Source organism: Desmodus rotundus, chromosome 11, assembly GCF_022682495.2.
Source record: "Desmodus rotundus isolate HL8 chromosome 11, HLdesRot8A.1, whole genome shotgun sequence".
Taxonomy (NCBI): Eukaryota; Metazoa; Chordata; class Mammalia; order Chiroptera; family Phyllostomidae; genus Desmodus; species Desmodus rotundus.
Genome location: NC_071397.1, coordinates 85860212 through 85925450, shown reverse-complemented (window position 1 = coordinate 85925450; position 65239 = coordinate 85860212). Strand labels below are relative to the sequence as shown.

At 37.2% G+C, this 65239-nt stretch overlaps 1 protein-coding gene across 1 annotated transcript; it reads left to right on the top strand.

Annotated features, from left to right (window-relative positions):
• The first annotated feature begins 4631 nt into the window (after positions 1-4631).
• On the top strand, positions 4632-36499 carry NMBR (neuromedin B receptor). Its single transcript, XM_024552205.3, has 7 exons — positions 4632-4699; positions 14356-14444; positions 15901-16013; positions 16973-17170; positions 19068-20086; positions 31785-32133; positions 35842-36499. Exons 5-7 carry the CDS (start codon positions 19665-19667, stop codon positions 36241-36243), a joined length of 1173 nt encoding a protein of 390 aa, XP_024407973.2. The 5' UTR covers positions 4632-4699; positions 14356-14444; positions 15901-16013; positions 16973-17170; positions 19068-19664; the 3' UTR covers positions 36244-36499.
• Positions 36500-65239: the final 28740 nt, after the last annotated feature.

Below are 65239 nucleotides of genomic sequence, written 5' to 3'. Positions count from 1 at the left end.
ATACCAAATGCTAGAATAATCATCTTATATATGGCTTTATTGTTTCCCTCCAAAATCCTCTATTACTCTCCAAATCTTAGTAACCATAAACCACACACCTTAATTTAACATTTTTTATTAAAGATTTTATTTATTTATTTTTAGAGAGAGGGGAAGGGAGAGAAAAAGAGAGGGAGAGAAACATCAATGTGTGATTGCCTCTTACATGCCCCCTACTGGGGACCTGGTCTACAACCCAGGCATATGCTCTGACTTGGAATCGAACTGGAGACCCTTTGGTTCACAATCCACTGAGTAATTTAACGTTTTGAGTATTACACAAGTTGGCCTTTTTTATCTGGTCTCTAGTCCATCTAGAAAACTCTATGCTTTGGCCACTTTGGAATATCTCCAGTACATCAAATGTGCCTTATTTTATTTTATTTTTTCCACTCATGGATCCTTCACATTTCCCAAAAGGCCCTGCTTTACACCTCCCCATAACCACACGCACTGCACTCTTCATCTTTCCCATTAACATCCTATTTGTTGTTCAGACTAAATTAAAATTTCTCGTGTCAATGTTCCCATCCCTGATCAAATGAGCTACTCGCAAACTTTTCTCTCTGAATTTTTAGAGCATTTGGCAACATGCCGGACCTAATACTAGGCCACTCAACATCCTTGTATAATTGGAAAAACTCACTCCATCTCACGGGCACACAACTCAGAGAACAGACAGACTTTAAGTGAGTTAGAAAAAAGAAACTCTTTTTAGATGAGCGGATAAAAAAATCTGTGTTACTTCTACACCATGGAATACTTTTACACAATGGAATACTACTCATAAAACAGAAGGAAATCTTACCTTTTGCAACAGCAAGGGTGGACTTGGAGATTACTGCGCTAAGTGAAATAAGCCAGTCAGAGTAAGACAAGTACCATATGATTTCACTTACGTGTGGAAAGAAGGAACTCAATCCTTGCAGATATAACTCCTTGACAGACTGCACGGCTTAGCAAATGGAGATTCATTAGACTTCAGTTCTCTTTTGTGTCCCTGTCTAGCTGGGTGACCTTGGACATATTACTTTATCTCTCTAGATTTAGTTTTATCCCTTGTGAAGTAAGGATAATAACATGGAGTTCATGGTGTTGGTAAGAATATGACATGAGATAATGAATGTAAATTGTTTAGTTAGATATTTGACATATAAACCCTAATCAGTAAATAGTACTGACCTTTAAAATTATTATGTTTTATGCTACTGCCCTTAGTTTCAGGGCTACTGTGTTTTTGTCGTTGAATTAAAGTTTCTGATATGAAAATTCAATATATTTATAGACACAAATGCACTTTTTTTTGACTGAAATTTTCACTGAATACCATTATCAAGCCAGTACCTCTTAAATAAATATTAGCAAGACTACATTTCTTGAACCGTGATGCATTTTCATCTGCTGTTGACATTAGCTCAACACATACTGACACATGATGAACCCAGAGAGAAAAAATAAATATGAGGAACGTAATAGTCCTATTAATACCCTGACCTTGACTTAAAATTATGATGGAATTTGAGGAAGACATTTGTTAGCATGATCAATCACCCTCATTCAAATAATAACAGCTCTTTCCGTTTTCTAAAGGGCAATTTGTGAAAAAATATCAGATCACTGACCACAAACATTTAAAACCCCTCTAGTTATCTGGGGGAAAAAAGGAGGGGGGAGTGGAGATGATTCTCATGCAATGCCAAAGTAAAAGGCGTTGACCTTGACCGATGGAGATTACCTTCAAGGCGATAAGGTAATTTATTTTTTCAACCTAGACTCATTCAAATTCTTGTTTTCTCTGGCAACACCGCTGCCGGGTATATTCAGTGGACCACATTCATATCAGTCCTTTAACCCCTCCAGAGCAATTTGTAACTGCGTATATCGGCTTCGAGTGGAGATTTTCCTGTTTTATAATTGGCCTCTTCGTGCTGAGAAACCTCTGGGGAATCAGGAGGGACAGCCAGGAAATGTGAATGTAGGCAGGAATGGGGCCAAAGGAAAATTTCTCTTAAATGTTAATACATTTGCATGTGCAGAGTGTGATTGACTTGGATGTTTTGGCCATGCTTATTTACAATATGTTCATCTTTATGTGTAAAGGAAAGAAACAGTTGGGCAAAATTGACAGTTCAGGCAAACAGGACAAATGTTTACATGTTTACAGACACCTGTATATTTCCAAATCTGTAAGCTGCTTGTTACACCGTTGGAGACTACAGATTAGAAAATACGCAGTGTGAGCATTGTTTGATTCCCCAGTCCTGGTGCTCTGCCCGCAGTAGGGGTATGGTCAGAAAAAGTGAGCGCGATGAATGTGTTTAATCGGGTACCTGAAATTATGTTATTATTAACTATGATGTGTTGTTTTATTATTTCTTCTTGTTTTATTACTTTAGACAAGACCTCCATAAAGGCAATGAAAGAACTAAAGCTTGTGAGAACTTTTCTTATGTGGAATCATTACAGCTGAATACCAATGAACCTGATACTTAACCGCTAAGTTCATGATTCTTAAATAGTTTCAGCAAAACCGGAAGTTTCAATTACCAGCTTTTCATAGTTCATATTCAGTGGTATGAGTCAATGCATTTTGAGAACTGAAAAATAATATGACTTTCGCCCCTTTATTTTTATTAGAAATGAAAAGATATTATGAAAGAACTTCTAAGCCATCAAGTGTGGGAAATCTCTTTCTAATAAAATAAAATATCTCAGCTTTCCCAAATGCTTAGAACAATTGAACCTAAATCATCAGCCTAGCTTGGTTCAAAAGTTCAGTTGTAGCATTTTAAAAATGTTTGGAAAAATATTAAACAAACTGAAAAGGTCATTTTGTTATAGGTTAAACTGTATAAAATATGTGACATTTAGAAAATGTTTATGGTTTCCAAATATTTTTCATATGCATTATTCTATATAACTATTATAAATCTGTGATATAGCTAGGTTAGGTATGGCTTAATATTTGTTTTCATCAAGGTAAAGCCTCTTTTAATCAAATTAAGTATCATACTTAAGTAAACGAAATTTAAAGCTAGTTCTTTTTTCTGAATTTCATTGTTCTTGTTGCTACACTTATACTCAGGTAGCTTGGATGAAGAGAAAATGCTGGAGATATCGTTATTCTATTGTCATCCTTTTGTTACTTCCATTTAGTTGCTTTTCCATTTATACCAAATTGACTTGTTACTGAGACTTATGAAATGTGACCAGCACTCAGTAGGTGGCGCTAATGAGACATAAAACACTGACTTGTCACTTAAAAGATTTATTGTAGTGTAGTAATAAGGATGTTAGGGGTAAAGACAGGCTGATCCTACTGTCTTCCACGTGGGGAGTGCTGATGCCACATCAAATTATTTTAGAGATTCATTCAATTTCTACTTCATACTGGATTTGAAGATAATATTTAGTCTTGTTTATTTCATAATATTTGAAAAACATTAAAACACCTTTTTCCACTGAAAACTAAACCTAGTCGTTTGCCTATAAGAACTGCCTTCCAGTTACATGCTGCAAGAGAGAAAAATCACCGATCACACTGTGGTGATTCTGTGAAACACAAATATGGAATTCAAAGGATATTCTTAGGAGCTACTGACTCACAAGAATTTATACTCCTGTTTATCTTTGAGAGAGACCTAGCAGATTATTTTAGGCCAAGGGTTTCAAGTTGGAAAATTTCTTTTGATTTTTGGCTCTACTAAACGTTCAGAATGAAAACCAGATGTATTGCGGCAAACAAACGGACCTTTCTGAATAGGAAAACACTATTTAACTAGGAAAGACCGAAGTGTGTGCTTACTTTGTCAATCTAACAGCACAAATGACTTTTGCTCTTGTACTAGGTATCACGTTGGTGGTGTGTGAGCAAGTTCTTTGAGTGATATCCCACTGGGAGTGAAAGAGCTGCATTTTAAATGGGAGTTCAATGGAATTTTCTAAGAACATGCTGATGCCTGTTCTCTGAAGTCACATTCCTACACGGATTAAATTATCATTGATATTTCTGGTATCCTAAATTGTTCAATGTTGAGTTTCTTTTTCTAAAACCTCATGTCATTCCAATTCTATGTTCTAATTTGCATAACGTAATTTATTTTACATTTTTGTGAATCCTAATGGAAACTAATGGATGGATAAAACTCTTTCAAAGACATTTCCTCTTAAATGACTATGGTTAAGAGACTGCTACATAAGTGAAGGCCAAGTTAATTTTTTTACAAGTAACAATCAGAAAACTCATAGAAATTGAATTATTATATAATCAAAGCAACTTTTTCTTGTTAAGAAAATTATTAATTTTTTTTGGTTTTTATCAAATATAAGAAATTATGACTGTTGTATTTATTGCCTCTTTCCAACAGAAGTGACCTCTTCCCTGGTACCAGATTTTGTTGTGTACAGTGGATGGGCCAAAAGCCACTCATCAGTGAGTTCGTGGTACAAGAATTTGTGGGCAGAACCACAGATCTTTTATCATTTTATAGGATTGAGTTGAAATGGTTTCCCAATGGGAGGCATCTTCTAAGACAGCCAACCAAGTTCTCAGTGGGATTGTCTGAGAAAAATTTACTGTAGTTTCTGTCCCCACATGGTCAATAATTGGGTCTGATTTATTTGCATTTATTCATGGAACCAAGCTGACAAAGAGAGTGAGGTGAGTTGCATTCCCTGTTTAGAAACTTCCCTAATTTAAGGGGTTCATAAATTCTCTATTAATGGACTATGCAATAAATATGAGCTAATGATGCTCCTCTTCTCCTTCTCTTCTTCTTTCTCTTAACACCTGTATTGATACATAATTCACACACCATACCATTAACCCATGTAAAGTATACACTTAAATGGTTTGTAGTATATTCACAATTGCATAACCATCACTGCAATTAATTTAAAAATATTTTATTTCCCACAAAACAACACCCATGTTCATTAGCATTTTCCCCATTTCTTTTTTTTTTAAAGGATTTCATTGTTAGTTACTGTGTTTTCCTTTATTAGGTGTGCTATTTATTTACTTATTTATTTATTTATTTTCCGAGAGAGGGGAAGAGAGGGAAAGAGAAGGAAAGAAGCGTTGAAATATGAATTGCTTGCCTGTCGCAGGCTCCCAACTGGTCTGCAATTTAGGCTTATGCGCTGATGGGGATGGGGATCGAACCAGTGACCTTTTTGTTTGTAAGCCGGCACTCAATCCACTGAGCCACACCAACCAGAGATTCCCATTCCTTTTCATTTTCCCCCAACTCCCCAGTCCTAGGCCACCACTAAAGTACTTTCTGTCTCTATAGATTTGCTCATTCTAGATGTTTTGTATAAATTTCATGCATTACATTCCAACCGGTCTTTGTGGTTGTGTTCTTAGCATAATATTTTCAAGTTTCCTCCATATTGTGACATGTACTTGATTTGTTTTTAATTTCAAATTATATTCCATTGTAGATATATCATATTTTATTTATCCATTCATTAGTTAATGAACATTAAAGTTGTTTCTACTTTTTGATATTTCTAAATAAGGCTACCATAGTTCGTGTAATACAAATTTTCAATTCTCTCGGGAGTAGACTAGCTGGGGAATGTGGTACTTTTTAATGTAATCTTTTAAGAAACAGCCAGATTGTTTTCTACGGTGGCTGAACATTAAAAAAAAATTTTTACCAGCAAAGTACAAGGGTTTGAAAACCTCCACCTCCTTTCTAACACTTATTTTGTCTGTTTTTTTTTTTTATTATAGCTATATTAGTGGGTGTGAAGTGGTCTCGATTTGCATTTTCCTGATGGAAATGTTGAGCATCGTTTCATGTGCTGATTGGCCATGTATCCTTTCTTTGGAGATCTCTTTGGATTTATATATCTTCTTTGGGTCTATTCAGACTCTTTGTGCATTTTTAAATTGAGTCATTTATCTTTTTATTATTGAGTTGTAGAGTTTTTTTATATAGTTTAGTGTTGGGAACCAACCTGCCTGGTTTCAGAAGCTGTAACCCCCCATGGCTAAGGTTGAGTCAGAGACCTTGGGACCTTAAGCCACTAAGGAGACAAAGCTTATCTCCCTGGCGGGGCACCGACCCTGCCCACTTTACTTTACACTGCTTGGCCCTGAGCCTCACCAGGTAGCCAATGATGGGTAAGATTCCTCAAGGGAGGGATGACCTAAGACAGGCATGGTCATGAAGAGGCCCACAGGGAAGGACTCGTGGGGCTATAGAAAAAGGGGGCGATGGACCCTCGCCCCTCAGCTTTGACATAGCCGGAGTCCTCATTCTGTCTGCAAGAAGTCTCCTAATCTCTTGGCTGCCTTACTTCCCCTGCCTGATTTAAGCCTGAAACAATGACAGAGGGCGGTGCAGTCTTGTGCTGGAAAGGGTGGATTCCCCAGGGCGATCAGGCCTAGGAAAGGATGCATAATAATATCCTGTGAGACCTGCTTTGTTTGTTTAAATGATAAGGGTCCAAGCCTGAAATGAGTTTGTTTCCCAAAGTCTTATAGCCCTTTAGCTAACTGACCCTGACTCAGAATAAGCCCTTAGAGTTCTTTGTTTGTTATCTATTGTTTGATCCTTAGTGCCTGACAATGATTGATGAGCTTTACCTGTATTCCTGTGCAAATTGAACCCAATAAAAGCCCATTGAGGAAAAGGCTCTTGGCCCTTCTCCTTTGAGAGATCCGGCTACCTTTCCTCCCCAAGCAGATCATGTCTTGGTAGACTTATTCTCATCTGTGGTGGCCTGGGGGGCCCTGTGGGCGGAGCCCTCCCACAGTTTAAGATAGAAGTCTCTTTTAAGATATATGGTTTATAAATTCCATTCTGTGGATTGCCTTGAGATTATTGTGGAAAGCACAGAAGTGATGCTCCTCTTTCGTACCTGATTTTAATAATTTGAGTCTTCCTTCTTTTTCTCTTGGTCAGTGTAGCTAATGTTTTATCAATTTACTGATTTCTTTAAAAAACAAAGTTTTGATTTTTATTATTTTTTGCTGTTTGTTTTCTATTCTTTACAATTGCTGCTCTAATCTTTATTATTCCCTTCCATCTGCTTGATTGCATAATTTTTGGTTTTTCTTCTCTTTTTATTGCTTTAGGTAATAAGCTAGATTATGGAATTTAGATTATTTTTCTTTTTAAATTAAATGTTTAGAGCTATACATTTCTCTCTAAGCACACCTATAAGATTTTTTTTTGTGCTGTGTCTTATTTTCATCTCAAAATACTGTCTAATTTCTCTTGTAATTTCTTCTTTGACACATTAATTATTAAGGAGTATGTTTAATTTCCACATATTTGTAAAGTCCCCAAATTTCTTTTTTATTGCTTGTGAATTTTATTCCATTGTGGTCAGAAATATACTTTGTATGTGATTTCAATAAAATTAAAATGTATTAAAGGTTATTTTATGTTCTAGCCTATGGGCTCTCCTAGAGAATGTTTCCTGTGTACTTGAGAAGAATATGTATTTTGCAGTTGTTGAGTGAATTGCTCTATAGATATCTGTTAGGTCTAATTGTTTTATCGAGTTGTGGTTTCCTTGTTGCTCTTTTGTGTAGTGATCTAGACATTATTGAAAGTGAGGTATTAAGGTCTCTAATTATTATTGTTGAATTGTCAACTTCTCCATTAAGTTTTGTCCAAATTTGCTTCATGTATTTTGGTACTTGGTTATTAAATGCAAATGTGTCAAAAATTGTATTTTTTAAATTTTTTGTTGTGTTGTTTTCCATTACCATTTAGCTCCTTTATACTCCTCTCCTTCCCAACAATCCCCATACTGTTGTCCATGTCCATGAGTCCTTTTTCTTTTTGACGTGATCCCTCAACCCCTTAATCTCCCCCTCCATAGCTGTCATCTTGCTCTCTATCTGTGAGTTTGTCTTTTGCTTGATAGTTCAGTTTGTTAAATAGTCTTAATGGATTGACCCTTTATCATTATACAATGTGTTTCATTATCTCTAATAATCTTTTTGTTTTAAAACTTCTATTTTTTAATTGGTTAGTTTAATCCATATTTTATATTATTATTGATATAGTCAGGTTTTGTTAGACTTTTTTCTATGTCTCAGATCCTTTTTTGTTCTTTTGATCTTCTTTTATTACCTTCTTTTGTGTTAAGTATATATTTTCCAGTTTAACATTTTACTTTTTAAATACTTTTTTTTACTATATGTGTTGTGGTATTTTCTTAGTGATTGCTCTAGGCCTTGCCATGTGTACATTAATTTATCAGAATCTACTTCAGATTTTTACTGACTTCATATGAGCGAGATATAAAATCATTACCCTTATATAGCATCATTCTCTTTTTCTTCTTTGTGGCAATATTATTAGACATGTTACTTTTATATATGTTACAAACATAGTGACTTTTTGTTATAATTTTTACTTTGTATAAGAAACTGGGAAGATAAAAGAGAACAAACACTTATAGTTTATTATATTAAATTTTCTATTTGACATTGTTTGTTCTTGTGGGTTCTCTTCATTTATACTCATGGATTCATCCTGTGTATTTTCCTTACTCCTGTAATAGCGCTGCTCCCACCCACCAATTTTGTATATTTATCATCACAATTATATGAATATTGTTTATACAATTTCTTTTTAAAATAACTAAGGAGAAGAATAGGGAAAATATACATATATTGTCTTTTTAAAATATATATATGCACACTTTTTTTCCATGTGGATTTGAACTACTGTCAAAGCCACTGGCTCTGTGCCTAAAGAACATGCTTTATTATTTCGTGTAAGGTGGGTCTGTTAACAAAAGTTCTCTCAGTTTTTGCTTTTCTGGGGATGTTTTTTGTCTTTATTTTTAAAAGTAAGTTTTACTGGATGTAATATTCTTGGCTGACAGTTCTTTCCTTTGATGCTCTTAAGATTTTATCTTTTTCTGAATATTTTTACTTTGATATGTCTGGGTGTAGGTCTCTTTGTGTTTATTTGAACTGTGTTGATCTATTTGATGTATGCATTTATAATTAATGCTTTCCATCAAATTTGGGAAGTTTTTAGCAATTATTTTTTAATATATTTTTAAAAGATTTTATTAATTTATTTTTAGAGAGAGGAGAAGGGAGGGAGAAAGAGAGGGAGAGAAACATCAATATGTGAGAGAAACATCAATTGGTTGCCTCTCACACACCCCCAGCTAGGGACCTGGCCCACAACTCAGGCATGTGCTCTGACTGGGAATTGAACAGAGGTAGTTTGTAAATATTTTTATGCTCCACATTCTGTCTTCTAATTCTGGCACTCCTATTGTGTATATTCTGGGATGTTTACTGATGTCCTACAATTCTGACTCGGTTCCTTTTTTCCGTTCTTTATACATCAGATTGCGTAATCTCTACTAGTTTATCTTCAGTTTAAGTGACTCTTCTGTCAGTTGAAATCTATTTTTGAACCCTCTAGTGAATATCATTCTATTTATAGTACTTTTCACCTCCAGATTTTCCATCTCATTCTTTTAAAAACATTTTATTTCTTTATTGATATTCTTCATTTGAATGAGACATTATCATCATATCTTCCTTCACTTATTTAACTACAGTGTTCTTTAGTTCTTTAAACATAATTTATATACTTGCTTTGAAGTCTTTGTCTACCACATCTGACCTCTGGGTCCTCTCAAAGGTAGATTTTATAGTCTGATTTTTCCTTCTTTGAGTCACATTTTCCTGGTTTTTTACATTTCTCTTAATTTTGTTGAAAATTGGACATTTGAGGTAATATATTGCAGCAACTTTGTATACTGACCCTTCCCCTCACTTGTTATTGTTTGCTTGTTTATTTGTTTAGTGACTAGGTTGGGCTATTTCATTCTTGCCTGTTTTTCCCTGCATTCTTCCCTGCATTGTGCAACCTCTGATGTCACTCCTCAGCAGACACGGCGTTGGGTATATGCACGGTCACCCTGGGATGAAATAGTCTTAGCAGTACTTTCTTTGACTTTCCCTTTTCCTGACCCTTTTATTAAGCTTACTGCCTCTATGGGTACAACATTGAGCTATTAAACACCACTAGTTGTTGGCTGATCTCTGTATTGTTTTTCATAATTTCTGGAGGGCATAAATTCCTCCATAGTTAAACTAAATCCAAGCCTCTGTAAGAGTATTGTTTTTTTTTTCTTTTCATTTTTTGTTGTTCAAATATGGTTGTCTCCATTTTCACCCCTCCATGGCTACCCTGCCCCACCCATCCCTGCCTCCCACCCTGGAACTTTGGCTTTGTCCATGTGCCCTTTATACATGTTCCTTGATGGCCTTTCCCTTATTATCTCCCATTATCCCTCTCCCCCAGTCCCTCTGGTTACTGTCAGTTTGTTCTTTATTTCAATGTCTCTAGTTATATTTTGCTTGTTTGTTTTGTTGATTAGAATCCACTTATAGGTGAGATCACATGGTATTTGTCTTTCACTGCCTGGTTTATTTCACTTAGCATAATGCTCTCCAGTTCCATCCATGCTGTCACAAAGGGTAGGAGCTCCTTCTTTCTTTCTGCTGCATAGTATTCCATTGTGTAAATGGCGATCAACAAGCAACAAGTGTTAGAATGGTTGTAGAGAAAAGGAACCCTAGTGCACTGTTGGTGGGAATGCAGACTGGTGCAGCCACTGTGGAAAATAGTGTGGAATTTCCCCAGAAAACTAAAAATAGAACTGCCTTTTGACCTGGCAAATCCACCACTGGAATTATACCCTAAGAATCCTGAAACACCGATTCAAAAAAACCTATGCACCCCAATGCTCATAGTAGCACAACTTACAATAGCCAAGTGCTGGGGGCAACCTAAGTGCCCGTCAGTAAATGAGCGGATCAAAAAACTTTGGTGCGAGAGTACTCTTTATGGCCTGTCTTTTATGTTTGCTCCAACCTCAAAAGGATTCTTGTTAGCTATCTTTCTCCACTTATAAACTCATACTGGGTTACCTTTTATTTTCCTGCTCTCACAGAGCTACCAGCCTCCTCTTAATTTCACGTCACTGTAATCTCCATTGTTTCGAGGAGTGCCCTTCAACTTGAATTTACCCATACTCTATTTCCAATGAAGTCATTTCCCTTAGGAAGAGCTTTGGAGTTCTCTGTGGAGTCAGGGACTGTGACTTTTTTCTCTGAGTGACACCGCTGATTTATTAGCTGGGCACCGGGCAAGGGTGCTAACCTCTGGCCTCCTTGGTTGACTCCTCCATCACAGCTCTCCCCACTAGAAGCCAGCTGGGGTGAGGGGGTTTGGGGCACTGGTGTCATGGCCTGCTGCACCTGGAGTAGAACTTCTGCCCTAGCAACAAGGGCTGAGTGTGGTAAGATAGGTCCAGACCACTCAGCTGGTCTTCTCGGGAACAGAGCATGAAACCGAACTGAGAAGGATGAAAGTTGGGAGTAGCCTGCTCCTTTTGGAGGGGTATCATAGTACTGGACCGGGAGCTGGCTGCACTCACACAGAAAGTGGCATCTGTCATGCTCAGTGGCAGTGTGGGGGATAGAAATCTCAAATTGAGTCCTAAATGCCAGGCTTGAAGTTTTTACTGAGATTTAGTAGATATTATTGAAGAGTATTTCTTCATTTGCTACATAATACTTGGGCAATTTCTAGAGACATTTAATATTTGCCTTTGTTTATTTATAATTTTAACCAGTTAGGGACATTTCTCTGGAACTCTTTATGCTGCCATTTCGAAAGCTGTCTGCACTGTGGGCTACTTCTGCTTCTATTTGTAATGGTATGTCTGAAAGTCTTGCTTGATTCCGAGTACAATTGCCTCCCATGATTGTCTTCAGTCATGTTTCCTTAACACTTCTTCCACTTAGAAGAAATTTATTCAAATTTCTTAACCAGTCTAAAATGCTTGCTACCACTTGCCTGCTCTCTGGAACAGGATAACCGTGGGGCATCTTATTCTTGCTAGAAGTTTCTAACCTCTGAAAGTCTCTGGCATTAATGGCGAATTCTGTTAGTGAGCGTCAACACATAACCCCAATAGTGTCTTTCCATTTAGCCAGTGTCATATTTTCTGTGGTTTTACAAATAAGTATGAAATAAGTCACTCTAGTAAATCATGCTTCACAGGCCCACTGCCCCCAGGCTGTTGCATTTTGTTGCAGTGATGCAGAGGCTTCTGCCAACAAAGTCTTTGCCCTTCTAGGAACATAATGCAAAGGTGAGAGACAAAATTGTTATTTTCATAAACCTATCTTGCAAGGTAGCAAAGTTATATTTATTTTTTTCACTTTGAATAATTAATTTGTTAGCTTCCTTTTTCAACTATTAATTCCCATGCTTTCATTCCTTTTTATCATTTATTTTCCAAAACATTTCCTCCCCAAATAAGTCCAGTTTGACGAGTAGATTCAGCTTGGGGACTGAACTACCACTCTTTCTGGTGCCCCAGCTCCTATACATTTCCAGTCATGTGGGGTGACAAATCTGTATGTCTTTTTGTTGATTTTCTTGTCTTAATGCTTCAGCTAAAACTTCTGTAACAACATTAAGTAGACGTAAGAGCGTATATCTGCCTTGCTTTTCATCCCAGGAGAATGGCATTCAGATTTTCACCTGTAAGTACAGTGCTCACTTCAGGGGTTTTTGGTAGTGTTTTAAAATCATATTGACAAAGACCCCTTCTATTTCTTGTTTGCTGAGGACTTTTATTGTAGATAGGTGTTGGATCATCTCAAATGCCTTTTCTGCATTGGTTGAGATGTTAATATGGTTTTTCTTTTTTAATCTAACAGAGTGAATCACACTGGCTTTTGACATGATAAGCCAATGGTGCAATCCAGGGATAAACTCTACTTGGTTATGATATATTATCCTTTCTTAAAGACATAATTTTGGATTTGATATGCTAAAATTTTGTTAAGAATTTTCATATCCATGTGCATGAGAAATTCTGGTCGATGGTTTTTTTCCCCCTGTAATATCTGTGTCTGATTTTAGTATCGGAGTAATGCCGGCCTCATAGAACGAGTTGGGAAATACTCCCTTCTCTTCCATTTTATAAAGGATTCTGTTTAAAATCAAGTCACTCCATCATAATTTTTTCCTGACTTATTTTCTTATAGCATTTATCTTACTTCTTTATTTACTTACTTTTACGATCTTTGTTTAAAATTGACATTATTTCTTTCATAAGTATTCAGTAGAATTCATCAGGGATGTCTTATGGACCTAGAATGTTCTTTGTGGGAAAGTTTTCAAATTTAGTAGTCTATTTCATATAAGACTATGTAGGTTACTAATTTATTTTTCTGTTGGCTTTGGTAATTTGCTTCTTTCCAAAGGAATTTGTCCACTTCTTCCCAGTTGTTGAATTTATTGTCATAAAATTATTTATTATATTGTATATATTTTTAAAATATCTATGGAATATATTGATTTCCTATCTCTCATTACTGGCATTTCTCATTTGTGTCTTCTCTAGTCTGACAAGTCTGGCTAGAAGCATATCAATTTTATTGATCTCAAATAATCAGCTTCTGATTTAATTGATTTTTCTACTGTTCTTTTGTTTTCTATTTCATTAAATTTGCTTTTCCTTTATGTCTTTTCTTTTGCTTACTTTGGGTTTAATTTGCTATTCTTGTTCTGGATTTTTAAGATATGAGCTAAAGTCATGGATTCTGTTCTGTTGTAGGCAGTTAGTGCCAGAAACCCTCCACTCATCCCTCCTTTATTTGTCTTGTGCAAACTGATGTAGACTGTGGGGTTTTTCATTAACTGGAAATTACATTCTAATTGCTTTTTGATTTACTCTTTGCATAAATCTTTTGGAAATGTTTTACTTATTTTATAGAGATTTTAGGAATTTCCAAGTAACCTTTCATTATTGAGTTCTAATTTAATTTCTTTGCTGTCATTTAACGTAGTTTTAGATTTAGATTTTTTTTACTTATTGAGATTTTTTTTTTATGGCCCAGAATGTTTTATCATTGTGCATGTTCTGTATGCAATAGAAAAGAATTACACAATGATGTTGTTCAGCAAAGTACTTTCTAAATGCTAATTAGTTAAAGTGGGTTGATAGTATTGCTACCAACCTACATAGCCCAATTATCCCAGTCAGTTTGTCCCAGTCAATGTTCAAATAATATTATACCACTTCCCATATAGGTAAGAACCTTACAAGAGTATACTTGCATTATCCTTTCTTTCTTTGTTCTATTATTATCATATGTTTCACTTCTATGGATGTTATAATTCGCTATATATATGTATATATATATTTCTTTTGCTTAATTATCTTTTAAAGAGATTTAAATAATAAGAAATTCATTTATATGTTTACCATTTACATGTTTTTTTGTATTTGCAGATAAAGATAAAATCATTTTACTTAGAAGTCTGAAGAACTTCTTTTAGCTTTTTAGTACGGGTCTGCTGGTCATAAAAATCTGAGCTTTTGTAAGTGTGAAAAACTATGTTTTTAACCTATGTTTTTTATTATTATTTTTATTGTTGTGCAATTACAGTTATCCCCATCTCCCCCCCATTACTCTCCCCTGCCCTACCCACTCCCCACCTCCCACACTCAATTCTTCCTCCCATTTCATTGATTTTGTCCATGGGTCTTTTATACATATTGTTTGACTGGACTCTTCCCCTTTTGTCCCCCATTAACCCTCTTCCCCTCTCCCTCTGGTCACTGTCAGTTTGTTCTTTATTTCCATGTCTCTTTTGACCTGTGTTTTTTAAAGATACTTCCTCGAGTATAAAATTTTAAGTGACATTTTCTTTCCTCTTAGTGTTTTAAACATACTGTTTTACTATCTTTGGGCTTGCATTGTTTCCAGTAAAATATCTCTTGTTATTGTTTTATTTGTGTCTCTACACATGTTTGTTTATTATTTTATTTATATTACTGACTGATATTAATATTTTTCTTTGTGACTGTGATTTGATTATGATATACACCTTGGTGGAATTTTTGAAGTCATGGGTTTAGTTTATTAAAAATGAACAAAAACAAACTCAAGTAAGACTTCTTTTGACACTAAAATATAAAGCAGATAATCCTATCAGTAGTTTTCATAAACATAATTATCTAGATAAAATGCAGCACATTATTAGATAAATATAATTTTTGTCATAGTTATCTTCTTAAAAATCAGACTTTTAGATCAATTTTAAAAGCAGTTTTAGGTTCACAAAAAATGAGTGAACGGTACAGAGATTTGCTATATATCCTCTTTCCTCACCCAAGCACAGCCTCCCCCACTGTCGATATCCTGCACATAGTGGCACTTTTGTTATAATTAATGGACCTGCAGTGCCATAGCATCATCACCCACAGTCCATAATTTGCATCAGGGTTCACCCTTGGTACTGTACATTCTGTGGACTTTGACACATGTATGATGACATGGATCCAGCATTATTATACCCTACAGAGCATTTCACTGCCCTAAAGGTCCTCTGTGCACACCTCTTCTTCTCTCCATCCTCCCTACCATAACCACTGGCAGTGAGTATCGCCTTCCCTCTTCCCATAGTTGTGCCTTTCCCCCAATGTTATATAGTTAGAATCATACACTATATGATTCATATGTTATATGATTCTAACTATGTAACATTTCCTCCATGTCTCCTCGTGGTTCATTAACTGATATTTTAGAGCTGATTAATATCCCATTATCTGCATATAGCGCATTTTATACATTAATCCACTAGAGGACATCTTGGTTACTTCCACACTTAGGCAATTATGAATTAAACTCCTTTAAATACTCATGTGTGGCACAGGATTATCTGTGAAGTAAGTTTTCAACTCATTTGAGTACCTGCTGAGGAGCACAATTACTGGATTGTGTGGTAAGAGTATATTTAGTTATGTAAGAAACTGCCAAACTGTCTTCCAAAGTGGCTGTATGTACCTTCGACATTCACACCAGCAGTAAACGAGAGTCGCTGTCGTATCACATCCTGAACACCGCTTGTCGCCATTACTGTTTTGGATTTGGGTCACTGTAATAGGTAAGTAGTGGTATCTCACTGTTGTTTTAATTTGAAATTCCCTAATGACTTATGGTGTTGGGCAGCTTTGCATATGCTTATTTACCATCTTTACATGTTCTTTGGCAAGGTGTCTATTCAGATGGTTTGCCTATTTTTAACTGTTTGTTTTCATACTGTGGAGTTTTAATACATTCTCTACATCACCACCCCTCAAGTCTCCTACTTGCCTTCTCACTCTATAGGCAATGTCTTTGCAAAGCAGAAGTATTTAATTTTGATTAGCTCATTAAGTAAAGCTTATCCATTCTTCCTTTCATGGATTATGCCCTTGGTATTGTGCAGCCATGTAATGCTTAACAGAGGGGATGTGTTTGGGGAAACGCATCCTCAGGTGATTTCGTTGTGTGAACATCACAGAGTGCACTTACAAACCGAGAGGGCACAGCATCCCTTTCTGGAAGAGGGAGGTTTTCATCCACAGTGAATATTTGCTCTGGCAAGTAATTTTCCTCCACCATCAGCTTATCTACTTTCCAAAAATTCTTCAGTGGCCTTTACATCAGCACTTGCAGACTTACCCCTCACATTCACATTATGTAATAAATGATTCTTGAGTTGCTTAAACCACCCGGAGCTAACAGTAAGTTCAGCATTGTAGTCAGGTCCAGGTTTTTCTTTCAACAATACAAAAACAAACTTTTTGCTTTGGTTGTGATTGTCCTGGTGCTGGAAGGGATGCGCTTCTGTGTCTGGTCTTCAATCTAAGTTGTTAGGACCTTCCAAATTTGATCTAGAACCTTTCTGAACTTTGTCAGTCTTGTTGCCATCAATAAAGCAGATCTCTAACAGCTTCCATCACTTTCTCTTGTTTTCAAGATCATAGCTATGGTGGAATGGGATGTGCCTGACTGGGGAGCAATAACCATCACTAATTTTCCAACTCTCCAGTCCTTAATCACTTTTAATTTCATTTGCAGAACAATCACTTGATGTGGCCTCTTACTGAAAACATTAGCAATGGATTTTTTATGCTTAGGGCCCATAATAAACCAAACAACACATGACTGAATCAAGCACAAGAGAAAATGATACAATTTAAAGATGTAAGCAAGAGATGTTTGAGGTTGCTGCCAGTCCAGCATCACATAACATAGTGTTTTATTGAAATAAAAAAAGTAAGTACAAAAAGTACACCTTAAAATAATGATAAAAACTATAGAATGGTAAATACATAAACCAGCACCATAGTAGTTTATTACTATCAAGTGTTATGTACTATTTATAATTGTATGTGCTAGGTGTAGTCTTACATGGACATAATGTGGTAAGTCTTACATCAATTACAATAAAGTTTATTTCTTTAGTAGATGTTTATTTCTGATGTGTATTGATTTTATGCAATTGAGACACCCACATACTTACACATAATTTTGTGATACATCTAAGTAATATGTACATAATTATAATAACTTTATAACATATTTTAATAAAGTATTAAACTGATGCTATTAAAATATTCATTATAATCCTCACTCCCATTAATCCAAGGCTTTGAGTAAATACATGTGAATCCACCTGAAACTGAAAAAATCAGTAATTCAGATGCTTATTTCTACAGTGCCAAGCAGTTGTATATTTGTTAACCCAGTTTTTAGACTCAATATTTTTCAAGTAAGCAATTAGCATCATATAGACAACATCAGAAGGCAACATAGATATCTATTCAGCAATTTAGACTGCAATGTTTTTATATAAAATAGATTAAGATGAGATAGTTGTAGTTTGAAAGTTTGAGAGATTTCATCATTTAGAAGACTGCTTTAGTAATATACTTTGCATAATGAGATTGGATGTTAATATAAAAATTTAAATAATATTGAAGATAAAGTACCTAAAGACACTCTAAAATTTATATATGATAAATATGGATGTAATGTTCACCTATATTCAGTTTTATGTGTGTGAATATTCTATTTGGCCAACATTCACTTAGTAACATTAAGTAATGGAACCGAAGGAGACTATTGAGAAAAGTATCCAATCAGGAGATTGAGTTCAAAAACATAAAATTAATTACAACATAAATGTTTACCTTCTGTAATTCGGTTATGATAACTAAATGTCATTCTTGGTCAGCAATGTCTGAAAATTTTGATTAAATCATTAAAATGGTTTGGGACAGTCATTGGCCTGTGGCCAGATCGATGTAGGTAGCCCTTGACTAATTCCTTTGTTATTACACAAGTTTGTTCTTTAAAAACCAAGAACTAGCCAAATGTTTTCCCAATGAAAAGAGTGTCATTTGGCTAATTTCAAAACTGCCATTTCTGAGCAGTTCATATTAAACTCCATTGCTTTTATTTGGGAAGTTATTTTGTTTGTAGGGACATCCTACTTAAAATAGTGTATCGTAAATATACTGAGTATATACTTAGGGAGGGCATTGTGAAGTCACAAGCATACCTATGTTTAGCCTTAAAAGGTACTGTCAAGCAAGTCTCCAAATGAAAGGTTGAAATTTGCTTTGAAAAATTGTCGATTTCTGTTAAAGTTGAACATAACCATTGTAACCTAGCAAATCCTCTGGGATTCAAGTATGCACCAGAAGACAGGCACGAGAATGTTTATAGAAACGCTATTCAAATTAGCTTAAGTTATAAAGAATCCAAATGTCAATTGTCTTAAACGGGATAAATTAACAGTGGTATGTCTGCACTGGAATACTATTTGGCAGTGAAAAAATTCGACACAAAAAGCACGAGTGAATCTCACACATACTCAGCAGCGGCAAACTCATCTTACATGATAAAAGGCAGAACCAATACTGCTTATTCTAGAGACAATGGTTAGCTTGTAGGTTCTGAATGGTGGCTAGTTTGAGCTGTACCCTTAAGCATTCTGCATTTTATGCATGTTATATTTAAATAAAATATAAATTTAAAAATAATATGCCAGCTGTAGGAAAGAATTTCCAAATTTGGGGTGAGAAAAGTGGATCAAGGAAGAAGAGTGGGGAGCGAATCCCATTTATTTACTTCATCCTTTGTCGCTCATTCTCTTTTCTACATTCAGTGTTACAGCATCAGAGACTTGCCAGCCTCCGAAGCCTCAGCGGTTCACAAACTTCTGGCCTGGGGCTCCTCCTGCGCAGAGGCGGGTGTGCGGGGACGCAGTGTGCGGGAGAGCTCTGGGATCCCCTCCAATCCCACGCAACACAACAGGGACTGAAGAATCCACAGCAAAGCCCTGCTGTGAGCAAAGTACCAGGCGCCCCGAGGTAGCTCCCCGTGTTTCAGCCGCGGTCCGCTGGACAGCGGCAGGATGACTCCCTCCCTTCCCAAAGAGCGGTCGGGCAGACACTTTTATTAATCCCAGAACAGATCGTTGTTCACAAAAGAGCTGTTCTCCGCTAGGTGTAAAGGAAAACAAACCAGTGAACACTGGAACGAGACGCAACTGCTTTGATATATTTTTTTTAATTCGGAGCCAGCAGGAGCCAATGCGCCCCTGGTAGAAGTGAAGGACAGACAGAGTGTGGACAGACTTCTTTCTCACCGGCTGGTCCCCGCAGGGACGCGCGGTGTGACGCGTTCACCGCGGGAGGGAATTCCACTTCTCAGGGCATCTGCGTGCAGGAAAACTCCAGCGGACTCTCCTGGGAAAGAGACCATGCCCCCCAAGTCCCTTCGCAACCTCTCCCAGGCGGCCGGCGGGAATCAGAGCGGTTTCTTTCCGGGGCTCTCGGACAGGGATTTTCTGCCCGCCCCGGAGGGGACCACCGCCGAGTTCGTGATCCGCTGTGTGATCCCGTCCCTCTACCTGTTCATCATCACGGTGGGCTTGCTGGGCAACATCATGCTGGTGAAGATCTTCATCACCAACAGCGCCATGAGGAGCGCCCCCAACATCTTCATCTCCAACCTGGCCGCCGGGGACGTGCTGCTGCTGCTCACCTGCGTCCCGGTGGATGCCTCGCGCTACTTCTTTGACCAGTGGATGTTCGGGGAAGTGGGCTGCAAACTGATCCCCGTCATCCAGCTCACCTCTGTCGGGGTGTCCGTGTTCACTCTCACTGCCCTCAGCGCCGACAGGTAAGGGCACAGGTAGCCGTCGGGTGGCCTAAAAAGTGGTGGAGAGGGGCGGGGAGAACACCTGGGGAGGAGGGAGGGAGAATGGCAAGAGAGGGAAGAGGAGGAGAGGAAGGGAGTGTGTCTGGGAATTAGAGTAAAAGATGATGAAACCGACTGAGATGTGCAGTTTGAAAAAAAGTATATGAAAATTGTTACTTTTAAAATAATTAAAATTGCATTAGTTTGACAGAAGTTTTAAAATTGCATATCCTAGTCTTCCTCTTCCCTTCCACACACTTTGGGAATCTTTATTCTATTTCATAGAAAAGCTATAGAATAAATGGGCAACAGTGTAGCTGCCTTGTAGCAGCTGTCTCTGTCTGCTTAAAGCCTTAGACGTGTAGTTTCCTTATTTTGTAGCCTAACAACCTGATAGGTAAGAATGTCTGCCTTAATATTAAGGAAATGTTTGATTTTGTTTTTTTTCCCCAAATAAGGGAAAACACCATTTATACTTAAAAACTAAATTCTGCTACTTACTTGAAACAAAAACAAACTAGAATAGTAAATGTTCTGACACATGATTTCACACGTTTGTTTTTGTTTTAATACCGCAAGTCAAGTGATACGTTGTTTGTTTTTTCACAGACAGGTAGGCACCAGATATTTGTATTTTAAAAGTGTTGTAAAAATACACCCCAGGTATGAAACCTGCTTTAAGAGTGGGAAGGGTGGCAAGTGCCCATAACTCTACCTTGCAGATCATGTAGTTCAACTGCATCATTTTCCAGGTAAGGGTAGTGAGGTCCGGGGAATGGAAGTTCCCTGGCAGAGCTGGGAGAAGAATCCAGGCCTGCTAATCCTGGGTCCCGTGCCACTCTTGAAGGCTCTCTGAATCATGCGTTGGGGCATTTACACAGGAGGGATGCTTGGGTGGGAGTGGGGCAAAATTGGGCATGTCCAAATTTGAAGTGATGTTCACCCATTGCATGAAGCTGTGGTCTCATACCCATGGCAATGGGGTGATTTAGATAAAGAGTTTAACTTGGATGATTAAGAGGGTGTCACTCGCCACCTCTTTAATTTACATGTTAGGTTATTACTGAAAATTGAATCTGTCTGAATTTCCTGGTGTTTGCAACAATATCCTTACATCACTTAGGTGTTAACAGTTAGTCTTCATTAAAGGAAGACAATATTCAGTGGAGAGTTGAGAGCTATTGTCTTCTTAAACTGAATATTATTGATTTTTAAATTTGTGTAATATTTTCTCTAAAACCATATTCCTATAAAAATAGGTGGCTGTGGATAAATTAGCTACCTAATTTTGTTTGGCATGATTTCTATGATCTTTTTTTGAAAAGTTTTCTTTGAATGTCATAATTAAAATGTGACTTTTTAGTTTAACTGCCCTTCTTTAGGGGATGCATTTTAAATTGAAAGGTTTTTAAAAAAATTCTAAGTAAGGGTTAGAATAAAACAATAAATAGTTATCACTTCAATAGTTAAAATTACTGTCATTATGCTTTCACTTTGAAAGGTAACACTAGTAACAAGCCCCAGGGCTTGAGTTTCCAGCACTTTTCTTTCTTATTGTTGACAAATGCAGGTAAATTGACTGACAAAAGTCGGAGGAAATGTTATTCCTCACTTATTTATTGACGTTCAGTTCGTTGTGTGCATCAGGTACTTTACAAATAAAGTGTGGGCAGTTTAATAATAATGATAGAGAAAGGTGCATCTCCTCTCCCACTGGGTCCAGAGGCTGCTCTTGCCTATCAGTGTATGTTTTGGAAATCTAAATGGAGGAAGTAGAATCACTGTTGGTGAAATCGTACAATACAGTCCAGTATCACTTAAATGGCTTGGAAATGTTTTGTTTTATATTGTCTACACATCTGTTGTTCTTCCGGAACATGGTAATCTGAGTGTTGATTTGTACTTGATCTCCTTCACTTCGTCTCACCAAATGTTTTACTTTCTTGTGGGTTTGGAAACAAGAATAAGGCATTGCACACAGCACATCGCACTGTGCTAAGTTTTTTGTGGGAGTTTATTATTTTCACAATACTGTGAAGCAGGCACTATCCTTATTACCACTTCAAAGTAAAGAAAACTAAGGCTTGAAATTAAGTAACATCTTCCTGATTTTGTAGTGGAGCCAGCATTTGAAACCAGTTCAAAGCCTACAATCTTCCCCATTAAGGCACATTATTACTTTCTCAGGTATAAGAAATTACTAATGTTTTTTTCCTATTCAATGGCAGACTAAAAAAATGACATTTAAAATGTAGCCCCAACAGTAAAAAAAATGACTGCAAAAGCTTATTCATTAGATTCAGGAATGAAAGAATGTCATAAATGTAACAGCAAAATAAAAGAAACACTTTGAATTCAAAATTAAGTAGCAGTTGTAGCAATAGGAAAACTAAAGAAAAGCTGTTATTAGAGTTTTTGAACAACAAATTCAATTGTTTGTTAAATCACACTAAATATTCCGTCTTCATGAGGTGGCTTATATCAAGTTAGAGAATTTAGAAATAAAGATCACAGTAATGCAGAAAAAGAAACAGGAAGATAACTAGATTTTTGGAAGGCCTATCCCAATGTGAAGTGGAAAGTTAATGTGAGCTATAATGTTATCTGTATCTATGATATAATTAGCATGGGAGATAATTAGCTTTTTGGAAGGCCTATCCCAATGTGAAGCGGAAAGTTAATGGGAGCTATCATTGATGAGAGCACCAGATGGCAGAGACTAAATAAGAAATACACCACTTACCTTGAGGCCTAAGTCACTTGTTGGACGTGGGTGGCATGGCTGACACTGTGTGGTGGCGTGGATTATTCATCCTTGGCTTTCCCCATTCTTTTGAGGGGTGTCAGCCGACCGCCCTTGGGAAAGCTCCTTTGTGTCCGCAGTGGATGTACCGCCGACCCGGTTCCTAAGCAGAACGTGAGGAGGGACGTGTGCAGTCTGCAGTGGTGATAGTGTTGCCGCCAGTGCGCTTTGCAGTTTTCTGCGGATGGATTTTTGTTACTATATCAAAAGTGTACTTCTTTTGCGTGCTCACATTACGTAGCTAATTAAAAGTATTTGCATATTCTGTGTTGTATTGTTTCTACCAGTTTTACACACACATACACACACTGTTGGGACAGGTGTGCTGTGATACTGAGTAGGCGAATCTTGTAAACCACACTTTGCTCGTGATAGGCATGTAGACATCTTCTTCACTCTCTAATGCAGTGGTTGCATTCCAAAAAAAATGTTATTTCTTTGCCTCCTGAAGACCTTTTTGCCTCTAAATCCCATAGTTAAAATGCAAGTAACTTTTAAGAATGAGTTCTCCTTTTTCCTTTATAGCAAAAAATTCCCACAGATTCCTAGTGCTAAACTATAAACTTTATCATTTTATGTATTTACTAATGTAAAACTAGATATCAATTCTTTATTCTGTTTTTTATAACTTTGACTACAATGTATTTATAAATTAAATTCTAAAATTCTATAAACTAATGCAAGTGAAATTAATTTAATGCATAAAGTTATGTTGTTTTTCTGATACTAAATAGTCAATGTCTAATTGAATGCAAAAATAGTGTTGCGCTTGATGAGACCAAGCTGCTAATGTGTTACTAATTTCAAGCCTTTCTTTGTTAGTTAGCGTAAACATATTTAATACCATAATTGAGCTAGTACTCTTAGGTATGAACCTTGAATCATCAACATTATATGCATGTTATAGCAATGCAGACAGATATTTTCTTTACTATAATTATTTATTAAAATATTAAAACAGAGCCAATGTGGGTCCTAGGTCTAACACTCCCTAGGCCTTAGGAAGCATTTTTTTTTTCTTTTTTTAAAAGTCAGTCTTTGTCTAGTGGGGAAAGGGTGTGCCATTATCTGTTTGCTGGTTTCTCATCAAAACTCTGGACTGGAGCTCAGATCCTGATTGAACAGCTGGCTTTGCTTTCTTCTTTAGCCCATCGCCCTGGGCAGTAGTATATGCTGAGAAGGCCCTGCCTCTCAGTGGGTGTTGAGATTGGTTCTCAGAGTGGGCTTTTGAGCTCTTTCGAAGGAGTCTCCTGGCCATACATGTCTAAGAGAATAGTCCACACTCCCCCTACAGATAACCCATGTTTCCAGAATAATGACTTATTTATTCTCAACTTGTTACAAAAGAATTTAAGGCATCTTAAAGATAAAGATACAAATAACACACAACAGGAAAAAAAGGGGGAGGAAAACCAGGTATAAGCAAATAAAAGTTGAAACATACAGTCACCCCTACTTTCACAAAATGTGAGTCCTGCAGTACATTTGTCTCAAAGCTTTCTAGCTGTCAATTCAAAAGGACAATTTGTTTGGCATAGCAAGCGCTCAGTTATTTTTACATCACCATAGAAACAGGATGAGTTGTGATCTGCACTTAATTTATTAGTTAATTTGAATTTATTTAAAGTTTGTTATATTTGACTCCAATAATCAGGTATATTTTATTCATTAGTCTCAACTACTTCTAGCTTATTTCCTTTTCCTTTCTAATTCACACATTGAATTAGGTGCTGCATCTCCTCACAATATTCACACGACTGCACATGTGTGTGTGTATATGTATATAGATAGCATATATATATATATATACACACACACACATATATATATATATAACTTCATAGGTTTTGGAGATTATTTATCCACCTTGATCTAAAACTTTTGGGACACATTATATAAATAAAGAGAGAATGTGCTCTGTCTGGTGTGGCTCTGTGGATTCAGTGCTGGCCTGCAAACCAAAGGATCACTGGTTTGATTCCCAGTCAGGGCACATGCCTGGGTTGTGGGCCAGGTTCCCAGTAGGGGGCATGTGAGAGGAAAACACACATTGATGTTTCTCTCCATCTCTTTCTCCCTCCCTTACCCTCTTTCTAAAAATAAAAATAAAGAGGAAGAAAGAAAAAATCTTTTTTTTTTTTTTTTTTTTAATTTATTTATTGTTATTTAATTACAGTTGTATGCCAAGAAAAAATCTTTAAAAAATAGAGAATGTACCAGTCTGGGGTTTATGGCATCTGGGTGCTAGTCCTGTAACTGTTATGTCCAAATGTTCAAGTTGGAAAAAAATGATAGAACAGCACAAAAGATATGCCCACAAATTAGTATTTTCCTTATTTGCAAAATAAAAATAATGTTTTCCACTGTAGAGCTTAGGATTCTAAGATGGGATCCTGTTACCTCCTTTTTGAGTGTTGAGCAAACAGTGACCCAAAGGGACACTAATAATTGGTGAAGCAACTGGAAGCTCAGTTCAGTGCTCCAGAGCTCTGCCTGTTGCACTATTCCACGTGACCACAGCTCAGGCAAGGCTCTCATTTAATCATTTGTGCTGGTTCTATTTGTACACTACTTGGCGGAAAAAGAGGACCCTCTAAGATGAACCTCTCAGTCATTTGCTTATAGTGAAATCAAATAGGGGGCCATCTGTTTTGGATGAGCCACGAGGTCAGACAGTAAAGTTCAACGCTTTCCTTGTTAGTTGTCACCAGAAGTACAGTTCTTACGTGTGTTTCAAAACCCAGTATAACTTACCTTGGCTCCTTCAATTGCAGATTGCTTAGGAGGGTTCGCCGATGGCAAAGGTCTTGTGTAGGTTTCAGATAATATTGTATGTAACTGGCAGACTACTTTCAGCTCTTTGGAGAACCTCACCCACATCCCAAATACACTGACAACCTTGTATGTCCAAATTTGTTTTTTTAATTTCTATAGAAAAGGACACATATCTTCACAAAACATTCTTTCTTTTTATTGTTTGTTCTTTGTTTCTTTATTATCATTTGTTTCCATAATCAAGGTTATTTTTATGTTCATGCCCCAAAATGATCCAGCTTAATTTTGCTAGCCTTAAACTTAATGAGCTATCTCAACTTACTTTTATTAATTGTTATTAGGTCCACACCCTATGCCTGTGAACCCTGCTGATTTATTGATGTTCTTGGCAGTATTTTCTATTTCCAGTTTCTTACAGGTTTTCATGGGAAGGGGAAATAAACAGTAAACCTTCACTTCCCTAGCACTTCCCTCGATTTCTCAGAGTTTTAATTTTCTTACAAAGGTTTTCATTAAGAATACTTTTAACTTGTAATGTAGGCCTTCTTTATATTTATTATTTGTGGAAGTTTTGGGGGAAATATTTTGAAAATTAAAATTTTAATTGTGCTATAATTCAAATTAATTTTTGAAAGAGAACCACATAAAAATTACTTATTTATTTATTCTGAGAGAGATGGGAAGGGAGAGAGAGAGAGAGGGAGAGAAACATGCAATCAGTTGCCTCGTGCACACCCCCAACTGGGGACCTAGCTCACCATCCAGGCATGTGCCCTGACTGGGAATAGAACTGGTGACCTTTCAGTTTGCAGGCTGGTGCTCAGCCCAATGACACACACCAGCCAGGGCGAAAAAGAATCACATTTTAAGAGAGAACCAAATAAGCACAACCTCGAAATGATTATAGGTATTTATATAGATAGTATGGAAATGCAGTTATTACAGATGACTTAAAATATGAAACATTACTTGCTGATACTGTTGAGGATTACTTTCTCTACTATAAACATAATCATTAAATTAAGAAAGCATATTGTAGGTAGAAGTTAAGACTTTCCAGTTAAAAATACCACTGACTTAAAAAAGACAGGAGATCAGATGTCTAATACTAGGTAGAGTAGATAAAGCATTTAATGCTTCAGTTGCATTATCATTTAAAATATACAGGATTTCTAGTCACAACAGGTGAGTGAATTCTGAGGTGTATGCCACCGGCTCTGTAATCACTCAAATGTCAGGTAATCCCTTAGTCTCAGTAAGCTTTTCTATAAAACGGGCATACTCAACAGTTTTGCAGCACGGGACTATTACATCAAGTAATTAAAGCATTTTTAAACTGTGGGCTGCTGTGTAACTACTTCTAGTATATTATCTATGTGTCAAGATGACACATGACTCACTAATTCAAATCAGTATTTATTCACACATGCAGTTAATTTTCAGAAAATAGGCATTGAAGAGGAGAGGAAAATGAGCCTATTGTAAAATTAATGATGATAATCTCTCTATCACCTACAGCCTTTTCGGAATTCCTTTAATCATAGACTGACTAGTTCCAACCTGTTGCCTTCACCAACATAAATTGTCATTATCACTCTCCTCATTATGAAACATTTGTGTGATTTAAGTCATGCTTTTTAATGAATTAAGAGCAAAGTGATTTTTGTTCTGGTAAAGGACAACTAGCATAGCTGACCCCTCTACAATGAGAAAGGTGTTTTTCATCCTTTCCATGTCTAAAATATGGCATCCATGTATTACAATATTTTGAATAAGGTTACTTATAGTTTTAGCCATTCTATTGTATGCTAATGCATAGATAGTTTTAAATGACAAATTTAGTAATTTCACTCAGAATAAGTTTCACCACTATAGGATATCGGTACTCTTAACATAGGGTATGACATATTGTAAAGGCCAGCATGTGATTCTTCCAGCACTGACCTTCTGCTGGATTTCTGATACCCTCCACGATGCTGAACGTGCACCCATTACAGGAAGCCTGTGGGGAGATGCTCACTGCCACAGTCAGTCTCCTCCAAGGTGTTTTCTAAACCTGGCTCATGTTCAGAATCACTTGAAAATCTGATAAAAATGCAGAATCTCTCCTTTCATATCCTAGGGACTCTGTGCCAGTAAGACTGGGAAGCAGTCTAACACTCTCTATCTTGTTTTCCGTTCTCTGGGTGATTCTGAAGGTTGACCCAGCTTGGCCATCAGTAGGCTAGACCGTCTCCATCTCTCACTTCCATACTCAAGGAAACCTAATCGCCAACAACTGCCATCCCACTCCACGAAAGGTACTCTTAACAAAGTCATCTCCTTGTTGCTTAGGCCACATTTCCTTATTAGCTCAGTAAACATTTACTGAGAACCTCTGGGGCCAGGCATTGTGTTATGCATTACAGGTAGAGCAGAGAGCAAGGCCCAGGTTCTGGTTTCAGGAAGCTTTTACTCTGCTTTTACAGTATTTGACACGGAGGCCTACACTTCTTTTTGAAATTCTTTCTTTCTCTTGCTTCCACAGTGCTCTTGTCTCCGACTTGCCAGACAGTTCACACTTGGACTTTGTTAGCTTCCAGTAAATGAAAGTTTGGTATAAAAGAAGGAACTATGGGTAGTGTAACTAGAAAGCTCTGCAGAAATTTATAGATAGAGATTTTGAGATGTTTTGATAACTTCACATAAGCTAAAATTATCTAATTTTTGTTATGTATTTTATAATATGATTAAATCTAATTATCCCTTTACATTAAGACTGTATACAGATATAATAAGCAAGATTCAAACAGACATTAATGAAGATGCATATCTATTTATTGGTATTTAATATGTGGATAATGATTATGTTCTCTTTATATCAATTTTGATTGACTAGTTTGTAGTTTTCAGTTAGGGGTAGCTTTCTGAGACTATATGAAAGAACAAACTTCTTTATATATACCTGTTTTGCTAATAAATTCAGTGAATAGTTTTTATACTGAGGGAATATTTCAGTCCTACATTTTCATAAATATTTAAAAGAAATTATTAAAAATGTCCTTATTAATGTCCATATTAATTGTCCACTATATATATATATATATATATATATATATTTACTTTTTGCTTTTTATTCTTTCAAAGATGCACATGAAACATGGGTTGGTGTATAACACATTATCTGACAGGTGTAAGCTCTGGTGTAGTCCTAATAATGACACTCCAGTAACCTGTGTTTTAAACTATAGTTTTAGGCAATATAGAATTTGGAATACTCTCTTTTTGATCAAATGTGTATCATTTCGTGAAAAATTCATGGGGTCCATTTTCCCTTTCATGCAGGAGGTGGCTAAGACTCATTCCTAATGAAAAATGCCTTTTCTACCCTTGCCCTGCACTCCTACTAGGTCCTTTTCTCTTCCTCAAGCAAAAATTCTGCATCTATTGCTGGCTTTACTGTGGCAGTATTGTCAGGATGAGGCAGTCGTTATTTTTATTCCTATTTGAACTGTCCCCACATCCTTTATGATTATAGTGCTTCTGCAAATGTGCTTAGCTCTGGGATAGGAGTGAGGGCAGGGAAGCGACCTTTCCCTACCCTTTAAATCCATGAAGGAAAGTTCAGAATATTCTTTGTTGTTTCTGACAATCGAAAAAGGAAGGCTAGTTAACTAGTCCATTTCTAGTGACCAGCAGTCCCCTTACCCCATTTCTCTGTCTTACCCCGCTTCTTCTACGTGCAAAAGAATTTATAATCAGTTTTTAGTATGTTGATCTTAAATATGAATCGTCAGGCAGTAAATATCTAACTTTTGTGGAGAGATTCCAGAGTAAAGTAACTAAACAAAAATATAAAATTTGAAACTATTCTAGAAGGAGAAGAAAACTAAACATTTTCCATATTAGTTCCATAGCTTTATAATAAATAGAAAACTAGAAAGAACTTCTAGGATTTAAAAATATTATAAACAATTCAGAAAAAAGGAAACTAAAGCTAATAAGACAGCTTAGAAAATAAAGCCCAACAGAATGTGCAGATGAGTTTGAAAAAGTAAAAAATTAAGAAAGAATAAAAATTGAGATTCAAGCACTGGGACTCCAATTATTCAGGGAGCTAGTAAAATAACATTTAGAAAGGAATTGAATTCAGGCAAATGGAAAATTTTACAACCAAAAAAATTATCAAGTAACAACTCTAGAAAAACCAGACCAAGTATATAAAAAAAGAGAATGTCATAATATACTACTTAACTGTGCATGAGTGATATTTGTTTAACCATAGCTATTATCTATTGACTATTTTGTAAACAATAAAGTGTACTAAACCAGGAAGTTGGGAATGTGTCGACTAGAGGTAGTAGAGAGAAAATCTTTAATTACTATAACAGGATATCAAGAGCTAATGTCTATAATACTTGATTCAGGAGACAATAGAAGAATTTCATTTCTTAGAATAATGGAGAAAATGATGTGAAATTTGTTTTAACGCAGGAACAGATGTAACTGAGGGACGCCTGAGATGTAACAAGGGACTTCTATTTTTCTTTGTAGCACTCTTACTGCTCTCTGAGTTCAAAAACAAATAAATCTCCTTGAACATTATTAATCTGATAAAAAATTTAAAAAGCAGAAGTAGCTTGCCTTAAATTACTGATTATACTTCTTTGTTTCTTGAGAATATACAATTAAACAAAATAGAAGGGAACATCTCTATTGAGTTCCGCTCTGTGTGAAGTCTGGGTAAGATGCAGGATGCGTGCTATTTTGCTTAATTTGGTGTTGAGGCCCTTTGCTGTTGCTCTACTTTAATTTCCGTGTCTCCTGTTTCACATGGGAAGATCCTCCAGATCAAAATGCAAATAACGTTTTTCCTATAGAAGGTCTGGGAATGGCACTTTGATGCAAACCCGCAAGGAGAAAGAGAGGCTTTTCTCAGAGTGGGATTGAGCCTGGGAGCTCTTCCTCCCTTGTGGGAAATGAAAAGCATCTTCATAGAACCTCAGAAGACCTTAACTGCTTATTATACAGCTTGAAATATCTGGATTTTTAGAACACCAGACCAAGTGAATGTAACTAAGGAGAAGGTACAGAGTCATGATATGGTTAGTGTCCTCTAGATGCCAGGCCTTGGAACCGGTGCTCAACACACTTTTTTTTTTTCTAATCATAAAGCTATGAGGGAGGTGTTTTTTATCTCCACTTGACAGAGGGAGAAACAGACCTTAAGTGATTTTCCAGGAGCTATCAGTGATAACAGCTCAGATTTGTTTGATTAGAATCACTTTCAACTGCATCTTATTAACCTCCTAGGTATACGGTAACCTGAAGTATTTTCCAAGACCAATACAAATAATTTGGGGTTCCCATACCATTTTGGTTTCTTTTTGCATTATCAGTGCCCTAGCGCGTGTGACTGAGTTAGCTGTAGAAGGTTTGCCCTGTTGGAGCCGGTGTGTCCTGGAAGGCCCTTTCCCACTCTGACGGCGTCTGGGGGCGGGAGAGAGAATTCCATGAGGTCTCCACATGAAATAAATTTGAAATGTAAAGGCAGAGTATTATTCCATCTCTTGCAGTCCTCGTGGTTAAATTATGGAGAAAAACCCAGTTTGGATTAGTCTCTAAGATTTACTGGTATCCTTAGAAAAAAAGTGGGGGACTCAAGTTTATATGCTAAAAAAAAAAGAGTATCAAGGTAAAATTTAATAATATGCTGTGGGCATTTTCTATTTTATGGTTATTGTATATTATAGCAATTACAGTAGTGATAGATTTTTCAAAGTTAAAAGTATTTAATTAAAAGTATTCAATAAATAATGACACTTGTAGTATGTGTAGATTTAGAAAAAAACTTGTGAAAGTGGTAAGCAAATTACTGCCATTTGTGAATCGACAATTTCAGATATTGTCCTCTGTCTTCCTGTCTTCTGTGTTAATAAGCAGAAAAATGACTTTCACACAGAGAAAGCAGGGATTCTAGGTATTCCCTACACAACAGCTAGGGAGTGGTGGGGTGTTGGCATCTCCCTCTCAGCAAGTAAGAGTTCCCTCCCTCCTCCCTCCCTCTATCTCTTTCACTTCCTTTCATTCCTTAGAGTAATTTGAGACATACTGTCTTCTCAGGTACAGAGCCATTGTAAACCCCATGGACGTCCAGACTTCAGGCGCACTGCTGTGGACCTGCACGAAGGCTGTGGGTATCTGGGTGGTCTCTGTGCTGTTGGCTGTTCCGGAAGCAGTGTTTTCGGAGGTGGTGCAAATTGATAGCTTGGATAACGGCAGCTTTACAGCCTGCATACCTTACCCTCAGACTGATGAGTTACATCCAAAGATTCATTCAGTGCTCATCTTTTTTGTTTATTTCCTCATACCTCTTGCAATTATTAGCATTTATTATTACCATATTGCAAAGACCTTAATTAAAAGTGCACATAATCTTCCTGGAGAATACAATGAACATACCAAAAAACAGGTAAGCTCTCTGTGTGTGTGTGCACGTGTGTGTGTTGGAGGTGCCCTGGGCAGCTGCAGTACTGCTATCTTGTGTTCAGTTTCATGGACTCTCAAAACCAGAAATGATTAGAACTGAGTCAGAGGGCACAGGGACATGCATTGGCCTGAGCTAGAAGGGACATTGGGGGTCTCTAATATGTGGCCATGCCATAGCTTTGTAAAGGCTCTCTGAGGTCCTGCTTCTCTGTCCCTCTGGGCCTATGACCATTCCAATTTTGGGAAGAATTTTTTATCTGGAAATGTTTATGCAAAGAATCACATAAGAAACCAGAAAAATTTCACAGTTGAAGTATAGATTTATTTAATTTTTGCTTCTCCTCCCACTAGCCCACTAGGGATGGCGCGAAGTCTGGGAGAAGAGCCTTGGGAAAGGACTGTAGGACGCTGCCTGGGGTCTGGGAAGAGGTTCGGGTGGGATGTCGGAATGGGAGGCTCTGGGAGCCGGGCAGCAGAACCGGAGAGGAATCAAAGGCTGCTGCTGGAGTCGTTCTTGGTCTAACTCAGCGTTATAGATTTTTGTATAAAGACTGTATACTAATTTAAAAATTGTAACACATTACATACTCTTTCTTCCTTAAAGAATATGAAGCGCTAAGTTAAGGAAAAACTACATTAATCCACAAAGAGATGGAATACTGTACTTATGGGACAAATTTCATGTGTATTCCTAGTGAGGAACTTCTTCCAAGGGTACAGGGAGGTGATGGGTGGCTCTTCCCTAATTTGAATGAAGACACGTTGAATTTCAGATCATTAAAGTTTGCTGCATTGTAGATGGAGGCACAGGCTGGGGCTTTGGGCACTTTAGCAACAGCAGAATCCCATTCAGGTTTCTTACCTGGAAGGTAACCTCTATTTATTGATGCACATCAACGTGAGATGCCCTTATCTGCTTCAAAGTCTTAAAAAATTAACCAGTCATTTAAGTAATTGTTAGGTAAAGTAGTAGATTTATTTTCTAAATATATGACACCTAGAAGCAAAAATGTCCAGGCTATGTATTTTTTACTTTTCGTATAATCCTTAAATTCAGAGCCTGTGATCTAATTTTTATCTCAGTTTGGGTGTTTGAGTTTTGGATCTGGTTTCTGAAGTTGAGTTTCTCTTACCCTCTCCACCATCATTTTTTTTAAAGGCCTTAGTTCTGCCTTTATTTTGTAAATTTCCCTATTGAGACTTATCACCTCAGGCTGAGTAATTGTGCTTGGCATCTGCTGAGAAGTAATCTCAATGCTAACAGCCTGCCTGTTCATTTGAACGTCCAAGTATAGATCATGAAATTCTTGTTCCCATGCTCCACTTGCAGGGAAGAACACTGCTTTGTAATGTAAATTTTACATTGACCTTCTTAATGTTGCCAGGTCGCCTACCTTCCGCTGCAGGGAAACATCTGGAGTACCACATTCTTGTTCCTGGACTAGACTCCTATCACCTGCCCCTTCCTTCACTGTCACCACTCACTACTACTCCCCAATGTCAGTCCTGTTTGATTCCTAAACACTTCCAGTCTCTTCTCTCATATCTAGTTGACTATCATTAGTTTTAGCTCAGAAAATATTATGTCTCTTACTATCAATATTATCAATATCTTGATAAGTTGTTTTCACACTGGTTTGCCTTATTTTAATATTTAAAAAGATCAGACATATATCAGCTAACCTGGGACTCTAGATATTAGAAAATGGTTTTTAGATTTAAAAAGCTCAATGTCCAATAGTTGAATTGTGTCAGTTTATCACATTCCTGAAGACCTGCCTATAAACATAGTATGTACATTTTATGGAAAGAAAGAAAATGTATAGGATTGACAATTATGTCAGGTGCTTTTGATTTATGTGAGTCTGGACTTTAAATCTTAAGGGTTTTTTTTTTGTGCCATAAGAATTAAAAAATGTACCTTATTTTAATAAATATATTTTTCCTATTTAAAATATTCTGGTTAAAAAAATGTAAGGTTAGCCCTGGCTGATGTGGCTCTGTGGATTGAGTGCTGGCCTGTGAACCAAAGGGTCCTAGGTTCGATTCCCAGTCAGGGCACATGCCTGGGTTGCAGGCCAGGTCCCCAGTGGGGGACGTGGGACAGGCAACCACACATTGATGTTTCTCTCTTCTCTTTCTTCCTTCCTCTCTCTCTAAAAATAAATAAATAAAATCTTTAAAAAAGAAAATAAAAAAATGTAAGATTGAATATATTCTGTGGTTCCCTCAGTGGGTTGAATACAAACAGAAGTGATTTATAATTAAAGTGAACATGTAACTGAGCAGATGGGAGCCTGCCCACGTGGTGCCTTGGCGAATGACCCAACAATTCATGCTGGAAGGAACAGGTCTTTATTTTCAATATTCTAACCTTGTGGGGGTTCAGAGCACTTCATTTGGAGCCCTGTTCTCCCGTGAGACCCAGCACTTCCCTTACTCCCCAAAACGCTATAAGCCAAAAGCAAACCCAATAGTTCCCCATATTCTTATCTTAAAGCAGCTGCACAAACATTTCTCCAGTCTCTCTGGAAGGTGCCAAAGTTGCCATTCTCACCCACCAGCTCTCTCCTTCAGAATCTGGGGTATGTTGTCATCAGCCTCCGTGTAATAGTCCAGGAAAATGTGCCGTAATGTACTGGATAGTGATGAAGTTCAGGAAAGTTCCAAGTCTCCAGAGTCCAGATAAAGCCTGGTTTGCAAGGCAGCGGGTCAGTGTCTTGTAAGGCAGAGTCTTTGGCAGTTTCTGAGTCAGCTAGAGCTGGCACAATCAAAGCAGCATGCTTGCTTTCTTACTAGCCCATGGTAGGACCAGCTCCTACAGCCTGCAGGACTCTTATCTCACTACCAGCAGCCTGCGGGACTCTACCTTTACTTCCAGCTGCATCATGGCTCTCTCATGGATCTTCTACTCCCTTCTAAACCGCATGGCTGAATCCCTACAAACTACATAGCTGCTACTTCACTACTGGCAGCATGGCTCCTTCTACACCCTTTCAAACAGCATGGTCCAAATCTCTCATGGTTCTCCGCCCTTCACTTAAATCCTGGCCCAGAGCCTCCTGGGTGACCTCGTCTGACTCCTCCCATAATGAGCTACAGTTGCCAGTTTCCCTGTATTGTTTCCATTTATTTGGCTGCCATCCCCAGTCAGGGCAAATATGACTCCATGATCCAGGGGGACCCCGCCTTCCCTGGCTATGTCATGAGTCAGGATACACCCTTAAAGTTATGCTCACCCTGCCCCCAGGTGGTAGCACAGCTATTAAACGAGTCTTTGTTATGAAAAGTATCTTAAGTCATATCATCTGTTTCCCCCATCCATGAGCTGTGGGGGAACATGCTCTATACCCTGTAACAAACACAATAACTTTAAGCTAAAGGAAAATATTTAAAAATAAGAGGATTTTTAAGATCATAGTTTATCCCATAGAGACATAGTCATTTCTTAATAGTTTGTCATCTAGTCTTATATAAGCTGTCAAATATCATGACTGGAAGTAGTGTAGTGACCACAACGGGATTAATCAAACTGTTCAAATCATCACGCTGTTGAGGAAAATGAATAGTTTTTGTATTTTTGGATATGTTTGCATGCTATAATAAGTTTACTCCTTTTGTGTCATGATATTTTGAATATGGCCGGCTCCACTTTCATTTTACTAATGGGACTATTTCCTTGTATTTGCAGATGGAAACTCGGAAACGCCTGGCAAAAATTGTGCTTGTCTTCGTGGGCTGCTTTGTCTTCTGTTGGTTTCCAAATCACATCCTCTACATGTATAGGTCTTTCAACTACAACAAGATTGACCCATCTCTAGGTCACATGATTGTTACCTTAGTTGCCCGGATTCTGAGCTTTTGCAATTCTTGTGTCAATCCATTTGCTCTTTACCTACTCAGTGAAAGCTTCAGGAGGCATTTCAACAGCCAGCTCTGTTGCAGAAGGAAGTCTTATCCAGAGAGATCAACCAGCTATTTAGTCAGCTCTTCTGCAGTGCGGATGACATCTCTGAAAAGCAATGCTAAGAACGTGGTGACCAATTCTGTTTTGCAAAATGGGCACATTGTGAAGCAGGAAATGGCTCTGTAATGTTGGCCGTCCAACTTACTGCCTGGAATTAACTTGCTCTTCTGTTTTTAGTGAGAAGAACAAAACTAAGCGATTTTCTCTTTCTTAATATTTCTGAGCTAATTCATTAGACAATGTTGTGATTGACTTACTAAAGGCAAGACAAACATAGCTAGCATTATTGTCTGAACAGAATTTTAAATTATACATATATAACATTAAAAGTGATTCAAAAGCAAATCCTACATGTATATAAACATTCTTTCAGAATTTAAGCTGTAGCTAGAGCCAATGTTAGTGTTACCTTAAATTTATTTTCACTTGAAGCAGGAAATAAATTATTATATTGACTCAGTGATTTAATGAGGGTAATATTCAAACTCTTAATATTTCAAATATAAGTCATATTTGACTGGTGAATTTTATTCATACTTAGTGCATGTATGTATCTCCTTTGTTTGAATAAGATAATAGAAAATCCAAAGGTAGACCTTAATCAAAAGCCAATACCTGTTGTGATTCTTTGTGTGATTAAGCATAATTCCTAGAAATGACATATCTGTAACTTCTAGGATTGAGGACATTTATATTATAAATAGTAAAATAGATATCATCTGAATATGATTTACATTATAAATGTAAAATAGATATCATATGTTTTAACTTGTAAAACTTGATTCAGAAATTGGCATGACCATTTTTGAATACATTGCTAAATCCCCAGATATTTGGATGGTTCTGTGTAGCTATGATAAGATTTGTGTAATTCTGGTGAGTTCAACCACCTACTCATTCTTTTTTGTGGCAGCCAGGTGACAAGGAAAGTTTACTCTGCATGGTGAGATAGTGTTTTCTGAACAAGTTTCTTGGATCTTTTTCAGTAAAATAAAAATGATTAAATTCTAAAGCTGTTTCTTCTTAAGTATGATTAATAAGTCTAACATTTGGATTAATATATTTCATACCAGTTCTCTTCCCAAATTTGCTGAGTAGAAAGAAAATGTGGTCAGTATACTAATCCCTTTCTTAAACATCTCTACCCTATACTATTTAAGATACGAAATTCTCAATTTTATGTAACAATAGAAAGGATAAACACAAACAAATCGCCTATGATAGTTGATAAAAAATAATGATAATGAACATTAATCACGTTTTCCATGTTCTAGGCATAATCCTAAATCTTTACATGAACTATTGAACTTAATCCTCAATAAAACCCCTGAGGTGAAAAAGGGAAGGATCCAATTTTGGGGTAGGATATGAGTTACACAATTAGGGATGTCTCCACTTAAAAAAATACACAAAGTTATAAATTTCACAAAAAGTACTTGATATGAACACATCGCCAGGGATATGTCTAGTTGTTGGCTTTATTTTTAAAATTAGGAAACTGAGGCTCAGAGTTACTAAGAAACATAACGAGGATCACTCAGCCAAGGAAAAGTGGGATTTAAAAATGGCCGCCACACCAAGGTGCCTTCGCCCGCTCTCCCACCACTGCTCAGGTGTGGCTTTCTTTCATTGAGTAGTTGTTCCCAATCATTGGGAAAGTTGTAGATCCACTCATCAGAAAAGTACAATATATTACACACAAATTCTGTATTGACTCTGGGTATATTACACACCTTTTAAGACTCATCCATTAAAATTTAAAGAACCCAGACTAATCCTTTCTCAAGGCACAATCTTTTATCTTACTGGTATTAAGATGATGGTAGAAATGTACATATGAAAGATGGCAAGATACATACATCTTACAAGATCCTTTTAGTTTCCTATGCATACATATTGTTTTATGTATGCTTATGAACCTAAGGGACATATGTATATTTTAGGTAGAAAGTCCTGCCAATTTAAAGTTTAAGAGAATAATGTTGTTAGATAATCTGTTGATTTAATTTTCAAGACTGAAAGACATTCATTCATTAAATATTTTAGAAAAATATTATTTACACATATTTTGTTAAAATGTTTTTATGTAATGACACCAATGAAGTAAAAGTGGCATCACAAAGTTCAGTTTTCCTTTTTATAAAGAAAAATTTTAACATTTTCCTCCCTGAAATGTACAGGTTACCTGATGATAAAGGAAAAAAATAGAATCATTCTCTGAGTTTACTTTTATCATTCTTAGGGTAGGAATATAGCTTAAATTTTGGGTTATCACCCATGTGGATACCTTTATAACCATAACTTCTCCCCAAGTTTGTTTTTCTATTTTGTGCATGTTATATAAAAATGGGGGGAAGAGAATGATAAAAATTAATGAAACATTTTTTGATACCAAAGCAAATATTTTATTCAACTATTTGTATGTTAGAACGTGTCTTAAATTTTTATGATTCTATATAGCTGTAAAATAGTTAATGGACTTTGAACAAGTACATTTTTTCATTTACTAATATTTTATTACTGGCTTCATTGCATAGTTGGGAAGTATTTCTATTAAGCTTCTGACAAATGAAGTGTTTCAAACATCAGGCTTTTCTTAAAATAGAACAACTGTGTATTTCAACTTCAAATAAATTAACTTGTATGCACATTTTCCTTACAATTTTTCAAAACAATGGGACACAGTGTGAGTAAATATGGTCAGTTTTGGTGCAGAAAGCCATCTTTAAAGTCACAACAGAATAAAAAGAAGATTGCCAAAGAAAGCCTGGTTTATCTGCATCTTTAATGATTATTGGAGGAAACATTACCTATATATTATGGTTATAGCATTTCACACCATTTTATTTTCTAAATTATTTTTTAAAGTTATTGCAATAGCTCTATTTTTTCCATAGGCTTTGTCTTGCCAAATTTTGAATGGGAATTTTCTTATGTACAGAATCAAGTCTGATTCTGTGGTGGTTGACTTGTGTTTTCAGTAGTATACAGCAAAATGTGACCAAGATTTCACTTCTAGGATCTAACTCTCTTCTTGGGCAATAAACAGACAATGATTCCTCATAGTAGAAAAATAATATAAATTTAATCCATGTAGGGGCTTAAAAAGTGTTTTAGAAAATGTTTAATAGTACCTGATAGAACTATTTAAAATAGTAAACCTGTAATCATATGAGGTATTTTGGCATTGTAGATAACTAAATCTTTTTTAAAATATAAGTTCCTAGTTTATTTATTTATTTATTTATTTATTTATTTATTTATTTGTTGTTCAGTTACAGTCATCCTGCCTTTTTTCCTTTGCTCACCCCCAACCTTCCCCCTCACTCCCATAGTCAGTCCTCCCCGCCACATTGTCCATGTTCGTGAGTCCTCTATTCCTCTTCCTTTGCCGCCCCTTCCCCTTCCACTTCTTTCCCTGTTAATCCCCTTCTCCCTCCCCTATGGTCACTGTCTGTTCTTTATTTCCAAGTCTCTGGTTCTACTTTGCTCATTTGGGTTTTTTTTTGTTCATTAGGTTCCACTTACAGGTGGGTATTTGTCTTTCATTGCCTGGCTTGTTTCACTTAGCATAATGCTCTCCAGTTCCATCCATGCTGTTGTGAAGGGTAGGAGTTCTTTCTTTCTGCTGCGTAGAATTCCATTGTGTAAATGTACCACCATTTTTTGATTCACTCATTTACTGATGGGCACTTAGGCTGCTTCCAGCTCTTGGCTATTGTAAATAACACTGCTATGTTGAAGTATCAAATATTTCAACATTCATATTACTTGCATATGCTGTAACAATTTAATTGGGAAACATGAATCTATGCTTAAAACTTCTAATTTTCTGATGAATGTTAGAAATGTATCCGTTTGCTTTGCATGTGTGGTATTCTGATATTCTTCAAATAAAAAAAGTGTAAGCCCTCAGCAGCCTCACCCATCTCCTACCATTTGCACATGTTTGCTTACGTGCATGTATGATAGAAAAAAAGAGTATGTAAAGGTCCTATCCGAGTGCAGAAACAGGAGAGAAGGGAAACCCATGAGTTATTCTAATATGATGCTGTTGTCTCCATTGCACTTATTTATCCTCCTAGATGTCTGGTTTTCAGTGGGTACATCTTCTTCACGGCAATGCAGGAAGAGTTTGGTTAAACAACTATATGATGTCTTGCAGGTCCTTAAAACCATTTAATGGGAAGTTGAATTTACTGTACACTCCTGGTTCATTTTAAAAACACAGATGTTTCCAAATAACAAATCACTAAGAGTAGTATTATTTCTGCTTATGTGTTTAATCAAATAAATCTCTTGGAATCAACACGGACCATATTAAAAGTGCATACCGGATTTCAGATGTGCTTGAGCTACCGACATTAGTTTGGTATTTCAGCCTAAGCTATAACAAGCCGTCTAGAGTATTTAAAAATGAGATCTGGTTTCTCCTCTCCAGGCAGTTTTCCAAGAAGCATATTAATAAAGCGTATCACTGTCTGAGAAAAATGATCTGGGCTATCTCACTGCACAGTGCAGGAGGACTTATTATTTGTGAATGAAATAAAAATATAGAAAATAAAGATAAATGTTTGAACACTTTTAATGCTCTTTAGTTCTTCATTTCATATTGACCTCAGTTTTAGGATACCGTGTTGGCTTCTTTTTAATTAAAAAAATATTACTTAATAAAATCAGTGTGGAAAGGTGCGCATTTGAAGACAAAAACTGCAAAGTTCTGGAGTCAAGTTCTGTAGTTTTCTTAGAACACCATTTTGGTATCAATGGAGACCTTTCTATTTCAATGATCTCATAATTAAACGTTTTCCTCTATTATCATTTCTTTAAATCATTCAGAATTTAAATATCATTATTCATATAATTTTAGGTTAAGAGAATTATATAATTTTTAGCATAAAACTAAAATTCTGCCAAACATGTGTGAGGATAAACTTCCCAGATGCAATTGTGGAAGCATGACTTAGGAAGTGAATTGGTGTCAGGCTGTGCAGGGTTTGAGAGGCACGCCATGAATGGACTCTGTGTTGCAAGTCAAGGGCAATCATTGGCATTGAGCAAAAGGATGTTTTAATCAGACTTGTTCCTTCAGGTGACTAATATGAAAGGAGCCTGGATGGATTGCAGAGAGGATCAATTGTTGGGAAACAGGTGGGAGATTATTGCTCAGAGTAGTGCAGGTGAAAACTGGGAAGGTCTGAACTAGGGTCTTTGTAGTGGGGAGAGAAAGATGGTGAGTGCCGAAAATAATTTCAAGATAAATTGAGCCCCCAGGGTAATCAATAGGGTTTATAGAGTTCTAGTAGGTACGTATACTTTACTTTAATAATTGCCTGTGTAGAAGACTTCTGACTGGTACAATTAGCTCTATTATAGAGGGAACCTCTGAAGCAGAAAATTTCTTGATCTGGAAAGAGAGCAAGGGCACTCTGAGACTCAACTTTCAGAGAAAGCAGGGCAGAAAACCCCACTAGCATTACCGATTACAGAGAAATGTCTGTAGCCTTGCTGGGAGGCTGACCAGGTACAATTAGAAATGGATCAGAGCTGGGGATGCATGCTGGGAGAGCACTGATCATGGAGCCAAAACCAAGGGCTACCTGTAGCATGTCAACTCTTCTAGGGGTGTGGTCTGGGGTCAGCGCTGTGAAGTCCCAATTTGGTATTTTTGAGCCAGTTTTACTTGAGGCAAGGAGCAGTGGTATTGTTCAAATAAAATTAATAAATTTGACTACTACCATTGCATATTATAATGTTTCATAGCTATCTCAGTTAATCTGTTATTGATGAGCACACTTTAGCTCACATTTGGGACAGCCTATATATAAGCTTTCAATTTATAAATGAACGTTTTCATGGAACCAATTTTACTTTGTGAGTCTGAAATTCCACAGCTACACTGGACTTAATCATGGAAGAATATTTTCTCTTAGGAATGGTAAGATCAATATTAGAACAACTAAATCATTTATTCAAGTAATTATTTGTTTTCCCTAATATTGTAAAGAACAGATATTGCAACAATAAACTATTCTGGTAGAGTAAATATATACCTTATGCATTTACATTTTAATTTACTGTTATATCTGCAATAAAGAAAATTCAGCGTTGAAATATATATAAACACTAATTAAATTACTCTTTACTCTCTTTGATCTTCAGTCTGGCCAGCATCTTAACATTTTGGACTGATTATTACTTGCTACTCACAACCAGGATTTAGTTTCAATGACTTTATCAACTTTGCATACATTTTAATCAGCTTTTGTTCCATGTCAGAGTATAGTTCAATTCTATTAAATAATTTAAGTTGCCATTAAACTCACCTCTCAGTGGTGCTGTTTATTAAGTATGGTGTTTGGAGGAAATCCATATTACTAAACGCTCACTGTTGACATGAATTATCTCCCAAAGATGGTGTTGTGACTCAATGCCATAAGTTATTTGGACAGCTCTTACGGTAACTCTGTTTTACTCTTTAACACCTCATAACTCACTGCTGTCAGCTGTGAAGGGTGGGAGGAAGTCCCCAGATCCAAATGCCCTCTTCCATTAGCCCTCCTCCATTCTTTCCTCGGACAGAAAAACTCTGTCATAGTAATCACTAGTAGAATTCCCCTTTGAACGGCATAGCTTACGCTTTAAGTTTTTGGAATGTAAAACAATTAAAAAACCTCTTAAAAGAAGTGGGAAGATTCTGATCCTTTCAGTCCCCAGTGAATCCATCTTTCAACTTTCTGGAACAAATATTTGCTTTAAGACATCCTCACTTCTTCATGTTCACTTGGGGACAAAAGGCTTATTTGCAACTTGATGAGGTTACCCAAGGACTGTCTGAGTGTGCGTGTGCGCTAGGTCATTATGCCGCGTTAGACAGAGCAGGAGGAAATGCGGGGGGAGGGCATCTGGTGGTCACGACGCAGCAGAACTGATACAATTATCTGTCATTTCAGACAAATGCCGGAAGATGGCAGTCCTATTTGTTCAGGACTTTATGAATTTTGCAAGACCCACGAGTCCTCTTTGGTTTCGACATGATCATAGCTCATGAAAAAACCCAGAAATTGGTTTTTGTTACTATAGAAACCAAGTGGAATGTCATATTTTTTTTAAGAAACAGTCTCAAAAAATCATGTAAAAATAACAGAGTACACTACTAGGAAAAAAGTGCCAGGGAAAACAAAACACTTAATTTTTTTTTTTACCTCTTATAGCAGCATTATGATATCCTTAAGCCCTTTAAAATTCTTTTGGATAAAGGGTTGTTGTTCTTTTTTTTAAAAAACAGAAACATGTTCAAGTTGGCTTTTGAAATTGTCTATTCCTTTAAAATAAATTACCTTAATTTGTATTGTTATAAGTACAATAAATATATGAGCAGGAAGCTGAGATGAATTCTTTCACTATGAGACATAGACCAGGATATTTTTCATGCTTTTTAGCTGAGTATAAGGGGTCTCAATAAATATATAATCTGAAACAGTGCTCAATTTAGAAAACAAAATTGTCCTGTTTCCTTCTCCTCTTCCAAATGTTAACAATTCAGAAAATTTTGCATTTGATTTCATTGAATTTATTTATTATGTGACCTACAAGGTGCAATGGTCATTTTTGATGACTCCGATTAGCACATTCAACATTAGGACACTCGAGACTTCTCCTTGTATTTAGGATTTGCTGGGGATTATGACTTACTACCTTTAGATTTCACATGAAATACATATAAAAATACATATAAAAGCTGCATTTTAAGAAAGTGCCCTTTTTCTATACCTTGAGAGTAAACAATCCCATGATTGTATCATATCAGTCATGACAATCATAACAATTGTCACATGTCAACCACGGACAGTGAGAATTCATGAGGAAGAGACGCTCTACACTCAGCAGGGGTGTCCAACCTGCGGCCTGCGAGCCGCATGCTGCCTGGGATGGCTATGAATGTAGCCCAACGTGAAATCATAGATTTACTTAAAACATCATAAGATTTTTTTTGTGGTTATGTGTGACAATGTATTTAATGTGTGGCCCAAGACAATTTTTCCAGTGTGGCACAGAGATGCCAAAAGCTTGGACACCCCTGCTACCCCAGGATATCAAGAGGGGCTAGTGCAAATAAACTGTGTAACTGTTACACGCTGAATGACTGCCAGTCTCTAAAATCCTCCCTTAGCCTCACTTAGGAGGGATAAACCTCTTCTAAATGTCTCAGACTCCAGTCTTTCATGGTCCAAGGACCGGGTTGACCTCAATGTTGTGTGGCTCTACAATTTTGCCTTTTCTGGTGGTGAGCCTCTGACTTGGAACACCCATCTGCATAACTAGGTTTTTACTTTCTTAAAAATGTACCCGATGGAGTATCCCTCATCTATTACTTGGACTTCTTCCTGACTCATATCTTAGCCTTTGTTTAAGGTAACCTAATATCTTTTTTCATTAATATTAAGTCACTACTTTATTCTAGCTACCACTCTTTCAGGGAGAATGAACCCTGGTCTTGAATCAGAGCCGAGTTGCTGCTAAACAGCCCGCTATCTGATGTGACTAGGTATAACCATGGTGACTCTTCCTGTTTTTCCAGGACTATCCCCGCTTCCATACTTCTCCTCCCACATCTCTTCAGACTCATTCCCTACTGCCTCGGTCACCCCTGGGTTCACCTCGATTGTGATTTGGTGTCACAAATAGATCCTTGGCTGCATTTGGTTTGTCTAATGGAATCTTACAGTTGTAACTTAATATGCTCCTAAATTGTGCCCACACTCCTATGAAGCACTCCCAGTTCCAGAATTTGGCTTTGTACCTGTAAGTGGAAATGCCACATAGTGGGTGCTACTGCACATCTTTCCTACTCTGGGGTATCACATTGTTAGCTTGAGACCAGCCATGGTGGGAATACTTACCCATGTGAACTGGGGAGCCCTAAAAACCAGGCTTCTCCCACAAACACCTTGGTGTAGCCACTACGGGAAACAATATGGAACCCCCTCAAAAAACTAAAAATGAAACTACCTTTTGACCCAGCAATTCCAGTGCTGGAAATATACCCCAAGAATCTTGAATTACCAATTCAAAATAACTTATGCACCCCTATGTTTGTAACAGCTCAATTTATAATAGCCAAGTGCTAGAAACAGCCCAAGTGCCCATCAGTAGATGAGTGGGTCAAAAAACTATGGTACATTTACACAGTGGAATACTATTCAGTAGAAAGGAAGAAGGAACTCCTAATTTTTGCAACATCATGGATGGAACTAGAGAATATTATGTTAAGTGAATTAAGCCAGGCAGTGGAAAACAATGTGATACCATGTGATCTCACTGAAAAGAGGAATCTAATGAACAAAAGAAACTAATGAAATAAATAGAACCAGAAGCATGGAAACACGAACAGATGGACAACTGCCAGAGAGGGGAGGGGAGGAAGTTAATGGTGGAAAAAAGAGAAGGGAGCAGTCAAAAAACATGCATGAAAGACCCATCGATATGGACAAGTATGGGGGGATTGACTGGAGAGGCAGGGTCGGGGGCTCAGTGGAAGAGGGCAAAGAGGAACAAAGTGGGACAACTGTAATAAAATAATAATAATAATGCAAAAAAAAGAAAAATAAAACTTGCTGTGGTTTACCTCTCCTCTAACCTTTCTTTCATCTCTTTCCACCTGAACTCATTGCTTCAGAGTACAAAAATACTTCCAGTTCTTCTACCTGGAGTCGTATTTTCTTTCCCCAAGTTCTCTTTAGTAACTGGTCCTTTGTATGTGCTAGTGGTTGGGTTTTTCTCCCTCTTCTTTTCTTTATCTTCTGCCAGAACATTTTTCCTTCAGTCTTTAATGTTCCCCTCTTTAAATCAGAACAATGCTTAATTGTGTTTATAATTCAGGGCTTAAAGGCAATTGCATTTCCAGCTATAACAAGGTGAAATATGGGGCAGTTTTATATCTTATTTAGCCTAAGATTTAGCTTTATAATCCTAAAATTCTTAACTATATATTTCAAGTGAATTATAACTACAGCTTTACACATTATATTTGTCGGAGGGCTTTAACCCAGCCCCCCCCCCCCCCCCCCCCCCCCGGTCCGCCACGGATGAAGAAAAAGACTACCAAGACATGATCTGCTTGGGGAGGAAAGGTGGCCGCTTCTCTGAAGGGGAGAAGGGCCCAGAGCCTCTCTCTACAGGGGCTTTTATTAGGTTCATTCACATAGGAATACAGATAAAGCTCATTAATCATTGTCAGCCAGTAAGGGTTAAACAATACAAGATTTACAGAGAACTTTGAGGGCTTATTCTGAGTTACAGCCAATTAGTTAGAGGGCCATAAAACTTTAGGCGCCAGACTCATCTCAGGTCTGGACCCTTATCTTTTAAACTGAGGGTACAAATTAAGTAGGTTTCACAGGAATGTATGTATTTTTCTTAGGCCTGATTCCCCAGGGAATCCGCCCCTCCCAGCACAGGACTGCACTGCCCTCTGTTATTGCTTCGGGCTTAAGTCATGCAAGGGAAGTAAGGCAGCCAAGAGATTAGGAGACTTCTTGCAGACTGAATGAGGACTCAGGCTATTTCAAAACCGGGAGGCGAGGGTCCATCACCCTCTTTTGCCACAGCCCCCCGAGTCCTTCCCTGCAGGCCTCTTTGTGACCATGCCTGTCTTAGGTTGATCCTCCCTTGAGGATTCTTACCCGTCATTGGCTAACTGGCCAAGCTCAGGGCCAAGCAGGGTGAAGTGGGCAGAGGTGGCACTTCTGCCAGGGAGATAAGCTTTGTCTCCTTAGTGGCTTATGGTCCCAACTCTGACTCAGCCTTAACCATGAGGGGTTACAGACTCTGAAACCAGGCAGGGCGGTTCCCAACATATATTAATATAATTTAATCAATTAAAGTCACTTTATTAAAGTCACTTAATATCAAAATAACATTCCCTCCCAAAATTATTTTAAATTATATGGCTGCCATAATCTTTAGTAATAATAAATAAATTTAGAGATACATGAACACAATTTCTCTTTAAAAACTTACTATGTAATAAAGGGGGATCCAATTGATGTAGAAATAGGCATTGGTAACCTAGTAACATAGTTTTTGGATTTGTATTAAGGTATTACAATGAAAAAAACAACTAATAATGAGCTTTGTAATTTTGAATAATCAGATACTAAAAATATGATATGAGAAAAGATGTTAGAAGGGAGGAAGAAGCACTGTCTCATTAGACTAAAAGTTTTAATATGAAGAGTCTTTCAGCATGTATTGGTTTCTAAAGTCATTGTACATTCTGGTGAATGTCTTTGAATGTCTCATGTCTGTTTTGAAGTACTTGTTTCAAAATGTACAAATATAGAAGATTTTGCTTATTGCTGGCAATTTATTCAATCGTTTTAAAAATTCATACTTTAAAGCAAAAAAAATTGAAGCCCAGCAAATATTTATGTAGCGGCTGCAAGTTTAGTGGGGGAAACAAACAATAAGCACAGCATTTCACGGGTGAAAATGTCACCAAATGCCACTGAATACTCTTAACGTGAGCCTGTCTTCAGTCTGTCATTTTCTTTGACATCTGAAAATGAGAGCTTTTTAATACTTCCAACCATCTGATAGAATCTGCGAAAAGACTATACCAGCCATCAATGTGGAAAAACATATTTCTTGATTTGGAACATACAAAAAAAAATCAAGAAAAAGTAAAAAGTGAAAGGAAGAAAATTTCCCTTTATCCTTTATAATCCCCAGTGATTTATGAAAAAGTTGCTTTGATTAATGGTATTTTGAATTAATTAGGTTGACCTTTCCCCTTTAGCTCCAACAGCTTATAATTCTAGCTGTTATGCACCTCTCTTAACCAGCCAGCCACCTGGACCATTTCTATGGAACCCCGCATCCTGGATTTGGAGCGATTCCCTGTAATCTGAAAACAAACTGGAGCTAAGTGTATGCAAAGAAGAACAGCTGCACAAAATCAGGCTTCTCATTATTTAGAAGCATTTTTAAGACATAAGGGACTCTATTCCTTTATCGTCTGTACTCTTCTGGTACACAAAAATAAATTACCTTTTTTTTTGTTAGCCTACTGGATGAGTTAAATAAATTAAGACAGATAATGCATGAAGAATATTGCCTGGAGCATTGTGTTTGCAATTTTCAAAATTTAAATTTATTGGGTTGACAGTGGTTAATAAGATCATATAGGTTTCAAGGGTACATTTCTATGATACAAGATCTGTATGTTGCATTGTGTGCCCACCACCCAAAGTCAAACCATCACCCATCACCATATATTAGACCCCTCCCCCCCTCCCCCACCTCCACCTCCCCTCTGGTAACCACCCCATTGTTGTCTGCATCCACACGTTTCAGTTCTACAGCCCACATATGAGTAGAGTCATATGGGTCTTAGCTTTTTCTGATGACTTATTTCACTTAGCCTAGTATTCTCAAGGTCCATCCGTGTTGTTGCAAATGACAGTATTTCGTCTTTTCTTACAGATAAGTAGTATTCCATCGTACATATGGACCACATCTTCTTTATCCACTCCTCTATAGAAGGACACTCTTGTCGTCCCCACATCTTGGCACCATGAATAATATTCAGTGAACACAGGGGTGCGTATATCTTTGTGAATACATGTTTTTGAGTTTTTCAGGTAGATACCCAGAAGAGGGGTTGCTGGGCCATGTTTCCCACCAGCAGTGAATGAGGGTTCCCTTTTCTTCACAAACTACCTTCTTATTCTTCACAATGCTTCTTATTACTTGTCTTATTGATGATGGCCATTTTAACAGGGGTGAGGCGGTATCTCACTGTAGTTTTGACTTGCCTTTCCCTAATAGCTAGTGAAGTTGAGCATCTTTTCATGTATCTGTTGGCCATTTGTATATCTTCTTGGGAGAAGCATCTGTTCAGATCCTCCGCCTGTTTTTTAATCGGATTGTTTGTTTGTTTGGTGTTGAGTTTTATGTATTTGCTATTATTTTTATTCAAGTCAGCAATTACTTCTCATGAAATGTGTGCCCGGGTTCTGCAGCCCCGTGATGTGTAACCAAGTGGACAGTTACTGAACCCGCGTATGCCCTGGAGCAGCAGTGCACCCCGCCCCCATTGGTGTAGAAATAAACTCTTAGGGTTTTTTAAAAAAAGGATTATGTTTCAGTGCATCTCAGCCTATAGCCTGCGGCTTCCAGCCACTAAACAATTACAAGTTTATTTTTTGTTTCAAATACAGTACAATTTTTTTTTGTTTTGACATACAATGTTATATTAATTTCAGTTGTACAGGCCAGTGATTATACATTACATAACCTACTATGTGATCACCCTGATAAATACAGTCCCTATCTGACACCATGCACAGTTATTACAATATCACTGACTGTATTTTCTATGCTGTATTTACATCCCTGTTACTATTCTGTAACAACCAATTCGTACTGAATCCCTTCACCTTTTAACCCATCTTGCCCAACCCCCATCCTATCTGGCAACTGTCAAAATCTCTGTATCTATGAGTCTGTTTCTGTTCTGCTTGTTTGCTTGTTTTTTAGATTCCACATATCAATTAAATCCTATGACGTTTGTCTTTGTCTGACTTAGTAAAATTCACTCAGCACAATATCCTCTAGGTTCATCCATGTTGTTGCAAATGGCAAAATTTCATTCTGTTTCATGGCTGAGTCATATTCCACTGCGTATATACACCACTTTGTCCATTTTTCTGTTGATGGTCACTTAGGTGGCTTTCATGTCTTGGCTATTGTAAATAATGCTGCAATGAACATATGGATGTATACGTTTTTTCAATTTAGTGTTTTGGGTTTCTTTGGATATATACCCAGAAGTGGCATTTCTGGGTCCCTCTTTGTCTCTTGTTATATAGCCTTTGTGTTAAAGTTTATTGTGTTAAAGAAGTACTGTTACCACAGCTTTGGTTTGCTTGTTTGTTTCCATTTTCATGAAATGTCTTTTTCTATCCCTTTAGTTTAAGTTTGTGTGTGTTTTTGATTGGAAGTGAGTCTCTTGTAGACAGCATATGTAAAGGTTTTGTGTGGTTATCCATCTAGTCTGCATATGTCTTTTGATTGGAACATTTAATCAGTTTGCATTTAAAGTAATTATTGATAGATATGTATTTATTGCTAATTTATTATTCATATTTTAATCTTTTGTTTTTATTCTTCTTCTTAAAGAATACCCTTTAACATTTAATATAATATTGGTTTGGTGGTGATGAACTCCTTTAGTTTCTTTTTCTTGTCTGGGAAGCTCTTTATCTGTCCATTGATTCTAAATGGTAGCTTTGCTGGGTAGAGCAATCTTAGTTATAGATCCTTGTTTTCCATCTCTTTGAATATTTCCTGTCAATCTCTTCTGGCCTGCAAAGTCTCTGTAGAGAATCAACTGAAAGTCTTATGGGAGCTTCCTTGCAGATAACTAAATGCTTTGCTCTTGCTGCTTTAAAAATCTCTCATTGTCTCTAACCTTCGGCATTTTAATTATAATGTGTTTTGGTGTGGGCTTCTTTGGGTTCATCTTTTTGGGGACCCTGTGCTTCCTGGACTTGGATATCTATTTCCTTCACCAGGTAAGGGAAGTTTTCTGTCATATTTTTCACATAGGTTGTCATTTCCTTGCTCTCTCTCTTCTCCTCTGTTACCCCATGATGCAAAGATTGGAATTCTTGAAATTGTTCCAGGTGTTCCTTATGCTATCCTCATTGTTTTTTGATTCTTTTTTCTTTTTGCTGTTCTGATTGGGTGTTTTCTGCTTCCTTCCAAATCTTTGATTTGATTCTCTGTTTCATCTACTTCACTGTTGATTCCTTGTAATATATTCTTCATTTCAGTTAGTGTACTCTTCATTTCTGACTGATTCTTTTTATGTTTTTTTAAATCCCCATCTTTATGTTTTCTATCTTTTTGTTGAAGTTCTCACTAAGTTCATTTATTCTTCCTTTAAGTTCATTAAGCATCCTTATAGCCAGTGTTTTGAACTCTATATCCAGTAGATTGCTTGTTTCCATTTTGTTGAGGTCTTTTTTCTGGGGTTTTGTTCTGTTCTTTCATTTGGGACATATTTCTTTGTCTTGTCATTCTGGCTGCCTCCTTGTGTTTGTTTCTATGCATTAGGCAGAGCTGCCATGCCTCCTGGGTTTGGTAGGACGGCTTTATGTAGTAAGTGTCTTGGAGGGTGCTGTGGCACAGCCTACCTTATCACCCAAGCTGGGCACTCCAGGTGGGCCTCCCTACTCTGTGTGGGCTGTACATACCCTCCTGTTGTAGTTGAGCCAGATTTGCTACATCAAAGGGAGGATGTTCCCCAGGCCAAATGGCTTCAGAGACCAGCTACAACCATTGTGTGGGATCAGCTGTGCAGGGACCAATCCCATGGAGCAGGACTTATTTCAGTGAGGCTCTGGTGCCCGGTGAGTCCACTGCCCCTTGAATGTGTTTCTTTTGGGAAAGGTTGAGTGGTGCTTCGACATGGTCTGAAGCTGTCCACTAGGTGCACTGGCTCTGGGGCCTCCTGGGAGGTGAACCACATGTGCTCTGCCCCAGGCTACACAGCATGAGCTACAAAGTAATCTGCAGATGGCTGTTACTTGTGCTGGGCTTGGAGGTGCTTTTAAAAAGCCAAGCTGCAAACCAGGGCCAGCAGCTGCCAGTGCTAGTCCTAGAGCCACTTAGTGAGAGATACATGACATGCTGAGACCAGATGCTGCTTGTTTGAGAGATTTTAAGAAAGTTGGAAGCATGAGCCAACACAGGCCAGTTGTATGGAAAAGCCACTGGGAATGACTTGGGCTGGGCCTGCAAGTTGAGTATAGCAGGGTCTCAAGGAGTCACCAAGGTGAGGCAGATAGTGTGAGCCTGGTTGATGGAGAGTCAGATGTAGTGCCTGCCTACAAGCTCTGTAGGGGGAGGACTCAAAAAGGACCCATGGCCACTGCCAGGGCTCTTGTCTGGGAGAAAGCTGCCCCTTCAGTTTGCTCCCTGATGCCAGAAAACTAAGTTCCTCCCTGTATGTCTCTGGTGCCTTTCGCTGCTCACTAAGGCTCAGAGTGAGTGAGTCAAAGTAAGAGGAACTTCTGGGACTCCAGAAATCACCTGTTTCACTCAGCCACAATCCCCATGGTTTTTTACAGTCAGAGGCTATGGAGACTTCTCTTCCTGGCACTGGAACCCTGGACTGGGTGGTCTGCAGTGGGGCTCATACTCCTAGCTCCCCAGGAGAGCCTCTGCAGCTGAATAATCTCTCCTGATCTTTATCTGCCATTTGTGAGTGTGGGACCAGACCGTTCCTTGTCACCATCCAGGCTACCAGTCTCAATGTGATTTCCTTTTTATATCCTTAGTTGTTGGACTTCTGTTCAGCTAGATTGCAAGTGGTTCTGAATGATGGTGGTTCTGTAGTTCAGTTGTAGTTTTGATGTGGATATGGGAGGATTTGACTACCACATTTACCTACACCGCCATCTTGACTGTAATCTGAGTGAGAGTGTTACTATAAACAGTTGGTTAAAGCACTGGGGAGTCTCCCTATCAGCCAAGAATGCAGCAGCGGGAGGTTGTTATACTAAGAACATGGAAAGCTAAAAATATCAATGGATAGGGCCCAGGTATGCAACAAAAATAGCAATATAATTGGATAAAAGAAAAACAAAAAACCCTCCCCCTTTCTGGTACCTGATTGGGGGTAATACCAGGGGAAGCAGGCACATGAGCCACAGAAGTCAAAATGGCACAGGGTAGGTGCTGGACCAAAGAGGCCTGTCAGTCTAGCCTGGGGAAAGAAGGGATTGGCTTGGAGTTGGACCCACCTGAAGCATTCAAAGTTTGGGAAGTTGATTGATCATTTTGAGAAAGTACCTGGTCCATTCCAAGCCCAAGCTAGTATAAATGCATGGGAACAAAGAAGCGCTCTCTTGCCTACCTGGTGATGGTCTTGCCTGTGCATTTGAGCATGTGACTATGGGGCTCTAGCAGCCACATGATTCATAGCTATGCAGGCTCTGTATACAGGCTCCAGGAGGAATCCTGAAATAGACAGCAGTCAGGAACAAGGTAAACTACCTGGATGGAGACTAAGACCACTTAGAAGGCAAGGACCGTACTGTAAAATGGAGCAGGAACTCTGGACACTGGCTTTTGTCTTGGTCTGGCTGAGAATGGGTGGACTTTTTCCATGTTAGAAAGAGGAGAGTCTTTGAGATGGGAGTCTGCCGTTCTCCAAGGTCACGTAGCACCTGAATAAAACTTCCCTTCTTCACCTGCATCTGTCTCACAAGTTTGGCTTTTGTGGTAACAGGCAGCTGAACTTTCGTTTTTGTTACAGAGTAGAAATTAAATGAGGGGTTCTGATTGCCTTAACATTTACATTTAGGTCCAGTTATAATTCCGAATATTTGTTTGTAGTCAAGGGCTGGACAAGACAACTTCACACACATTGACACATTTAATCCTACGAGTTAGATGTAATTCTCACTGCTTCATAGTGAGGAAACAAAGGCTTAGAGGGTGGTGTGATTTGCTCAAAATTGTACATATACAAAACAGAAGAACCTGAATTTGAACTTGGGCCTTCTGACCCCAGGTCTGTGGTTATTCTGACTGTGCCTTAGCCACATGGAAGTTGGTCTTATCACAACGTGGTGTTCCTGGGCTAACTGCCTTGTTTTTCAGCTCCCAAATTCCCCTAATTCTAGGGTAGCGGCCTTATAGTCTCCTGGTGTCCATTGGGATTAAGTCCGTCTGTGAAATGGGGATGGGAGTGAGAAAAGTCATCGTCACTGACCTTAAAATATTTTCAGTTGTGGGTTCCTAATTGTTTACTTGCCATGGTGAAAATTATTCTCAGGTACAGTTAATATCATAAAAATATCTTTAAAATTGCCTAAGAAAAAAAGAGTCTTGTTTCTGTTTTACTCTTATTAGGAGCCAATTATTTTCACACCTCAGATTTTTAATGTTCACTGAATCCTACTTTTTTTAATTCTTAGATATTGTCTTTTCAAGCCATTCTTTTCTCCCATTTGGTATTTCTTTGAGGTTTTGCTCCACAGGTTTTATGTTACTATGGAGATTTTTCCCTAAGTGGAGCAAATTGGTCAGTGAAATGTACAACTCATTCACTGAAACCACCTGCCTCCAGTGACTTGAGGATGATGGATGTGATTAGCTAAGACCATTTTATCACTGCCCAGATAGCTGACTGCATTAAAAAGCACCATCCCTAAGCATCACTTAAAGATGAATATTTCTAACAGAACCCAATGAATGGTGTGTGAAACTTTAAGCAAATACTAAAACATAAAAGAAACTCAGTGAATAATAACCAATTTCCAGAAAAAAAGGAAACTAGGCATAATATTCTGTCTATAAAAGTTTATCATACACTCGAAGCATATTAGGCCATGGAAATATCAACTTGTTGCAAATTAAACATGATTAATACTTCTCTCGGAAGCCATTTTTCCATAGTCCTTACTCACATTTTGCACTTTTTCTGAACTTTCTGAAACATTAATCCCTAGAATGGTTCTCAAAATACTGTGGTTCTAACTGACAGGAATTCATTACAATAAAGTGCTGATAGTAGGAGAAGTGATTGGAGAGAGGGAGTAATATGTGCAAGACAAGACATTTCTGCTGGCTAACTGGAAAAGTGGACAGTTTAATTCATAATACAGAACATATTGGTAATTACATTTATAGAGTTAAAATCTCAATTAGTTTCGAATCACTGAATGTATGATCCTCAGTATGTATGGGAGGCATTTTGGAAGAGACATTCTTTTGTCGCATATTTATGTTAAAGTATAAGAAAACTTAAAGGTTTCCCCTTCTCCCTTTAACTGGCCATACTTAATGAGGAGTCAGCCGTGGGAAGTGGGATCATGGATGCTACCTCCCAAATTTTGAGGTCATTGTGGAAAGATACAATTCAAACAGAGGATGTGCTAAGACTTTATCTGAAATTTTGCTACCAGGCCACTGTCTTTTGAAACCAGAGAAGTGACATCGAGGAAGGCATTTCACATCATGGGAAAGGTGACCCCCAGGCTCTCTTGACAATGCAGCTGTTGATTTGTAGCAGCTGTGGCAACACAAGCAGCGTATGTAGGTAAGTCTATGTGTTCTTTCCAGGCTGGACTCATTCTACTTTGCAGTGTCATGTGCTAACATCTATCTTAATCTGAGTCGTTTGTCTTGTTTTTTTTCATAAGGAAGCAGCCACAATTATAGGCAAAGCTGTATTGCCCATGCTTCCCTTTGTGTCCTTTCTTTGAGTAATATTTTTCAAAATCTGCTCTTTGGAACCAACTGTATTCTATCACTTGGGTAGGGGAACTCATGAAATGTATAAAGTTATTAAGCCATACTCTCTGGAATCTTTAATTTTAACCTGTGCTTTTGATAAACCTTTCTCTCCCTCTCTCTCTCTGTTAACAACTGAGACCCCAAACTCTTGGGCCTGCTTCATAAAGGACCAAGGTCATATGTCATGTATATATAGGTGTGCACATGGGACAGACTATAAACTGCAAAGAGCATTCCTGAAATGTTATTTCATAGATTAGATAAAATAATAACAGAAGACTCTCAATAATGCAATATTTCAACAAAAATGAGTAAAATGATTTTAAAAATACATATGCACACTTGCATTTGTTCTTTTTCTTCCCATCCTGTTGGTTAGAACATCAAGTGAGACAATACCTAAGAAAATAATTGATAAAAATGGAAATATAAGTGTCAGATTTTCTTTTTTTCCCCTGTGAGACTAACCGCTCACAGCCAAGCATGGAATGATTTTACTTTGACTGGTTTTCACAAATCAGAAGAAGATCCCTGAGAGGTGGGAGCAAGCAGGGATTCAATGATATAATGCACATGAAGCTTAGCAAAGGGGCTGTCACAAAATAATAATAGAAATCACTTCTGTATAATATTCTACACTGTTTCCAGGTACTATTCTAAGCACTTTGCATACATCTACTCATTATGATTAGGCTGAGATTCTGAACCTATGCAGACTGGATTTAGAATCAAAACTCCTAAGTCACTATACAAACTGCAACAAAAATGGGCATTTCATTCTTACCTTAAAAAACAAGCAGATGTGAAACATGTCAAAACTTTTGGGGAAAAGAAAGAATAATGCATAGGGACTAGTCTTACAAGATAATGAAACTTTCTATAAAACTAAGATAATTAAATGTGTAATTTAAATGGTTAAACTATTTAATTAGTGGGTGAAAAATAGACCAGCAGATCAATAGAACAGAAGAGCTATCATGGAACCAGATCCTATAATGTAACACATGATAAATACATCTCGATGAATCGGGTGAAAGAGATGGATTGTTCAAATGTATTGCTGAGAGTATTGATGAGCTAGATTAAAAAATCAATTTTGACTACACTGCACTCTATTTCATCAAAATCAATTATAAAAAGATGAAAGAACTAAACATAGAGATTAAAACTAGAAAATAACAAAATATATGGGTGAATATTAACCTAATTTGTGAATGGAGACAAATTTTATGAATCTGAATAAAATTGAACACCTACAATTGACCACTTACTGTAGGTAAACTTTTTTAAGTCTTAAAGTAAAAAAACCCAAAACTTATATCAAATAAAAAATATGAAAATGTTTTTGACATAAAATGCAACAGATTGTTAGTATTCTTAATTTATAAAACCATTAACCCACTTTCACAAAGGTGAAGCTGCCCAAAAGTAAGCTAGAAATAATTGGACAAGGCACATGAACTATTAAAAAAATAGAAAGGTAAATGGTTACTTAACATTAGAAAGAGATTACTGGTACTAATAATAAGTAATCATAACTATGATATTCCATTTTCAGCAATTATGAAAGATATAACAATTACCCTACTATTTAGTGATAGTGGGTATAAAATTGGAAAATAACTTTTCTGGAAACTGCTAATATGACCCAGAGCCAATGTTCACATTTTTTGACCCAGAAATACTATTTCTGAATATTTACTCTAAAGTATATTCCTGAGGGAAGATAAAGATTGTAGAGTAAGAGTTTTAAATACCTGTTTTATAAGGGCAGAAAGTCAGCCAATACCCGGATGTTTCATACTCAGCTATGGTGCATTTACACAGTGAGAGAATATAGAAGCCATAAAACAGTTTTAGTATTTTATTATCATTAAAAATCATAGTTACACATTTGGAATGCAACTTTTATGTGTCTGTTAAATAGTTTGCATAATAACAGCAAAATTAATCCAAAATGTTGAGGGATAAAAATTTGAGTAATTTTTCTTATTTTTCCCCTATAGTTCTTTAGCATGTAGGGAAAAAATATAAGTTCTAAGGTATTAAAACAATGTCCTCATTGTTGGCCCATTTATTGTATCATAACATTTTATTTAGCTTCCATGTCTTTGTGTGTTTTTCACTGTTCTTCTTGTGATTGATTTCTAGCTTCATAGCATTGTGGTCAGAGAAAATGCTTGATGTGATTTCAATCTTCTTAAATTTATTGAGCCTTGTTTTTTGTGTCCTAACCTGTGGTCTATCATAGAAAACGTTCTGTGTGCACTTGAAAAGTATGTATATTCTACTGCTTTGGGATGAAATGCTAAATCCACCTTATCTAGTGTGTCACTTAAGGCCACTGTCTCCTTGTTGATTTTCTGTCTGGAAGACCTATCCATTGAAGGCAATGGGGTGTTAAAGCCCCTGTCTATGACTGTATTTCTGTTGATCTCTCCCTTTATGTCCATCAAGATTTGCTTTAATAGGAGCACATATTTAAGTGCTCCTATGTTGCATGCACAAATGTTTACTAGGGTTACATCCTCTTGTTGGATCGCCCCCTTTATTATTATGTAGTGTCCTTCTTTGTCTCTTATTATAGACGTTGTTTTAAAGTCTATTTTGATGGATATAAGTACTGCTACCCCAGTTTTTTTCCCTTTACATTTGCAAGAAATATCTTCTTCTAACCCTTTACTTTTAATCTGTGTGTTTCTTTTGATCTGAGGTGAGTTTCTTCATGGCAGCATATATATGGGTCTTGTTTTCTTATCCATTCAGCTACCCTCTGTCTTTTGGTTGGAACATTTAAGTCATTTACATTTAAGGTGATTATTAATAGATATACATTTAGTGGCAATTTATTGTTAACCTGTTTTCCTTTTTTCTGCTCCTCCTCCCCCCACCTCCTCCTCCTCCTCCTCTTCTTCTTCTGGCAAGCCTTTAACATTTGTTGCAGTACTGGTTTGGTGTTAACAAACTCCTTTAGCTTTTTCTTGCCTGGGAAGCTCCTATTTCCCCTTTGTTTTTAAATGATGGTCTTACTGGGTGAAGTAGTCTAGGTTGTAGGTCCTTGCTTTTCATCACCTTGAATATTTCATGCCACTCCCTTCTGGCCTGAAATGTTTCTGTTGAGAAGTCCATGACAATCTAATTGGTGCTCCCTTATAGGTAATGACCTCCTTTTTCTTGCAGCTTTTACGATGCAAGGCTTGTCTTTAAGCCTTGCCATTTTACTTATGATGTGTCTCAGTGTAGGCCACTTTGGGTCCAACTTGTTTCAGACTCTCTGAGCTTCCTGGAGTTGTGTGTCTTTTTCCTTCACCAGATTAGGGAAGTTTTCAGTCGTTATTTCTTCAAATAAGATCTCAATCCCTTCCTCACTCTCTTCTTCTGGTATTTACATGGTGTGGATGTTGTTACACTTCATGTTGTCTGAAAGGTTTCTTAATCTCTCCTCATGTTTTAAAATTCTTTTTTTTTTTTTTTTTTGCTTTGCTGCTCTGCCTTGGTGTTTTCTTCTATCTTGTCTTCCAAACCACTGATTTTATCCTCTGCTTTGTCCAACCTACTGTTTATTCCTTCCAGTGTGTTGTTTATTTCAGATATTGCATTCTTTATTTCTGACTGGTCCTTTTTATGGTTTCTATGTCTTCTTTTTCCACACTGTTGAGTATTCTCATAATCATTACTCCAAACTCTCTGACTCATAAATTTCTTGCCTCCATTTCATATAGTTCTGGAGAATTCTCCTGTTCTTTCATTTGGGTTCTGGGTTTTTTTTTTTTTTTTTTGTCTTCCCATGTTGGTTGATTCTTTGTATTTGTTTCTATGTATTAGGTAGATCTGCAAAGACTCTGGTGTAGGCCTTTGTCAGGCGCTGCTTGCAACTGGCTCTGTCAACCTGTTTGCAGCTATCAGAGATACACAGCATGTGGCTCCCTCTGCTGGACCTTGGTGTGTGAGGAAAGAACCAGGCTGCACACCAAGGTTGGCTTTTATTAGCACCATGCTGGGGGAGGGTCAGCTGAGATCTCATAGCTCCCAGAGATCCCCCTTAGTTGATAAACTAATCAATGGTAGAACCTGAAGCTTTAGTCAGCAGCCCAGCCTTAGCTCCACAGGGTAGGGCAGAGTAATTCCTGTGGGTGGGGATATTGCTTCTCTTCAGTCTGATGCCACTTGGAGAGGTGTGGTCTGCTTGAGAAAGATGGCTTCTGCAATATGGGGGATGACTCAGCACAGGGATCTCAGCACTTTCCCTTCAGTTCTCTCCCCAGAATCACCAACCCTAGACTCTCCTCAAGTTCTCTAGTCCAAACTCCCCTTCCTCTGCCAGAGTCCAGGGTAAGTGATTGCAAATGTAATTTTGTGCATTGGCCCTTTAAGAAGTTCTCTGTGTAATCAACCATCTCTCCCTGTGGACAAAAATCTCTGCTGTTTTTCGTAGCTGGATGTTATCTGGGTTCCTTTCCTGGCTCTGATGCTATAGACCAGGGAGCCCAGCATGGGGTTTTGACCCTACATCTCAGGGGAACCCCTGGCCTCTGAAATATCCCTCCAGCACTTCAGCTGCCACCCATGGGAGCCAAGACATCCCTCTCATGTCACCTCTGTACTTCCTACCAGTCACATTATGGTGAAGTGGTTTCTTCTGTCTTTCTGTGGTTATCAGTTCCTCTCCAGCTAGTGTTCAGTTGGTTATTTAAGATTATTTGTCTACAATTTAGTTGTAATTCCAGATTGGTCCTGGGAGGAAGTTAGTGTAGCTTCTGCTTACTCCTCTGCCATCTTTGTCAACTCTCCCTGCTTTTTTCAAAAAAGATATGAGAAGAGGAGAAATGTGTTAAGATTCCAAGGGTGGAATAGTGGTACTCTGGAGAGAAGTGAGTGCTGCTTCTCATGGGGATGATCACTTCCTATTGGAGGAACTGTGTCTAGGAAAAGGGAGAAATCTAGTGTGTATGCCCAAAGATGGTCCAACAGATATCAGCATTTCCTAATAAAGAAATACATTTTCTTTTCTTGTTCAAGAAAGAATTGTGTCTATTTTCTACCTTCAATCTTATTCTTTAAGTGTTTGACTCAACCAAGCCATCAAAATTGCTCCTGTCACAGGTGATCTTCTTGCTGACACATCCGATGGCCATTTCTCAGCCATCACCTTGCTTAACTTAGCATTTGACACAGTTGATTCTCTCCTTTTTTCTTGATACACTGCCCTCACTTGATGGGAAACATAATTTTTCTAATTTACCTACAGCCTGGTTTTACTTCTTAATTTCTTCACTAGCTCTTTCTCTGTCTTTCTCAAGTCTTCTTTCTCTACCCACACTCCCTTAGAAAGCCATTTCACCAACTTTTGAAGCTTCAAAAATCACTTTTATGTGGGTATGGTCCTTCAAATTTGTATCTCCAGTCTTCTCCTTTGAACTTTTGACTTGATTACCTATTGATCATTTTTAATGATACCTCTCCTAGCCCAAGGCAAAAATCATCTCTCAACTGGATTGTTTAGTTCCCTCATGGGTGTCATTCTTTTTACTCTTACTATCTATGATCTTCATCATCGACCTGCTAGAGAGAATTATAAAACAGATATCACTTCACTGCTCAAAATCATTTAATGCCTTTTTTCTCAGTCAGAAAAAGTCTACAATAATCTGGAAGACCCTAGCCGATTTTCCCAGCTACATCTCCCCAATGTCCTTTGCTCTAGTTTTAGTGGATTCCTGGAAAACGGATGCATAATCCCACCAAAGCTTGTGTCCTTTCTTTTCCTTTTCTTAGACCACTTTTCCTCAAGCAAGCTAAATGAATTGTTTTTTCACACCCTTTACTCAATTTACACATTGTTCCATTTTTAGAGCTTTCAACAATATGTGATATGTATCTGGTATCTGATAAATATTCGTGGAATGGATGGATAGACATAGATCCTAGCGTACCTTCTCAAGATCAGAACCAAGTCTTATAGGACACCATCTGATCCGAATAAAGAGATACTCTTCAAAAACTTATCCTCATCATAATATAATTATTTCATAATTATACTGCATATTTTTATAATTTTTGACTTTGAGAAAATTATTAAACCTTTTTCTTCTCTCTCTAAAAATTAAATTGCTATTCTGTTAAGATTCTTTTTTTACTAAAAGACATGGAACTTTAAAAATCAAAATAATATATTTTATGCACTGAATGTTTTCTCATGTTAATCTCTTTGTATTAAAATATAAATGAGTCAAAGACAGCTTTATAGTTTGTAATTGTCTTTGCAGGAAAAAAATCACGCTCCTCATTGACGTTAGTTAATACCTTCCGTAAGAGTCTATCATATCATTAAGTACTATCCCCTGGTGGGTATGGAAGAAGATACTCTTACAATCTTTATAATTGATTGTTTTACATTATAGCCAGGACAACCGTAATTATATAACTTTTGTTTCTATTTTCTTGTGGTTCACATGATTTTAGTCAACTGCTTTTTCACATTGAAGTGGTGTTGTTGGTTATGTCAAGCAAATTAAGAAGAGCCAGCACTTAAAAAAAGTACTAATCAAAGTTATTAAGTGGAGCTTCATTATTGTGAGGTTTTAAGGATTTCTGCATCACCCTTTGCATAATGCATGAAGGAGTTGTATTCAGTATTCATGCATGGATGGAGGAATATATCAGAAAGTCATAATCCATATTTATTCTAGTAAATATGTTCAGCTTTATCCTAATCTTTAGGAGATATATGAGACATAAGCCGCTTTTATTAGTCTTAATCTGTAGACATAGGTAGTACCATTATATATTATTAGATATCAAACACTCCCCAAATTTTATGATTTAAACCACAATGACATTATTTTTCATGATTCTGCAGATTGAATTGATAAACTAGACTTTAAAAAAAATTGAACACTGTTCATCAGAAGACATGATTAATAAGAGAAATGAATAGGTAAACCACAGACTCAATAATAATATTTGTAAAACACATAACTGCAAAAAGACTGGTACCCCAAATATTTAATGAATTCCCACAGTCGATAATAAAAGAGCAACAATCCAATTAAAAAACAGGCAAATATACTAACAGACACTTCACAAAAGCACCATATGATTTCACTCATATTTGGAGTCTAATGAACAAACTGAACTAACAGGCAAAATAAAGACAGACTCATAGATCGGGAACAGACTGAAAGCTTTGGGGTGGCAGGAAGCTGGGGAATGTGGAGGAATCGAGTAAAAAAGAAAAAAAAGAGAAAGAACTCATGGACACAGATAGCAGTGTGGTGATTGCGGGGTTGGTTGAAGGGGAGGAGGGCATGGGGTAATAAACAGTGATGGAAAATAATGTAAAATTTTGAAAAGTAGAACAGAAAATACATAAATGTTCATTAAGCATATGTAAAACTACTCAAATCATTAGTCATCAGGAAAATGTAAATTAAAACTACAGTAAATACCCACTATACATCAACTAGAGTGAATAAAATTAAAAAGACTGATAACGTCAAATGTTGGCAAAGATATGGAGTAACTAAAACTCCATGCTTTACTGATGGGAATGTAAAATGCAGCAGTCACTTCGGGAAAGTATTGTCAGTTTCTAATGAAATGAAACATATACTTATCCAGTGACTAACACTTTCCATCTTTGGCATTACCCAAAGCACGGGAAAACAAAATGACTCTTAGAATTATACTTATACCAATATATTCTAAATTGCTCCAAACTTGGAGAAACCTTGGTATACATCAATAGGAAAATAGATAAATAATCCCTGGTATATTCATACAGTGGCATATTAACTCAGCAATAAAAATAACAACATATTAGCACATTCAAGGAATCCCAAACTTATGCCAAATATAGAAGGGAGACATAAAAGCAAATGTTGTATGGTTCCAGACATAGGAAGTTTTGTAATAGGCAAATCTAATCTGTAGTGAGAAAAGCAAACTCACAAACAAAAATTAGGTGTCCCTAGGTGTGGGCTAGGGATTGAGTAAGAATGGGCATGAAGCAACATTCTGGGGCAAATAATAATATTCTATGTGGTGACAGGAGTTTGGGTTATGCAGCTATATCCATTTGTCAAAACTCAGTAAACATCACTTAAATTTTATGTACTCCATTGTATGTAAGTGAAACAATTTCACAGGATTAAATAAGCGAAAAGACTTACAATACTTCACAGAGCACATTCACCTATAGCTTTCGTCAAAGCAAAGAGAATGATATGGCAGCTCCAGGTACAGGCAAGTGTGGGGGCCAGAGAGAGGCTTAGCTCCGGGGATTCTGTTTCAGTCTCATAGAATGTACTTGGCCTGTGGACTGAGAGTCACTGATCTGTGAGTGAGAAATCTTAGTTTCAGCAGACTATGAGAAAACATTTTCAGCAGTTTTTTATTCCCCAGTAGCCATATATCCAAACCAGTGTGGTTAAACCATTACATCAGATATAAGTGATAAATAAACTAGCTGGCCCTGGACATAAAGCTTAAGGTTTGAGATTTAAACAACACATTATAAATATTTAGTTAGCCTACTTTTTCTTATCTTGGTACCAAACTTCTAAGCATTTCTGGAAATAAGCCCAGAGCTGCTGTGGTTAGCAGTCAGATAACGGTATCTTATACCATAAATTCTACATTATAAGAAAAGAAACTATAAACAGTTCTGAACTCTAGTTTATAATATGCATTCTATAGTAATTCAGTTTAATTGTATAGATTTTGCAATTCACTCTAAAATGCATCAAAAGGCTGAAGGAGATTGATAGATAGGCAGATTACTAGATATGTGGTTAAAACCTAAGTAAAATGTTAATGGCAGATTCTAGGAAGTGAATATACTGGTTTTATATTACAATTCCTTCAACTTGACTGCATATTTGAATATTTTATAAGATGTTACAGAATCTTAAGTGAATAAATTTATCAGCCGTGCTACAGCTTAGTTTTGACCTTGGAGAAGGGGATTGCCTCAATAGAAATGTGAATTGAACAAAGTACATTGTCTTCTCTCTTCTACCATTCTTTATTTGCTCCTCTTCTCAGTCTGTCTCCTCTCTGCTTCCAGGTACTCACGAGTTTTCCACTCACACTAAATCTATTAAGGTTTCTTTCAAAACTGCTCTTCCTGCAACCCAAGTTTTTCATTTCCTCACTGCACTGAACCCAGTTAACTGAAAAGGCAATCTCCACTAAGTGCTAATAACCATAAAAAACTTTTAATGAGGTCTATCTTCTTTGAATAATTCCAAATGTGTGTCTACAGGATTTTAAGAAAATTTCATTTTTCTGAGAAAATTTTAATTTAGAGATGGAATAAAATAGGTACACTCGTGGAAATAATTCACAATGCAGAAAGGAATTCTATAAATGCAGACATATCCTAGATACATTTTGTTCTAGGGGAATGAGAACAGACTTGACTGGAGGACAAGAAAAAGTTTCAAACTGAAGGTGGATCTTGAAGAAAGAGTGAGCTATCTGACAAGAAGATAGCGTTCTGGGCAAAGGAAATGAAATAAATAAAGATATAGTGAGTTATCTGTAAATTTTCTCACTCCTTTTTGGGGGGGTACTTATATAGTTCATATTAGGGAAGTGTGCTTTGGCAGAAATATTTGAATTTTATTGTGGCTATATTGGAAAAAAAGATGATCATTATATCTCCAAAGAAAGTCAATATTAGGTTACAGCCTTGAGTCCAGAACCAAGACATGCTTTATATGTCTAGGTGCTCCTATGTTGGGTGCATAAATGTTTACGAGGCTTATATTCTCTTGTTGGGTTAATCTCTTTATCATTATGCAAT

Coding starts and splice junctions, on each gene's coding strand:
- NMBR (XM_024552205.3), top strand. CDS start 19,665: ATGCCCCCCAAGTCCCTTCGCAACCTCTCCCAGGCGGCCGGCGGGAAT. Junction 20,087..31,784: donor ACTGCCCTCAGCGCCGACAG/GTAAGGGCACAG, acceptor CTGTCTTCTCAG/GTACAGAGCCATTGTAAACC. Junction 32,134..35,841: donor ATGAACATACCAAAAAACAG/GTAAGCTCTCTG, acceptor TTGTATTTGCAG/ATGGAAACTCGGAAACGCCT.